We start from the raw sequence: 59276 nt of genomic DNA, 5'->3' as shown, positions 1-59276 counted from the left end.
ATATTTTCTCTCTGTCTTTTGATAATGTAGCAATAATATAAAATGTAAGATCAACCTAGCATGACCTCTTTTATGAAGTCATGCTTACTCCTTGTGATCCCTGCTTCATTTTCTAAATGTCTAGAGTATCTCTAATTAAAATCACGCAGAATCAAAGTCAAGATCAGGAGTCAGTGGTCTATAGTTTGAAGAATCCACTCATTTCTCTCTGTTGAAAACTGGGACACCAGCTGCCCTTCTCCAGGCCTATGGCACCTTTCCCACTCTCCAAGATTTTTCCAAGATAAATGACCTCAGCAATCACACCTGCCAGCTTTTTCAGAACTCTGGGATGCATTTTATCCAGACCTGGTGACCTGAATTCATTGAGGTCAATGAGGTACTCTCTTACCATCTCCTCTTTTATCTTGGGTTTCAACTTCCTGTTAATCACTTTGTTCTATCTTTCCCAACCCAAAGATCCTTCTCCTTGGAAGAGAAAACCTACAGGAGTAGGGCTACAAATATTTAGTGAATGAAATGTATGAGCTCATCTTGATCCAAGCACTCTGGTACAAATTGGGAGGCACAGTGAAGCTCAGACTTCTCCAGCTGATATTAAGGGGGAAATGTCTATCTGCAGCCTCTAACCCCTACCCTGATTATCACCATTACCATTATCATTATGCCCAGTTATCCCCATTGTCATCTTCATTAGCCCTTCCTCACCCACAGTTATATACTGCCCTTGAGTGATTTACTTCCTGTTTAGGGGACCAGGTTTGGCTTTGGAGGGAAGGTGGTATTTGAGCTGAGCCATGAGGACTGATTGTAAGGCCAAAAGGCAAAAATGGTGAATGGGTTTCCCCTTCATCATCTTCTGTCGCCTGAATAAACTTCTTGATTTGGAAAAGAGGGAGAGAGAATAAATTATACCAAAGGTTCCTTTCCACTTTAATTATTTTTTTCCCCTTGAGATTAGAGGGAGGAAGAGAAGAAGCCACAGTATTGTTTATCCCTCTGAACTGCCTAGAGATGGCCTAGATGGAATAGTGAGGAGTTGAGGTTGGCTCCTAGGTTGTGAGTCTGGGGTATGGGATAATGGTAGTACTGCCCTATGCAGTGTCGACACACTTAGAGAAGGAAAATGTGCCTCAAGTTATATCAAAGATTTGATTCTATTTTCTTTCTTTCTCTTTCTTTTTCTCCTTCTTTCCTTTTTTTAACCATTACCTTCTGTCTTAGAGTCAATACTAAATATTGATTCTAAGGCAGAAGAGTGGTAAGGGCTAGGCAATGAGAGTTAAGTGACTTTCCCAGGGTCACACAGCTGGGAGTGTCTGAGGCCAGATTTGAAACCAGGACCTCCCATTTCTAGGCCTGGTTCTCAATCCACTGAGCCACACAGCTGCCCCCTTGACTCCATTTTTAACAAATCCTAGTTGCACAAAGACCATCATGAATATTGATTGCAGACACTTTTATCCAAGCCAATAGCAAATGGAAATCAGAGAGGTCATGCAAATTAGAATATACCAGAGAAGTAAATGAGCTCTTCCACTAGTAGCAAGATAGCTCTACCAAGAAAATGTGTTCCTAATGGGGAAAAAGACTTGTACAAGAATATTCATAGCTGCGCTCTTTGTGGTGGCCAAAAATTGGAAAACAAGGGGATGCCCTTCAATTGGGGAATGGCTGAACAAATTATGGTATATGTTGGTGATGGAATACTATTGTGCTCAAAGGAATAATAAACTGGAGGAATTCCATGGAGACTGGAACGACCTCCAGGAAGTGATGCAGAGCAAAAGGAGCAGAACCAGGAAAACATTGTACACAGAGACTGATACATTGTGGTACAATCAAACGTAATGGACTTCTCCATTAGTGTCAATGCAATGTCCCTGAACAATCTGCAGGGATCTAGGAGAAAAACACTATCCATAAGCAGAGGACAAACTGTGGGAGTAGAAACACCGAGGAAAAATAACTGCCTGACTACAGATGTTGAGGGGACATGTCAGAGGAGAGACTCTAAACGAACACTCTAATGCAAATACTAACAACATGGCAATGGGTTCGAATCAAGAACACATGTGATGCCCAGTGGAATCACGCGTCGGCTATGGGGGGTGGGGGGAGGAGGAAAAGAAAATGATCTTTGTCTCTAATGAATAATGCTTGGAAATGATCAAATAAAATATTATTTAAAAAAAGAAAAAAAAGAAAATGTGTTCCTGATCTTGCCTAAGAGGAAGATCCCTAAAGTCTCCGGTAAAGTTAGGTGTCTTCTCTTGGCTTCTCAGTCTTTCTCTTCCGCCCAGGGGACTCTTCCTAAAAAGAACCAGGAACCACATGTGTCCTCTCTCAAAGCTAGAAGCAAGTTTTTCCTTTTCCAAGCCTCAAGCCAACTCTGCATCTCATGCAAGAACACAGATTTAAGTAATCATTCTTTCCTCCAATGAAGGGAGTCTTGTACAAATGTGCCAGATTTGAACCCTGCGATACAACTCTTTACCCTTTCACCTTCTCTATCTTATAGACAGAGCAGAGAATCTCCAGAAAGGTCTATGTGGCAGAGTTCATAATTAAATTTTGTCATTAACATTCCGGAAAAAAAAATCCAAAGGAAACTCAAAAGCAGAGGATGTTTAGATTAGCACACAGATATAATTTACATATGTTTGAATGAATTGTAAACAATGTGGAGTTTGTGGTTTTGCACATAACTTTTATGTATTTGTGTAGTGATATTTTTTGGTAATGGTGGTAGTTAATAATTTTTTTATTTTAAAAACATCCTTTTTTTAAAATTTACCTTCTGTCTTAATATCACTTCTCTCTTTAAAAAAAAAATCTTACCTTCTGCCTTGCAATGGATACTATTTATTGGTTCCAAGGCAGAAGGGTTCAGGCTAGGCAATGGGGGTTAAGTGATTTGCCCAGCTCACCCCTGCTAGGAAATGTCTGAGTTCAGATTTGAACCCAGGACCTCCTGTCTCTAGGCCTGACTCTCAATTCACTGAGCCATCCAGCTGCTCCCTGTTTATATTCTAGGTTCATATTATATCCAGGAGAACATAAACCCTTAAAGGATAAGGATTTTTTTTTTGGTCTTTGTATCCCCAGCACTTAGCATGGTGGCTGGCACATAGTCTACATCTTCTCCTGGCTTCTCAGCCTTTCTTTCCAACCCTCCCCACCCAGGGAACTCTTCCTAAAAAGAACCAGGAACCACATTTGTTCTTATAAAAGCTGGTTGTACTTTTAAATGATTAGAAACCTTTGAGGTAGGTACTACAGGTGTGTGTCATTGCCATTTTACAATGACAAAACTGGCACAGAAGGTAAGTAATTTGCCCAGCTAGTAAGAATCAGGGCCAAGATTCAAACAAACTCAGGACTTCTCTGATTCCAAAATGTTTCGTAGACTCCAGTTCCAAGATCTTCCTCCTCTGCCACATTGGCCAAAGGATTTATAGAATTTGAAGAACAACCAGACTGTCTCCATGAAGGAGCAGTTTTGACAATTAGACTCAGTATGACAAACATATGCTTATGAAATCACAAGGACATTTCTGAGGCCTACTGCTTTAGAATGAAAATGTAGATGTAATAGTTAAAGTATCCACGCTGGAACCCTGGAGTGTAGCATCCTTGATGTTTTTGCCACTGTTGCTTAATCCATCCCTCCTTTAAACCTATAAAGCTGGGACAGTTGGAGTAGAAACAGTGCTTGGAATACTCTGACTCAACAGTTAGACTTGTTCCAAGGTACAATCTCTTTTGTTGTAAGTGACTATTGTGAAGAGTGAATCAAACAATCAGCAACTTTTAAGTTAATCAATCAAAAACTCAAGTACCCCTACTTAGTCCCTTACCAGTCACTAAGTATGAGACTTCTCAAGTCACTTGCTAGAGTGGGTGACAACTCCAGAGGCCACTGACCTGCCCCTGGGCAGTGCTAGCAAATTGAAAGACTGTGATTGGTTCCCATAAAGTGGGAGAGTGGCAAGAAGTGACATTGAGAAGTGGGGGAGTGACAGGAAGAGACTTCGAGAAAACTGTTTTAGAAGGCCAGCTCAAGGATTCAGTGGGACACTGTATTGGTGAGTCAGACTGGAGGAGGAGGCTCTTTCCTTGGATACTGCATCAGGGGATGAGTGAAGTGATTCCTTCCTTGGTTCTCTAGTGAGGAAACCCTCTCATTGCTCATTGGTGCTTCAGAGGAATACTCAGTTCAGAGTAAGTTCTGGGGAGATTCTTGATGGTCTTAGCCTTGGGTGCACTGAAGGTCCTCAGCAGATTCTTCAGTGTCTCCTGGTTCTTTGAATTTTGGCTTCCTAATTAGGACTTTGGATTCTGGTGAGACTTACTTTCACATTCACATTTGCAGTTTGGAGACATTAGGATTAAACTCAGGGTATTTGTAGCTAGGCAGTACTTTCTGTTTCTTTATCTAGATTTTTCCACTTTCACTCTTTCCACCTCTTTGTAAATAAAGTGCTATAAGTCATTTTGACTTAAGCTGTAATATTTTTAAATTGGCAACTACAATATTACTTTAGAATTCTCATATTTAACATAAAACCTAATTTTAAATTCTTACACTATTTTTCTTGGTCTATTTTTTTAATAAATGTAAGGCATAAAATCATAGCATCATAGACCTACCATTGAAAAGAACCTTGGAGACTTCAAGTCGAAGTTTTTCATTTGAGAGGTGAAGAAACTAAAACAAAAAGAGACTAAGTGATTTTCCCAAGGTCATATAACTAGGAAGTACAAGAGGTAGGTAGGTGGTGCAGTGGATAGAAGACTCATCTTCCTGAATTCAAATCCATCCTTCGACACTTACTAGCTGTGTGATCCTGGGCAAATCACTTGCCCGTTTGCCTATTTCCTAATCTGTAAAAATTAGTTAGAGAAGGAAACCAAGAAAACCTTTGCCAAGAAAACCCCAAATGGGAACATGAAGAAAAAGACAGGACTAAAAAACACAACAATCAGAGGTAGAATTGGAATTCAGCTCTTCCAAATTTAAATTGCAGTATCTTATCTAATAAATAGAGACTCTCTTGAAGGAGAGTCTTAGAGTTCCTTTAGATTAATCCCACTACTTTGTAGATAAAGAAAATAAGGTCCAGAAAAAGGGAAATGACATACCAGTGAACAATTAGAAACATTTATTAAGTACCTACTGTATGCTAGGCATGATGGGATGCAAAAAAAAAGGGGGGGGGGAATATGGCCCCAATCCTGAAGGAGCTTACATTCTAATAAGGGAAACAACATGCAATTATGAATGTACAACATATAGCCAGTGTATGGTAGATTATCTCAGAGGAAAAAGTACTCACAGTGGGCATGGAGGAATGGGAGTAAATTGGGAAAGTCCTCCTTCAAGAGGTGGGATTTGAACTGAATCTTGGAAAAGGCCAAGTGTTGGAGGCAATGAGATAGCATCCCAGTGATGGGGAACATCTAGGGGAAAGCCATGGTTGGAAAATGGCATATTACATTCAAGGAATAATAGAAAGGAAGGTATTCCTCTTGTAAAACTTCTAAAATAATGGGAGTGAAGAGAACTATATCTGTAGGTAACTGTTCTATACAAAAATATATGAGAAGTACACTCTAAAGGTACAAAGGGCTCTTTAAATCCTGAGGGAAGAAGCTAATCCTGAGGGAAGGAGATGAAAGATGGCTTCCTAGAGGAGGTGGCAAGTGAATTAGGTTTTAATGGTTAGATAGAAATTCCAAGGTGAAGGGCAAGAGAGAAGAAAAGCTGATTCTTCTGTAACACTTCAAGTTTTTATAAAAAGTACTTCCCTCATGGTACTATTTGGGCAGCTAGATGGCCCAGTGGATGAAGTACCAAGCCTGAATTCAGGAAGACTCATCTTTCTGAGGTCAAATACAGCCCTAAATACTTACTAGCTATGTGATCTTGGGCAACTCACTTAACTCAGTTCCTCATCTGTAAAATGAATTGGAAATGACAAATCCTTACATTTTCCCATTTTTAGAATGATATCACCAATATCTTTGCCAATGTAATGATGGGGAGTAGGACAAAAGAACCATTGGGGGAAATTGGAATGTGGAGAGCTCTACAGTGCATGAGACAGAAACAGCAGTTGGAGACTGAACAAGTACTTCTGGGAAATTCTCCTGAGGAGGGGCTCTTGAGTGCAGAGACACAGAAGGGAGTGGAAGGAGGAGCTATTTCTCAGGGCCATTCAAAACACCTTTGGGGATTTCTGACACTGACAGAAATCTTAACATCTTGGGTTCCTGTTTAAAACATTGCCGGTTCCTGTCAAGAAACCTAATTTCTTCAAAGACTTTCATTCCATGAACTATTGAGATACTGGACTTAAATCAGTGAGCAGTGCTCTCCCCTTTTCTACCTCTCCCCTGCCTACAAGAAAACCTTTTACTTCAATAATGAGATTATTTAGAAAAAGATTTAGGGCAACCCACAACCCCTCTAATCTCTATCCCTTTACCCCAATCAACAATTAAATCAAATAAGCAATCAGATAGTGAATTCAATCTCCTTTATTTACATCTAGAGAGTAAGCCCATTGGCAGATTCCATCTTGTTGCCAGTTTTCAAGAAGACAGGAGGGGAAGGCTTGTGGGCACCCCAAAGCAGCACATATCTGGATTGAGGTCCCTCATACCTCTCCTTATAGAGAAGACTTCCCCACCACCCTTGAGGGCCTGCACAGCCACCAAGGGGCAAGTCTTCATCGAGGAGAGATCTCCATTTTGTGTCTCCTCTCAAGTAATCTGAGGACTCCGGGAGGGGGTAGTGAGGAGAGCCATTTTATCAACCCTTTCCTCACTGCCTTCAACCCTTATTTCTCCATCTAAGGAGTGTGAGTCCTCCAAAATTACACCAAGAAAACTCAAATGGGATCATGGAGAGTTGGATACAACTGAAATCACTCAACAGCAACATGGCACCATGGAAGAGAGAGTTCCTATAACTATTATATTGACCATTTTGCAGAAAGGAGAACTGAGACTTGATGAGGTGAAGCCAATCCATCAGCAAGCTTTACTAAGTAACAACTCTGTGCCAGTCACTGGGGATACAAAGACAAAAGTGAAAACAATCCCTAAGCCCCTCTATGGAAAAGTTAATGGTCTAATCAAAGAAGAAAATATGCATATAGATAAGCACACACAAGAGTTGTACACACTCTAAAAGGTGTCCAATCAGGTGTCTGTTGCGAACTGTAACAGTTAAATTAGTTTCTCTACTAAAAGTATTATATTTTTAGAGGTTTATTAAGATTATTAGAAATCAAAGAAATAAGAAAATACAAAATAAGAAAGCATGTGTCTAGAGTACTAGCCCATTCACAATTCACTTACTACATCTTGCCTGCCAGGTAAAGAGCCACATGTGCTTAGAAGCAGCAGAAGAGACTCTTGGGAGGCAGAGAGCCCTTTAAATAAAAATTCTGTTCTCACACTCAGGTGAGGACTCAGGTGAGATTATAGGGAATTCTGGGAAGTACCAAGGACTTCGGGGGATTGAAGTCTGGGGTACAAATCTCCATTTTTACAAATCTGGGCAATGGGCGTTCTCCATCCATTTGAGTGGCTGACCAGGCTAAATATCTTTGGATGATTATAGTCTCCCTTCCAGAAGACTTAGCAAAATCTTGGGCTGTGATTATCTCAACAAAATGTTAACTGCAGATAAGAGCGTGTGGAGGACCTCACCACACACACAGAATCCCCCCCTCACCCTGAATTCTACTTCTCCATCATGGTGGCAAATAAATGTTCCTTTATTGTACATTTTGCTTGATATTTAGTATCTGAAGCCTATTTAACATGAGTAATTCTATTATTATGTAAGCTTAATAAGATCTTACATTTTCTCCATCTTCCCACCTGTTTTAGGATGGTAAAGATATAGTCTGTGGGGGCAGCCAAGTGACTCAGCAGATAAAGCATCAGGCCTAGAGTTGAGAGGACTAGGGTTAAAATCTGGCATTAAGCCCTGGGAATATGAATTGCTCTGGATATGTATATTCTCATTAATTTCCATTCTCTTGCCATGTAAGATTAGTTCCCAAGTATTTTCCCACTTGAATGTGAAATCTATGGAAAGGAACATCCCTGTTGGGAAGGGGAGGATTTTCTTTGCTTTATATATATATATGGAGAGAGAGAGAGAGAGAGAGAGAGAGAGAGAGAGAGAGAGAGAGAGAGAGAGAGAGAGAGAGAGAGAGAGAAAGTATATTAATTAATATTACTGTCTGAAGATCATTGACTCATCAGAGATAAGAATTTATAATAAATAAGAAAAATAACCATGAGAAAAGTATATTAAGAATGATCCCTGAATTATTTAAACAAGTTATTTAAAATGAAAAATATTGATTGATTGAGTGATTGATTGATATACTGATATGCAAGTTTCTTTTTTTATTTGAACCAATGTACTCTCTGTTTGGTCTGGTAAAAGAAAAATGGATGGCAGCTCCTAAATTCTGGTTTGGGGTTGTATGTTATTGTTGAATCTTTTTTAGCCATGTCCAATTCTTGATGACCTCATTCAGGATTTTTTTTTTTGACACAGTACTGGAGTGGTTGGCCATTTCCTTCCCCAGTTCATTTTACAGATGAAGAAACTGAGGCAAATAGGGTTAAGTGACTTGCCCAGAGTCACACAGTAAGTGGTTGAGGCCATATTTGAACTCAGTCTTCCTAATTCTATTGCACTACTTAGCTGCCCATCTTTTTTTTTTATTAAATTTTTATTTATTTATTTATTTTTAATTTTATTAGTCAATTTATAACATTATTTGTTGGTTACAAGAATCATATTCTTTACCTCTCTCCCCTTCCCCCACCCCTTCCCATAGCCTACGCATAATTCCAGTGGGTTTTACCTGTGTCCTTGATCAGAACCTATTTCCATATTATTGTTGTTTGCACTGGGATGATCATTTAGAGTCTACATCCCCAATCATATCCCCATCGACCCATGTAATCAAGCAGTAGTTTTTCTTTGATGTTTCTACTCCCACAGTTTTTCCTCTGTGGATAGTGTTCTTTCTCCTAGATCCCTGAAGATTGTTCAGGATCATTGCATTGCCACTAGTGGAGAAGTCCATTACATTCGATTGTGCCACAATGTGTCAGTCTCTGTTTACAATGTTCTCCTGGTTCTGCTCCTCTCACTCTGCATCACTTCCTGGAGGTCTTTCCAGTTCCCGTGAAATTCCTCCAGTTCATTATTCTTTTGCTTAGCCGCCCATCTTGAGAGGTAGATTACCCCCCAAAATACCTTGAACCTTGAGGAGCCTTCAGAGGTCCATGGCTGAGGGGTCCTAAGCAACATTTAGTTAGGGCTATATGAACATGGGCTCAAAATAATTCTCAAATTAGATTGGTCAGCATGAAAGAGGAAAAGATAACTCTTGTAAATTTCCAGGTTGTATTGTACCATCCTTGTAATTGTTTCATAAAGAATTTGCCACATAAATGTGTTGAAGATTGATTAAAAATACCTTTTGTGCAACTGACTTTCAGCATTGTTCCTACAAATTTGAATATAAGGCTTTTACAATATTTTTAGACGTGTGATTTTCAGGAAAGAGTTTCATTAAAAGAGGCCCTTGAAATTACCCAAATGGGGGTCTAGCCCTGCCAATCAATACTCCTTGATGCCAGTTAAAGCAGGCTCCTTCTTCCATTAAATGATCCTAGTCACCATCGATCTCTGTCCCTTAATGAATTTGTCAACATTCATTGCTCTTCCCTGTCACGATTTCTTTCCCCTCAGCCAAGCAAGACCTGCTGTCTTAACCTTCCCCAATAGTCCTACTTCATTATTATGCATTGAGAGGCTAGACTCATTATCTGAAGACCCTTTCTGTCTGGAAAAGGCAGGAAGCAGGCTGAGAGGTGAGACAGTCTTTGGAAAGATGAGATGGCAAATCTATCCCTGAGAGGCTTTTGGTAAACAAAGTTGGCAGCTTAAAGGAGGCAATTAATGAGTCCACAATTCATATTGGCACAGAGTTTTTAGGATCAGTCAACAGATATATAGATAAATAAGGAATAGATAGATAGATAGATAGATAGATAGATAGATAGATAGATAGATAGATAGATAGATAGATAGATGGATGGATGGATGGATGGATAGATAGATAATCTACTGTATGCAGGGAGGAAGGCCTCAAATGAGGAAAGAGTAGGAGATAGGGAAATTACAGAAAGAAAAATGGTACCAGAACATAGAACTATCAAATATCAGAACTAAGGGAGATCTTAAAATACAAACTGTCAGAGCTAGAAGGATCCTTACAATGTAGAATATTAGAAGAGGGAGAGGCTTTAGAACGTAGAATGTCAGCCTAGGAAGAAACTTAGAACAGAAGGTCACTCCTGGGAAAGACTTCAGAACATAGATTTTAAAATTGGGAAGGATGCTAGAAATAGTTTAGTCCAACCTCCTCATTTTACAGGTTGCAGAAATGAGACCCAGAATAGTGGAGTTTTTCTGAGGTCCATCTTTGGACTGTAGCACACATGAAAGGAAATTCTGGAAGATATGGATGAAAAAGTAGGTTAGATACAGGTCACTGGGTCCAGAACATTAAATGCCATGCCAAAGTACTTAGACTTTATTAAGTAGGCAAATGGGAACCACTGAAGATTTATGAGCAGAAGGCTGACATAATCTGACCTAGGAAGATTAGGAAGACTAATTTTGTAATTTACACAGAATAGATAAGAGGGAGGAGAGACTAAAAACAAAGGATTGATTACATGGAGAGGACAGATTTGATGTTATGAAGTTAGAACACTTTGTGACTGATTGGAAAAGGAGTCAATAATAACTGAAAATTGTAGCAAGGATGACTAGGAGGAAGGCAATATCATAAGAGAAATTTGCATTTCACTAACATTTGTTAATCAAGTTCTGTACTAGGAGGCAGCTGGGTGGCTCAGTGGATGGAGAGCCGGGCCTAGAGACGGGAGTTCCTAGGTTCAAATCTGGCCTCAGACACTTCCCAGCTGTGTGACCCTGGGCAAGTCACTTGACCCCCATTGCCGAGCTCTTACCACTCTTCTGCCTTGGACCCAATACATAGTATTGATTCTAAGGTGGAAGGTGAGGGTTTTAAAAAATTAATAAAGCACTGTACTATATTCTGGGGGAAACAGAGAGCTGGGGAAATACAAAAAGGGGGGGATGAAGAGGAAGGACAAGTTGAGGAAGATGATAAAGCTCAGTTTTAGAAATGTTGAGTTTGAATTATCTATATAACAGATCGAGTAGAAAGTGAGGGCCAGTGATACAGACCTAGTAGTCTTCTGCCTAGACACCCATGGAATTAAATTAATTAAACCCACAGAAAATAGAAGAGATTCTCCAAATGAAAACAAAAGAAGCTAAAAGAAGTGACAGAGCCAGAAATATTAACTAGGTCTCCTAACTCCTAGTTGAGGGGTGTATGTGTATGTGTGTAAATGGGATAAATGTTGAGTATACATATGTGTACACACATATAGACACACAAAATGTAGCCTACCAGCTCCCTCACAGATGTTTCCCCCAAAGTTACACCAGGTTCAAGGCATTCCTTGAATTAACATTCAATACAAACTGCAACTTAGGAGTCTCCATGAATATTCCTTAACCAGCCAACCTGAGAACACACTAGTTCAAAATTACATGTATTCAGATATATAGATATATAAGGACAAAGAATAGCCCCACTGATGTGGGGACATACTTTCCCAAAGGTCACCACACCAATAGTAAGAAAGGAAACAAATGCTGAGAAAACATACATGGCCAGGATTCCCTAGTGTTCAATCAGGAGTTTGCAACTTTATCTTCCCCTAAGGCACTGTCTGAGTAGGGTGGAGTAATTTTAAAAGTTCTCAATACATTCCTGAACAAGTACATCCATTGTTAAAAATGGGGAATAGCTTAATCAAATCTTCTGAAGTAGAGTCTGAGTAGTTTTAAGATTCATAATACATAGAGTTGTTACATATATGTCCAGAGTAACATGGATGGAAGGCACATAGCCAAGGCAACAACTACTCCTAGGCTGGCATCCCAACCTACTTGCCCCCAATGAGCAGCCCTGCAGATGTTATTCCACTGGTGCCCAAGTCAACTGAGCAGCAGGAGGCTACTGGGCTGCTGGCCTTCTGGGATGTTAGGTTGCCACACCTGGCTATTCTCTCCACCACTCAGCTATTGCTGGTCCTCCATCACTTGGCTACTCTCTGCTGCCATCCTCTGGTCCTCAGCTGGGCTGTTCTCTTGCCACTCTACTGCTGACTCCTGCTAGTTTGACCTCCATTAGTAATGAATTTTCAGTTCTGTAAGCATATAGTCTTCCTTAACCCCACAGCCAGTCTACAACTGTCCTCAGGCTTCTTATTCATTTGGATTGTTTTCGTCTACTGCAATTCTATCCAGTGGGATGCTGTAAGTTCAGTTCTTGTTTAACTCAGAAGAAGAGCATTCTTTCCAATATTGTTCCAGAGGGACTTTCATTCAGAAAGACTGAAGAGGTAGAGCCCAGTGTCCTGCGCTTGCCCTGCATTACTGCCAGCAACAAACTGCTGCTTTGCCTGCCAAGATATTCCTAAACCTTGAGTCTTACCTCAAACACTCTCTAGCTATGTGATCGTAGGCAAGTCCCTCAATCCATAGAAGCCTCTGTTTCCCAATCGGTAAACTGGAGACAATAAGACATAAAATACTTCACAGTGTGGGTGAGAAAATGCTTTAAGCAAATCTCACAGAACTATGATCCATTATTGTTGTTGTTGTTGTCTTACCTGTAATTAGGTTAAACACTTTCTAGGTTAGCTATGTGACATGTAGCCTATGACCAGGCACACACTAGAATCACAATCCTCTTTAATTCATTTGTCAATAAACCTATTCTGCCTGATGCCCCTGTATTTCCTGGACATCTTTCCCCTTCCCTGAAATGATCTGAGAAAAAGCAGAGACTGAAGAGTTAAGAATATTTAGAGGGTTTTGAAAATAATCTCCATCTGATACTAACAACTGACTCGATTGATAGCAGAGTCTAAGAAACCTTCGCATTAAAAGGGATGTTGGCGGTCATCTGGTCTAAATTCTCATGTTCCCAAGACCTTTCTCTTTGACAATGTTATTTAACAAAATGCAGACTTTGTAGTTGGATGGGGAAAACAATGAGATTTGGACTCAGAGAACTTGGAATCTGTTGCTTCCCACCTGTATGACTCTGAGCAAGTCCCTTCCCCCTTTGGGTTTCCTCAGCCAAAGGATAATTCCCCTTATCTAGAAAATGCAAGGATTGAACTAGATTACCTCTAAAGACACAAGTAGCTCTAAAGTTCATGAAATTAGGAGACACCTCCCTCTAGGGCTCTGGCTTTAGCTCTTTGGATCACTGATTTAGAAACTTTGGGGATCCAACCCACTCATTCTCTAAGGTCTAGAAAGGCTGCATGTCTTGTCCAAGGTCCCAAACATGACTAGAGTGGCATGTTGAGCCCAAGATGTGAACCTAGAGCATCTGACTCCAAATCTAGTGTCCTTTCTGCTATATCTCATTGCCGTGTGGCATAGAAGGCAAAGGGCTGGAAGCAGCGACTGGAAGACTTGAAACCATATCTTCTCTTTGCCACTTACTAGCTTTGTGACTAGGAGCAAGTCACTGGACCTCTCTTTACCTTAAAGTTCCATCCTTCTACAGTCCACCATCTATAAAGTGGAGATGATAATGTCTCTAATCTAAGAGTTGTGCATCCTTTTTTGTTTTGTGGACCCCTTTACAAGACTGCTGAAGCACCTAAACTCTTTTTCAGAATGTGTGTTTTTTTAAACCCTCACCTTCTGTCTTAGAAATAAACCTGCCTTCTCCAAAAAAATGTAGCAACAACAAAACCCAACCAAATCAGTGCTGGATCCTTGCTGAATATCCTTTCCATACTCTGGCTAAATAGGTTGACTTCTTCTTGTTAATTGTTAGATGGTCTCCAAGCATCTTATTTCATTCTAATCATGAACCTGGCCCAGAGAAAGTAATCAAAAATGTATAAAATGCTTTGCAGGCACCATCTCCAAAACCTTCCCCTCACATAGATACTTGAACAAGGATTCTTAATCTAGGGGCTACAAAAACTTGATTTTTAAAAGAAAATATTGTGGTCGCTCTATGTTAATATAATTAGTTTCATTTGTAATCCTATACTTTTTAAAAATGCATTTAAAAACATTATTCTGGGGGGCAGCTAGGTGGCTCAGTGGATTGAGAGCCAGGCACAAAGACAGAAAATCCTGGATTCAAATTTGATCTCAGATACTTCCTAGCCATGTGACCCTAGACAAGTCACTTCACCCCCATTGCTTAGCCCTTACCACTCTTCTGCCTTGGAACCAATACCCAGTGTTAATTCTAAGATGGAAGGTAAGGGCTTAAAAAAAAAAGAATAATGTCAGATTCTTGTAGAGCACTTTAAAATTTGGATCCATGATCTCATTTGAGCCTCCCATCAAAAGGCATTGCTATCCTCATTTTACAGAGAAGTAGAATGAGGCTCAATGAGTGTGACAGGGTCAAGTGACCTTGTCTGGGTTGATTGAAACAACTAGTCAATGACAATGGCAGGATTTGAATCCACATCTTGGTTCTAGGAGCCAAGTCCTGTGCTTTTCCCACTCTACCACATGGAATCGTCTGGATTTTATCCTTTATTCTGTCAGTCCTAGGCTTCCCAGCCAATATGAATCTTGGAGATCCTCACGTCACCATGATTCAGATTAGATTTATTTTTATTTAACTTCCCTCCTGCTGGAAAACAGGCTTCTCTGTAGTCCCCGTGGTGTGCTAAGCATCTCATCTCTCCGAACCCTGACTCTTACAGCAGCCACCAAAGTGGGACTCCCTGGCCAGTTGACAACATATCGGCTAATTCAAATTCAGGACCTGCCAGCTCCCACTGAGCTCCCCTTAACTCCCAGACCATTGCCAACCCTGCTGTGTCACTCATCCGAAGCCTTGGCAAGGCTGGCATAATGGCCAGAGCTCGAGAGTCAGCCTCTGAGACCCAGGATGGAATCTCAGCTCTCCAGCCCACCCCACCGGTGTGAGCTTGGGCAAGTTTCTTCACGTATAAAAGGGAGTTGTTGGATGAAAGGAACTCTACGGATGCTTCCACTTCAAAACATTATGCTGCTAATAACTCCCATTTACACAGAGCTTACAGTTTGCAAAGCACTCTATATTGATCATCTCATTTGATCCCCCAAATAACCCAGAGACGTTGGTGCTATGATTATCCCCTTTTTTCAGATGAGGAAACTGAGGCTTGGAGAGGGTAAATGACTCAGAGTAATAGAACTAGTAAGTGTTTGAGTCAGAATTGAAACCAAAGTCTTTGTAAATCCAAACCCAGCAGTCTATGAACTATCTATCCCCCATCTGTCCGGCATAACTAAAGGCATGCAGAAAGAGACAGAGGCTATGGGGTTAAGCTAAAGGAGTACCTTGAGTTATGATCCTTGTAATGCTCATTTTGCCCCTGAGCAACAGAGATACAGAGAGGGGAAGTGGATTGCCCAATGTCACACAGCTAGCTCACAGCAACGAAAAAACTAGAACCCTGGTTCTAGAACCAGCCTCTCTCCCCTTTGCATTCACATACCCAGACGAATAGATTTTTCCCATTATCCTTTTTCCATTGTGATTGCTCCTGATCTCTCCCAGGACAGGGACAGGCTTGGCTGCTCCGCCTGTGTTGCCCCCAGCACTTGAGCCAGAGCTATGTCCCTAGGAATCCTTTAGACAAGTGGAATCCCTGTCCTGAAGCCCATTGGGGTGTGGTTCTTTCCTTATTGAGGGAGATGAAGCCCTGCCCTGTGGGAGGGCATGTGGTGGAGCTGGTGAGAGCTCCAGCCTTCCTGGGGACTCTTTGGGACTCATGGAGTTTCAAGTGGCTTCCAGCTTTGAGAGGGAAGAGAGAAAAGGCCAACCCCCTTCAGGCTGCTGAAGGAAAAGATTCGAGGAAGACATGAGAGGAGCTGGCAGTCTCTAGCAGGTCTCTACCCTAGCCTGCTACTGTGGAGACTTCAAGGAGTTTCCCTCTTTCCCCCTCTCGCCTCCCTGCTAGCAGTGGGAGAAGTCCTTCCTTCTGTATTGTCTGCTAGATACTCTCCTTTGTATACCTGCTCTGATTTCTGTCTTGCTACAGTTTGAATAAAAGGTTTCTTTGCTACTCACTATCGTGGAAATGCTATTTGGTGGGAAGAGTCCATACTTGGGGCCTCCTTCCAGCTGAAAAATGGCAGTGATTAGAAGTTACGTTGAGCCCCATCCTATCCCCTAGACTAGCAGTATTGAAGGGAACAGATAGATGGCATTCTAGCCTGGCACCCCCTCTTTCTGTGGCTCCTTCCTGGTGAGAATTACCGTCTCCCTTGGAAAGGGGAAAAGAAGCTTCGGATATCTCTTCTGTTTCCCTCTGAGCTATACAGTGCTAGGACTCTCCAGCCATGGGGCTTCCTCTCATATGGACCTTTTATTACATAAATTTTCTAGAGAATTTGATCTAGGAGGAGACTTGGATTTCTACAAGTCATTTAACCAAATCACTCACATTTTCCTTGTCAATAAGAGAGGATGATAGGAACTCGACAGTGGTACAGTTGGGGAGATCAAGAGCTGGCTGTGTAAGGGTTAAAAAGGGTTGGACTCAGTATAAAAGAGTGTGGTCACCAGAAATTATTACTCAAGTCAGAATGACTTTAAAGCAATTTATTTATAAAATAGAAGGAAAGAGTGAAAGTAAGGAAATGAGAGAGAGCAGATATTTACTCCAGCCCAGTCAGAACCAGGCAAGGCTTCAGAGGCCCCAGAGATAAATTAAACAAGGGTTTTATCCACAAGGCCTACTCCAAGACAAGTGGCCTCTCTGTAGACTAGTACCTCCAGAAAAGCCAGGAAAGGGAGCCAGCCTTTTTCACTCACCCACGTAGCAATCCTAAAGGAAAATCAAAGATCAATCCAAGGTCTCAAGCCCGAGCTCCTCCAGGGCCAAGTTGAAGGTGAAAGAGCTGGTCACAGGAAGTTCTTGCCACTTTTAAAGACCCTTCCTTTCACCACTTCCTGTGCCTTCCTTCCAGTTTATGAAGCTATAGCTTTGCTTATGACCACGAGGGGGAGGGGGGGGGGCAGTCAGTGGATTCTGATTCATCATCCACTTCCTCACACATGGGTCACAGATCTCCCCCACTCAAGGATAAGTGCGGTGTATACACTTCTGGTGATTAAATCTAAAAATGGGCAGGGGAGAGTTAATCCCATCTTCACAGCTGGATGATCTGACTCAAGAATGATAAGTATTGGATTGCATTTACTCTCCTGTACTCATTTGTATCCCCGAGGAGAATGTAAGCTCTTTGAAGGCAAGGACCATTTTTTATTTCTGTCTTTGTATTTTATTTTTGTTCTTTGTATTACCTAGCACACAGCCTAGAACAAAGTAGGCACTCAGATATTTGTTTAACTGAATTGCATTTCAGCTAACTGAACCTTGTCATGGTCTCTAGTGGAGTGCCTCAGGGAGCTGTCCTTGATTCTGTTCTTAGCTACATTTTTGTCACTGACTTGAATTCAAAAAAGAGTTCTTAAATTGAGGTCCTTCTATTTGGGGCTTTCCCTGTCTTAATAACATTTCAATGCAACTTTTTTTGTAATTCTGTGGATTTTATTTTATTCATTTAAAAATATTATTCTAAGAAAAGGTTCATACACTTTACCAGACCACTGAAGGGATCCATCACACACACACACACACACACACACACACACATCTGGATTAAAGCATATATGAAGGGGTAGTTAGGTAGCACAATGGACAGAGCATCAGGCCTGGATTCAGGAGGACCTGGGTTCAAATTTGACCTCAGATACTTCATGGCTTTGTGAATCTGGCCAAGTCACTTAACCCCAATCGACTAGCCCTTACTGCTCTTCTGTCTTGTAATTCATACTAAGTCAGAAGGTAAGGGTTTGTCATTGTTGTTGTTTAACATACATGATAGAATCTTCAAATTTTGGAAAAGAGAATCCAAAAACATCTTGACAGGCTGGTACAGTGAGTTGAAGTTGCCAAGATAAAATTTAAGTGGGGAAAAAAAATGTAAAGTCCTTCACTGGGGTGGCTTAAGTCAACCACACAAATGTGAAGTAAGGGCAGTGGGAAAACTGAGAGCCTAAATGGTCTCTGAGTTTAAGATAAAGTGGAAAGGAGGGAAAAGGAAATAAGCATTAATGTGACTCTATTATGTACCAGGCACTGTGCTAAGTGCTTTACAAATATGTTCTCATATGACCCTCTTAAACAACTCTGTTATCATCCCTATTTTACACTTGAAGAAACTGAGGCAAACAAGGCTAGTATGTAACTGAGGCTGGATTTGAATTCAGGTCTTTCTGACTCCAGACCTACACCACCTGACTACCAAATGTGAGTCAGCTATAGGCATAGGTGTCAAATGTAGAAACCAAATGAGTTCATGAAAGCCTTGCTTTTTATTTTGTTTTGTTTTTGTCCAGACATGATTTTGTTGGTGGAAGGAGCTCTCCAGTAAGAAAACTCCCTGTGCCAATGCAGATCAAAAACTCTTTTGCAACTTCGAACCTATGAGGGGGCACTGCCAGGCTGAATCGTGTCCAGAAGAGGGTGACCAGAGGCTGAGGGCAATGAAGACTGTGCTACTGAAGAATTAGACTGAGAAACTGGAGGGCGTTCGGTGTGGAGAAGGAAAAGGTAGAAAAGGGAAAACATGAGAACCTCCCCAGGCCATCAGAGCTGTCTTTAAGTATCCAAGAGGCTATCCTGTGGAAGAGAAATTCAACTTGTTGTGTTTAGTCCGTGAGGGCAGGACCAGTCATGTCAACAAGTTGACCAGCATTCGCTAAATGCCCAGGGACCAAGGCAACTTGGGAAGAATGGAAAGGAGCAGATTTCAGCTTGATTGGGGGAAGGAGGGCGAAAGTAATCATAATAATTAGATTTGTCCAAAAGTGTATTGGTGCTGCCTGGAAAGGGAATGGTTGCCCTTCCATCCCTGGGCATTTTCAGGCAGAGCTTGAATGAACATGCTTGAGAGGGTATTTTTGGACTCGATCACCTTTTAGGTAGGCCTCTTCTACCTCTGAAAGCCTAGCAGGTCACATTCCAGAGCATCCATGATGCCAGTGGTGTGGCCAATCCAATCTATTCCCTGAGTTCTGATCGAGTGTGATGCTTTATCCTCTTGCTTTATCCTCTGAGGAAAATCTGCAAATACTATGGAGGGTCACAGAGTGGCACAGTGAATTATAGCACACTAGAGTCTTTGGGGGAGTGGGAGAGTGAAGAACGAGTTCAAATCATGCCTCAAACACTTTGTAAAGCTTCCTCAGGGGAGAGAGAAGCTTTAAGGTAGGAAGATAAAGGATAGAAGTTTTAGATACCACGAAGGGGATGACGGAGTCGAATTAGAGATATGAGGTGGCAGGAATGAGTCTTTATTAACTACCAATGAGCCACAGCCAAGCTCTGATCAAAGGACCATTCTGAAGGCTTTTACCAGTCCAGAGATCCCATTTAATACTACACAGGTCGGAGAGATGATAGAGAAAGATTAGATTAGATTAGCAAGGACAGGCATCAATGCGAGCTGGAAGGGAGGAAGAGTAGAAGAGAGAGAGGCGGAGCTGGCTGAGGCACATTTAATCTCTTTGATATGCAAATATACACAGTACATAGGGTTGATCATCATTGGTTAATGACAAGGTATAGGTGTGGTTTCTCTTAACCAGATGAGCACAAAGAAACCTGTGTTCCCGCTTAACCTGGGGGAAGCTGGGGTCAAGGGTCAGAGGCTTTCCCAGCCATGTGCAATACTGAGCATGCTCAAGACTGAGCATTCTCTCTTCTAAGACAATCTGTACATACCAACTATTTCCCTTGCCCATAGCTAGGGGTGGACTGCTACACTTTGGCTAAGACCTTTCACCTCTCTCAGCCTCAGTTTCTTCATTGGTAAAATAGAGGTAATTATAATAGCATCTACCAGAACTGTTGTTGGAATTCAGTGAGATAACATGGACAACGCTTGGCCAACCTCAAAAGCTCTGTATCATGTCAGCAAACCATGGACCATGAGCCAGATCCAGCTTAGCTCCCGTTTTCATATGGTCCAAGGGCTAAGGATTGCTCTCTGTATTAATACACCCCACACACATTCACATATGTGTATATATGCATACCCACACACATACATACATGTATACATACATATAGGTGTGTGTGCCCATATAAACTTTAATAAATACAAACTTTGACTGTTGATGTCATCTTAGTGCCATTACTGCCAGGTTACAGAAGGAAAAGAAATCCCCCTCCTTCACCCCAACTAGGAACTTCAAGGCAGAGCTGTTGGGGTCCTGAGTCACACATCCAAAAGACAGAAATACAAAAGGAAGAACAGAAGTTGTCTCTCCCTTTAAAGTTTCCTGAGTGGGCAGCAATTCCTGACTCATTAGTCAATTCTCCTTAAGGCAGCTCCCTTCTCCTGCTGCTGTCACAGAGACCAAAGGAATTGCTGTGTCATCCCAAATTCCTTCAGTGCTGAGCCCCTTTGTCCCCAGAAGTAGCCAAAGTAAACTTAATTTAGTTCCACTCACTCGTGCTCCATAGGACATGCTTGACCCCCTATTATACAAGTATCATCAATCCCATTTTACAAAGAAAGGTGCCAAGGTTCAAAGAAATCAAATGACTTGCCCAGGGTCATACAACTCAGTGAGATCATAAATCAGAACTAGATTATTTGATTCCAAGCCTGCTGCCCTTTCTACTGTTCCAGGAGGATGAATGGGAAAAAATTACTCTCCTAAGTGATGCTGGGAAGGAATGTGCGGCTATGTGGATGAATACGGTCATTACACTAAGAAGCCTTGGATTTCTAGCTAGCTAGGTGCCAAAGTGGGTGAGAGCACTGGACTTGGGAGTCAAGAAAACTCAAATCCTGCCTCACTGTGATCCTAGCAATGTGTTCAGCCTCAACCTCAGTTGCCTCATCTATAAAGTGTAGACAAGGAGGCAGCTGGGTGGCTCAGTGGATGGAGAGCCAGGCATAGAGATGGGAGGTCCTAGGTTCAAATCTGGCCTCAGATACTTCCCAGCTATGTGACCCTGGGCAAGTCACTTGACCCCCATTGCCTAGCCTTTACCTCTCTTCTGCCTTAGTACCAATACACAGTATTGATCCTAAAACTGAAGGTCAGGGTTTAAAAATAAATAATAAACAAACAAATAAATGCATAAATAAATAAATAAATAAAATGGAGACAATGATAGCACTCACAAATTAGAGATTGTTGTGGGGACTGAATGAGATAACACACACACACACACATATATATATATATATTGTTCAGTTTGTGGTTGTGCTGAATATTTAATTGGTGGTCGCCAGGGATTTAATTTCTAAATCCCAAAATGAATTACTCAAGTAAATGGAATTATGGTAGTTTATTTTTACAATAGAGGGAAGATTTAAGAAAGAGAGAAATGGGGAGAGAGAAAAAGAGAAAGTTCTGGCTTCCTCTGAACCAGTTAGAAATTCTAAGCACCAGCCAGGGGAAAGGAGTCTCAAGATGATGGGCCTTTCTCGGAGTTTCACACCTCCAGAAAGGGCAAGGAACTAAGTCAGCCTTTTACACTCACCACGGTGACTGGCTAAGAAGAAAGCAGTCTGAGGTCTCCTACACAAGCTCCTCCAGGGGTCCAGTTCCACAGCCAAGTGTCTTCATTCCAAGTCCAAGTGTCTGGCTTTCAGTCTCTCCTCAAGTGTCTATCTTCCCTCCAACTTTGAGTGACTGTCTTCACTCCAAGACTGAGTGAGTCTCTTCCAGTCCATCTCTGAGTGACTGAATCCATCTCTGTGTGTCTCTGTTTCCACTATTTAAAGACCTTTTTCTCTTGTGTCACCTCCCCTAAATTTCACGTCTACCAATCACAGCCGACGCTCCACACCAGGACTGCCCACTCTTCCACACCTGGGTCACAGACCTCCCGCTCAATGTATGAAATGGGTGTTCATACCTTTTATGGTTAGTTCACACCTTTTTGTAGTAAGTTCATACCTTTTTGTGGTTAAAATAGGTGGATCTACTTTAAGTACTGGGTTTACACTTTGGGGATTAGAATATAAAAATAGACAGGGGATTACAATTTAATCTTCACAATAAAGGAAGAGCTAAGTACCTTCATTGTTACAATCAGAGGAGAGCTAAATCCAATATTCACAATATATAGATACACATATGTGTGTTGTGTTTAAATATATTTTTCATATATCTATAAACATGTATCATATTTTGCAATGAGTGCTGGCTATTATTATTAGCTGTGAAGAATGCAGCCTGAAGGTAGGAAAGATAGAACCACAATAGATGTTCAAAGATCTGAGTTCAAGTCTTGGCTTGGACACTTATTAGCTCTGTGTCTTTGGGCAAGTAATTTTACTTATCTGAACCTCAGTTTTCTCTTCTGTAAAATGAAGATAATCCTTGCCCACCCTCCCTGATGGTATTGTTGTAAGGAAAGTGCTTTAGAGATAATAAAGTAGCATATAAATGTGAGTTGTGGAAGCTGCCCCAGGGAGAGAGGCCACAAGGGAAGCCTTACTGTGTAAGCAAGGACCTAAGAGCCAGCTGGCAGAGCACCCAAGGAGCCAGCTGGGGAGAGCCCAGACACAGTCTGTTCCAGATGAGCTGCCAACTGGTGATCCCCACTTAACAGATGGGGCGGCAGACCAGGAAAAAAAGAAGCAACCTGAGCAGAGTCTCAGCTCAGCCCCTGAGAAACTCAGGCCCCAAATTCATCCACCAAAGTGATGGTCTCCTCCCTTGAGGAAGAAAGCACAGTGTCTTCAATCTGTACATAGTAAACATTTGGGGTCTTCCTTGGGGGGTGGAATCAGGATGCTCAAATCCAGGGTCCAAAGACAACCTGGCCTCTATGGTAATGAAGTTTTCCCTGATATTCAAGGCCACCCAGCTAAGCTCCCTAACATGGGAGAGGAGAAGCCTCATAGAATCATAGATTTATATCTGAAAGGAACTTCAGAGACCATCTGATCTAACCTTCTTATTTTGCAGAAGACACTGAGACTCGGGAAGGTTTAAGTGATTGGTCCAAGATCATTAAGGTGTGGGATTTGAATCTGGCATAAGTGGGGGAGGGACCAAAATCACAGGATCCGAGATCATTAGCTAGAATGGCTTTAAAGGGAATCAAATCAACCATGTCACTCTGCAGATGAGAAAACTGAGGTCTAGGGAACATTATCTTAAGCTATAGAGATGGAAAGGACCTCTGAAGTCATCTAACCCATTTCATTTTGTAGCCGAGAAAACAGAGACCTAGAAAAGTATTCTAGGATCACAAAAGTAGGATAGAGGGAACTCAGAGGCACCAAGGGCAACTCCCTCAGTTTCCAGATCAAGAAATTGAAACCCAAGAGTCTCCTCTGCTTTTAATGAAGTGTTTGCTGATGGTCAAGGCCACCTGGACTGGCTTTTTGGCATGAGTGAAGAGAGAGGCCCCTGTGGGGTCCTAGATTGAGACCTGATGGAGACCTCAGAGGTAGTCCAGTTCAACCCCATTGTTTTATAGAGGAATAAACTGGGGGCCTTCAGTGACTGACCATGGTCACACAAGTAGTAAATGGCAGGAGCAGAATTTGAACCCAAGACAACTGACTTCAGAATCAGTGTTCTTCCAGCACTAGGAGCCGAGCCATTGGTCAAATGTTTCATTGGACCTGTCCAATATCAGTTGGGCCAAAGTGAATGAAGGGTTAGGGCCCAAAGAAGTGCCCCCTTTGAAGAAGAAAGCAGGAACTGGTTGGGAAGAATGACTAAACGAGGAAGGAAGAGGCAGTTGGGTTAAGCATGAATTAGCAATTGCCAACTAGATAGAACTGAGCACCTGAGAAAGCTGGGCCAGATATTGATGGTCACATCAGTGAGGTTTTAGGATGATTCTGGTGTTTCACAACAGAATAATTCTGTGCTCTGAACAGTGATGGTATCTTGGGAAGAGCATTGCTTTTGGAATCAGAACTAATCCTTACAGATGGTTCAGTGGTTCCCATTTTTACTTGACTGTGACACCACTGGTCTAGATGACTTCTAAGGCCCCTTTTAGCTGTAAAATCTATGACTTCTACATAAATTCCCATTTGGGGGAGAAGGATCAGTAGAAATCTATAGAATAATCAATCAATAAACATTTATTAGGCACCAACACTGTGCTAATGGCTGGGAAAACATAAAGAGGCAATAGACAATCCCTGCTTTCAGGGAACTCACAATCTAATTAAGAAGGTAGGTCTGAGACTTCAAGATGTAATCTTTCTTTGGAGTAAAGAGACTTAGCTGTTAAGCCTGGAAGTCAAGGGTCCAAAATCTCTCTACCCCAAAGATAAATTAAAAAGAGCTAGTCCTCTTCTTGCTTATGTTGTGAATGAATGAGTGAATGGAGGAATGGAAAAGCATTTATTAAGCATCCACTGGCAGCTAGGTGGCACCAGTGCCAGGCCTAGAGTCAGAAAGACTCATCTTCCTGAGCTTAAATCCAACATCAGATACTTACTAGTTGTGTGACCTCAGGCAAGCCACTTAATCCTATTTACCTCCATTTCCTCCTCTATAAAATGAACTGGAGAAATGGATAATCACTCCAGTATCTTTGTCAAGAAAACCCCAAAAAGGATCATGAAAAGTCGGACAGGACTAAAAAACAACCAAACTATGTGTCAGATGCCATACTAGGTGTTAGGGATGCAAATACAAGTGAGACTGTCCTTGATCTCAAAAAATTAAATTCTAATATAGGAAGATAATCTATATAGGGCTCTGGCAACCAAAGAAGGTGAACAGCCACAATGAATGACTGCAGTGGGAAGTGGGGTCACACAGGTCAGTTATCTGTCATGCTTTTCCAGGAGCAATGGCCAGAATGATTTATTTGCTGTTTTCAGAGCAAAAAGTCCAAAGTAAGGGGTTGGAAAAAATTGGGAGGGAGGAATGAGAAGGCAGAGAAGATGACCAACAGTGGCAGGGCAGGGAGGCCCAGGATTCCTAGAGGACAGCCTAAGACATGAAGCATGGTCTAAAGCAGGCCAAGGAGAGTCCTTTCTCTACCTAACAGGATTCAGATCATCTCCTTCCCTCTTCTCCTTAGTTAACTTGGCAAAATGATCATCAGATTCCAAATCCAGGCTCTCTTGGCCAGACCAAATGGTTTAGTGATACACCCAAGTTAACCTAAGGATAAAGTATTAGGGTTAGGATTGGACTCTAGGACCTTTGACCCCTACACCTAATTCACATCTATATCTGTGCCTAAGGAAAGTGATTTTGACGTGCGTATTGAGGAGAGATTAGAGGTGAGAAAAGAGTGGACCCAGGAAGACCTAGAAGGAAGCCACATAGGTGTTGCTGAGGAACCAAATTAGGATAGAGCAGTGGGACCAGGACAGATTCTGGAGGTTTTTATTGGTGAAATTGTCTAGAGTTGGTCCTGGCTGGAGCTATAGCAGCTTATTCTTGAGGATGGGGTGATGGTTTCCATACATGGCTAAAAGTCACAGAATCATAGATATATTGTAGGAAAGTTCCTTTCCACCCCCCACCCCCAACCACGAGCTCTGGCATTCCATATTCTAAGGTTCCTCCCTGCCCTGATATTCCCTATTATGAGGCCCTTCTTGACTGATATTCTTCATTCTAAGTCATTTCCAAGTCCTGACCTTCCCTGTTCTAAGGCCCCCTCCCAGCCCTGACATCCCCTGTTCCAAGCTCCCTCCCAGCTCTGACATTCTCTGTTCTAAGACTCTTCTTGACTGGCATTCTCTGTTCTAAGCTCCCTCCCAGCTCTAACATTCCCTGTTCTAAGCTCCCTCCCAGCCCTGACATCCCCTGTTCTAAGCTCCCTCCCAGCCCTGACATTCCCTGTTCTAAGACTCTTCTTGACTGGTATTCTCTATTCTAAGCTCCCTCCCAGCCGTGACATTCCCTTTTCTAAGCTCCCTCCCAGCCCTGACATTCCCTGTTCTAAGCTCTCTCCCAGTTCTGACATTCCCTGTTCTAAGCTCCCTCCCAGCTCTGACATTCTCTGTTCTAAGCTCCCTCCCAGCTCTGACATTCCCTGTTCTAAGCTCCCTCCCAGCTCTGACATTCTCTGTTCTAAGTTCCCTCCCAGCTCTGACACTCCCTGTTCTAAGCTCCCTCCCATCTCTGACATTCCCTGTTCTAAGCCCCCTCCCAGCTCTGACATTCCATTCTAAGGATCTTTCTAGTTCTGACATTCTAATATGTCATTCAATCACATTCTTAAAGGTTAGTTAAAAAAAAATAAAAAAGAGGATGAGCCAAAGCCTTGCACTGAGCACCTAAGAAGGTCAGTGGCCAGGAGCTACTTTCCATCTCATGAGTCCATAATAGCCCGTAATAGCCTCTGCAGTGCTGACTTTGGCCTGCTCTCCCAAACACTCCCTCCCTCCCTCCTTGATTTCAATTTCCATTCTTTCCAGCCTTGCACCAGTTGTCACACTTTCTATAACATCCAGGCCCATGAAGTCCTGAGCAATGAATCCAGGCAAATCAGTTCTGCAGAGTGGCTGAGGAGCCAGTCTTTCTTTCACAAAATGCATTCAGCAGCCAGAAGCCAGCGTGGAAACAGTCTGAACCCAAATGATTTACAAAAAGTCCGTGCTGGAGGAGGCAGAAAGATATGTGCCCTCCCAAGCTCTGGAGTCAAGAACCTTGTTTCAAACCTTGCCACTGGACAAGTCACTTGGCCTCTCCAGGACTAAATGTTCTGAATTTGAATATCAACTCTGCTTCTTACTGCCTCTATCACCGTGGATAAGCCCCTTTGCCTCAATAAGCCTCAGTTTCCCCATCCATCACCCAATCATCAATCTATCCCTAAGGATCTCTTATAATCCTATGATCATTTTTGGGTGGTGCTAATAGGGGGCCTCAATTTCCCCACCTGAAAATGAGGTGATTGGGCTGAGTCCTTGTATCCTTGCTACCAGTCACAGATTTAGAATTTCAAAGCATTTGGAGACCATCTAGTCCAATCTCCTCATTTTACATAAGAGGAAAGAAACCCAGAAAATTGGAGTGACTGGCCTTCACTCAAACAGGCAATAAGAGGCAGAATCAAGATTTAAACTTGGGACTTTTCTCTCCCAATCCAGCACAATTTCCAACTCACCTTTCTGCCTCCCTACCAGACAACTATATTTTCTGTTTGTTTGTTTGTTTGTTTGTTTGTTTGTTTGTTTTTAAACCCTCACCTTCTGTCTTGGAGTCAATACTGTGTATTGGCTCCAAGGCAAAAGAGTGGTAAGGGCTAGGCAATGGGGGTCCAGTGACTTGCCCAGAGTCACACAGCTGGGAAGTGTCTGAGACCAGATTTGAACCTAGGACCTCCCATCTCTAGGCCTGACTCTCAATCCACTGAGCTACCCAGCTGCCCCCTGTTTGTTTGTTTTTTAAACCCTCACCTTCAGTCTTGGAATCAATATTGTGATTTGGTTCCATGACAGAAGAGAGGTAAGAACTAGGCAGTGGGGGTTAAATGACTTGCCCAGGGCCACACAGCTAGGAAATGTCTAAGGTCATATTTGAACCCAGGACTTCCCGTCTCTGGGCCTGGCTCTCAATCCACTGCACCACCCAACTGCCTCCCAGACAACTATATTTTTAATGGGTGACCTGAGTGGGGAAAAGAGTTAGGTCTAAACCAAAGGGCTCTGCCCAAAGAAGGCAGGAGAACCAAAGAATGGACAAAAAGAAAAGGAGACAGGAAGGCCACCAAGCCCAATCTACCTTTGTTGAGATTGCCTGGGCACAGCTGTGGCCATCCACTATCATCTGAGCCCTTTTAGGACCCACCAAGGGGCATGGAAGGATATAGATGGTCAGAGGAATACAGACAGGCATGAGGAGGAAACATGGCCCCCGAGGTCGGTGGGGAAGCACCCAGGGGCCAGCGGAGTGGCCATTATCAAGTCCATTATCAGAATGGTTTCCTCCGGCCCACCTCCAGGAGCAGCAAGCGTTTCCAGGATCTTGCTGGGATCCTGGAAGGCAGAGCACCCTAAAAGTCAACTCTGCTGAGAAGGAGGCTCTTGGAGCTCTGCTGAAGAAATGGAGTGGGTTCTTAAAGCGGCTGGCAGATGGCTCGAGAAAGATTATTCGTTCAGCTTAAGTCATAGAAGGAAAGAAAATCAAGGAAGGTTTAGCTAGGACCATCAGGCATCGCTGGTTTGCGGGCGAAGGTTTCCTCAGCTGCGGCTGCCCTCTTGTGACCATGCCTGGAATGGCACGTTACATGAAATGCCCAAGCGAGGATTTGAGGATCAAGGAAGGGAATTGAGATCTCTGGATTCTGACCCCGCTCCCTCTTTTTGAGGAGAAGGAAACTGAGGCCGGGAGAGGGGAAGACACCTGCCCAGGTCGCCCAGAACTGGGATTGCAGCCTGCGTCTGAAATCAAACTACACTACCAAGGCAAGAGCATGGTGTGTAAAGTGTTTATTATTGGGTAGCAGGGGTAGTCTATGGGTATAGTCAATGGGGAAGTATTATTGTAGTATTAATAACAATATTATAGTATGTGTAATTATTAATAATTGGTAGGGAATATTATTCTATATCATTATTAATAGTTGGTAGAATAATACCATAATATATAATTACTAATAATTGATAGAATGATATGATAGTATATAATTATTAATAGTTGATAGAATATTATTATAGTATATATCATTTATTAATAGTTGGTAGAATAGTATAGTATGTGATTATTAATCATTGATGGAATAATATTATAGTATTTAATTATTAATAATTAACAATGGGTAGGAAATGTTATCCTATATAATTATTAATCATAGAATAATATTGTCCATATGTATAATTATTAATATTTATTAGAATGATTGCTATAGTAATAATTTGTGTGATTATTATAGTAATGATTGCTATATATAATATATAATATATTCTACAATGCTATATATTACATGAGAAATAATATATTTATTAATAATATAATAATTAAAATAGAATTTAAAATAACATATTTTATGTTTCATATTAATATTATATGATATATCACATAATGTTTATATTATATTAATATATAACAATGTATTATATACTAGTTATATATAATACATTGTTATATATTAATAAAATAAACACTAATACAAGTTGGGATTTATTTCTCTCTTTGCAAAGCACTTTACAACTAGCATCTCATTTGATCCTTACCTCATTTGACCCTAGGAGGTAGGTGTTATTATTATCCCCATTTTATAGATGAGGAAAAGGAGACTGAAGGAAGATGTCTGGCTCAGGATCACACAGCTGGTAAGTGTCTGAGTCAGGAAGACCCAGGTTCAAATACAACTATAGATGCTTACTAGTTTTATGAACCTGAGTAAGTCACATAACTGCTCTGTGGAATCGTTGGTTTGGCTTTTTCATCTACAAAAGGAGGGGTTTGAGCTTGATGGCCTTCAAGGTCCATCTTGATTAAAATGTCTGATTCCATCATCCCTTCCAGCTCTTAGTTTATGATTTTACGAGAAACCGGACGACTCTGGGACTTGGGTTTCTTTATCTATGAAATGGGGATTAAGAACTAGCTGGCCCCCTTCAGCACCTTCCATCTCAAGAGTTCTGTGGATTTCATTAGGAAATAATGGCAAAAGCAGGAAAATTGGCCTCAGACTCAGGAAAATCCATCCAAATCTGACTTCTGACATACTTGGTGTGATTCCCCTGGGTCAATCAGCTGACTCCTCAATGATTCAGGAAGCTCTGGTGAAAGGAATTTTCTCTTCTTACACAACTGAAACAGCAGAAGGATGGTAAGGGGCAGGCAATGGGGGTTAAGTGACTTGCCCAGGGCCACACAGCTAGGAAGTATCTGAGATCAAATTTGAATCCAGGATTTTCTGTCTCTTGGCCTGGCTATCAATCCACTGACCCACCGGGCCACCCCATTAAAAATAATTTAAATAATGACATCTTTCACTTTTTAAAGAATAATCAGTCATCTATTTCAATGAATAAAATTTGGATAAAATACATTAGGAATGAATAGCTTCTGGAGTGACATTCCTGAGGGTCTCACGCCTGGGAGCTATTCTCTTGAGAATTCCCTTACCTAAGACTCCAGCAAAAGCCCAAAAGAAGGAATTGCCTTGACAGGCAGAATGGTGAAGTAGAAAGAAACTTAATTTGGACTCGGGAGACCTGAATTCAAATCTTCCCACTCAGTGTGACCCACCAGACAACTCATAGAATCTTACACTAAAATCCAAAAGGACCCTTCATCATCAGTCGAATGTTTTTCCCATCCTTCATAGCCCCCTGAAATCTGTACATGGGCAATGGAGCCCACATTAAGAACTCCTGCCTTATAGCAAATAATTCCCTGCTCTAAGTTCTCTCCCAGTTCTTACATGCCTTATTCTGAGTCCCCTCCCGTCTCGGATACCGTCTGTTCTCAGGCCATGAGATAAGGGCCCATATTTATTCCCAAGGGTCAGCTTTGGCCACATTCACAGAGACGCTTTAGAACTTGTTTTTAGCTTTGACAACGCGCTACCATCTGTCTCGACTCTGTGTGATGCAAAATGCTTCCTGGAGAGACTAAACTCCAGAGAACGTGTAAGTTTTCCAGGCAGAATGAAAAATGGACCTCAGCTGGGCATGATTAAGATGAGCCCTGCATGTGAAATATTGCTGCTGTCACTAGGAAAGAGCCGCAGTGAATATGTAGGCCGTTTGTCGCTGGTGAGAAGTGATTCCACCCTCTCAAGGGCTCAACACTCAATGAAAACAACAGTTAGCAACCATTTCTCTACCTCCACCTGCCACTGGCTAGCTGGGTGACCTTGGCTGAAGCTATCTCTGGACCTCGGTTTCTTCTCCTGTAAAAAAGAGGGGCTTGGATTCAATTCTTTCTAAGAGCCTTCTCTACATGACATTTTGTCCTTGTGTCTTCCTGTGGCCTCTCCCAGCTCTGCCATGCCCTCTTCTAAAGTCCCTTCCAGCTCTGACATTCTGGGCTTTATGGTCTTTTCTATCTGTTGTTGTTTAGTTGTGTCCAGCTCCCCACATTGGGGGGGTTTTCTTGGCAAAGATACTGGATTCTTTCTCCAGGTCATCTTACATCTAGCACATAGTTCTGTTGTTTTTCAGTCCTATTCAACTCATTGGGACCCTCTTTGAGGTTTCCTTGGCTGGTTTGCCATTTCCTTCTCCAGCTCTTTTTACAGATGAGGAAACTGAGGCAAATAGGGTTAAGTGACTTGCCCAGGGTCACACAGCTAATAAATATCTGAAGCTGGGTTTGAACTCAGGTCTTCCTGACTCTAGGCCTGCATTCTATTCCCTGTGCTACCTAGCTGCCTTTCTATCTGTAACCATTTACCTATCTGACAGACTAAGTCCTAGGTCTCCTCTCTTCTACCACTTTCCTCACCCACTTCCCCAGCCATCATTGATTCTTTATTCTCTCTGCTTACACAAATATGCTTAGTTTTGGCCTACCTCCCTGATTTTTCCAGTGCCTACCAAATTGGAACAGATTTCCTATGCAATATCACTGCAATTCATTCAATGATTTCCCAGGGCTTTTCCCATTTAATCTAAAGCAGTGACTTTTAATTTTTTATGTCATAGATCCTTTGGGTAGGCAGCCTGGTAAAGCATGGATCCCTTCTTTTAAATGCATAGCATAAAGGAAAGAAAGAACCCTCCTAGAAGCATCAAGATCTTTGGACTACCGAATGGTCAACCAACTAAGTGACACCAAGAAGCATTAAACCTATTAACCAATATTTCTTGTTCACCAAGAACGAAGCTTCTGACCTAAGCCTCTATCTGACCTAAAGGTCAGAAAGTTCTTATTAGCTCCCTATTTTAACATCCAACTGCTTATCTCTATTCATTGCCATAACATTTTAGAGGATGCCCTTCCATCGCATCAATCCACTATGGTTTTCATTGATATAGAGCAATTTTTACAAGAGGCAGGAGCTTTGGAACCAGAAAGAACTGGGTTCAACTATTCCCTCAAATAAATACCCACTACCCAATCTGTAAGACCAAAGGAAAATTGCTTAGCCTTTCAGTGACCACCCACCCTCCTTCCTCACTCTGTGCAGAAGAGAAGTCAATAACTAGGTGAAGAGTTCACTCCATAGAATTCCATACACTGGTGAAACTTTAAGTATTGACTCCCCCGCAAAAAAGGAATGATTTATAAAAATGTCATCACCTTCCTTCTTTCTGCCATCAGTCAGTAATTATCAAAGCTCTATTTTTTGCTCAGCAATGCATTAAACCTTCTGAGGGAAACAGAGGGAAAAGGAGATAGAATTGAATTAAGTGAGATGCAGAAAGCAATGGGTTTCCATTCAAAGGCCCTTCATTTTGAGTCCTAGCACTGTGAAACCAAGGTGCTTCCAGCTTTAAATCCTCTAAGAGGGCTTTCACATTTACAAATTACTTACCCTGGATTATTTCAGTAGGCTTGGGCCGTACCAGGACTATCACCCCCATTTTCATAGATGAGGAAACTAAAGCTGAAGCAGAGAAATGGTTTGTCCAAAGACCCAGGGCTGGGGAGGGTCCCCTGAAACTCGGATGTGCTGACTCCATTTAAATCCAATGCTTGTTCCTTTATAACAGAGACTCAACTCTTGTGTAGTGTGGGGAATCCTGTAGATAGAGCCTTTTCTATGAATCATCTTTTTAAATCTATAAAATAAAATAAAAAGAGCCAACACTTTATCTTGACCTTTAAGGTTTGCAGAGTTTATACATATGTTAATTCATTCTGATCCCCACCACACACCTTTAAGTTAAGGGCTATCATCAGCCCCATTTTCCAGATGAGTCAGAGAGAAGTAAGTGACTAGTGTTTTGGGCAGACTTCAGAGCCTTCTAGTGAAAGGGAACTAGGCCAACGAACCCTGTGTGATAACCACATTGACCCCTCCACCCTGTGTGATAACCACATTGACCCCTCCACCCTGTGTGATAACCACATTGACCCCTCCACCCTGTGTGATAACCACATTGACCCTCAGTGAGTTCCATGGTCAGCCCCAAGTTTGCCTTGGAAATTGCTTCGGGGAGGAACTCCCTTTGGGCTCCTCCCTGCGCGTGTGAAAGTGTGTTACAATAAAGTACCTCTCTGTGCTGATTGCATCGTCTGTTCTGTTCCTTTTGGACTTCCAAACGGACCCTAACACTAGCTACCCACAAAGGATTACAAAATAAGACAATTTCACTGAAAGATAGTTATTGGTAGATATAGATAATAGTTGCAATATATAGTTCTCCTTCTTTCATACACACACACACACAAATACTTAAAAGTCATGGACAGTAGGCTATAGAGCTGGAGGGAAAGGACCTGGGTTCAAACCCTATGTAGTTTAATACTTGTTTGCTGTAGGTAAATATCTGGGCCTACCTAAGCCTCAATTTCTTCATCTGTAAGATGAAAGTATGGACTTAATGACTTTCTAAGATCTAAATCTATGATCTTACAAATTATCTTTCAAAGACCTCAACATAATCCCAATTTTAACTGGTTGGGAAAGAAGGAAAGGGGAGATGATGTAAATACACTTTTGTTCTCTGTGTTTATTGGTAGGGGAAGTGACCAAAAAAGAAAAACAAAGAACTTTATGAACTCTAATTTGTGCAAAATATAAAAAATAAAACTTTATAAATTTCAATTTGTCCCACCACCACATAAAAAAAAAAGGGGTTTCCCCCATTCCTTTCTTTTCAGTGTGAGCTGGAGTTGTTGCATCGGCCTCTACAGGGTGGTCCCTTGGGGTCTAACACGCTTCGCATCACATTGGCTACTTTTTCCACATCTGTCTGAACATCTGAGGTCTCCCGCCCACTCCTTGCGCAGGCGCAAATTAGTGAGAGGTCACCTATAGGGTGAACCAATTTCCAAAGATAGGAGGGGATGACATACTATTCTCATTCTCCCCTGTTTCTCCAATTTAGTACATCCGAGATTCTGACCAATCAGAAAAGTTTTCGTCACTAATTGCTGAGTGGCGAGCCTGACGATTCTTTTCTGGGGGCTCAAAATAAGATAGGCAATGGCGGGAGAAGAGGGGAGGTTCGCTGTCCTGAAAGGGGCGGGAATGGTTGATGTAAAATATTGACCATTCATACAAGGATATATCTTGATGAGCAGCCTCGTTGTCGAATGGAATGAAGTATAAAGGTTCCCGCCTCACGTAACCTATAGGTCCCACCCCAGCACGCTTACCAGCGCACTCGCTAGCCAATAGGATACCTACACCGGAGGCGGTGGGCGGTCATGGCGTCGTTGCTAAGGAGGCGTCGTTGCTAAGGTAGCAGCAGTGAAGGAGGGGAAGCTCTGGATACGGATCCCGACTCCTCCTGGGTCTCCACTGCGATCATGGTCAAGCTGGCAGCCAAGTGCATAATGGCAGGTGAGCCTGGGACCGAGGTGGAAACTAAGGCACAGAGAGGGCCTGGATCTAAGCTGGGGCTCAGTCCTCTCCTACAGAGAGGGAAACTGAAGCACGGGGCGGTCATCGGGGGCTCCCAAGGGTCAGAGGATCAACATGTCTTGTTTTGCAGGACGATGAGGCCCTGGAAGGGCGGGGGCCACGTGTGCAGGTTCACTCAGGATGTGGGCATCCTGGAGGCAATGTCACAAGCCCCCCACCCCACTTTAGGGGTTCAAATCCAAGCTATGCTAGTTCTTTGTTTTGTGACCCTGGGCAAGTCACTCCCCTTCCCCCCGCCCCGTCTGTGCCTTAGTTTCCCCACCTGTAAAGTGAGGCTAGGCCGGCCCATTTGGGGTCCCAGGGTCACATTTCACTTCTCTCAGCAAGATGAGGTAAACCCCCACTGTCAACCCCCAGGACCTGAGCCTCAGTTTCCTCACTCTGATTTAAAAAGCCAAAAAGAGGGGGTTGGACTGGATAGCCTGGGAAGACCCCTCCAGTTCTAGAGCTGTGATTCCAAGTGGCAGGGTCAGGATTTGAACCCCCAGTCTCTGACTTCAGGGTTGATACTTTCTCTACTACACCACAGCTGCCCCTCCCATCTGACAGGCTCCAAAACTCCACAGCTGGCTAGTACCTCAGAAACCTCCTGACTAGTGCAGTTTGCTGCAATTCAGTCCAAGCATTTATTAAGCACCTACTGTATACTACCCTCTCTGCCTGCATTCCATTTATTTATTTGTTTGCCTATTTACTTAACACTTTGTTTACCTATTTATTTGGGGGGCTTTGCTTTCCTTAGGAGAGAGTACTTCTTGGGCCCAGTTCCCTTTCCCACCAGCACCTTCCTTGTAATTTATCATGTCAGAGCTGGGAATTACAGCCCAGGATGACAATGGTAAGAATGGATCAGCCTGGAGCTGGGTGGCACAGTGCTAGTGCCTAGAGACAGGAGGTCCTGGGTTCAAATTTGGCCTCAGACACTAGCTAGGTGACCTTGGCCAGGTCATTTACCCTCCATTGTCTGGCTTTTACAAAATCTTCTGTCTTAGAGTTGCTTCTAAGTCCCCTCTCCTCATTTTACAGAATAGGAAAAGGAGACCTCAAGAGGGGTACTGTGGTATAATGGAAGGAACGCTGACTTAAGTTCAAATCCCAGCTAACTTATTTACTACCTATGTTATTGTTGTTCAGGCCTTCATAAACCCATTTGGGGTTTTCTTAGCAAAGATACAGGAGTGGTTTGCTATTTCCTTCTCCAGTTCATGTTACAAATGAGGAAACTGAGGTAAACAAGATGAAGCCACTTGCCTAGCATCACCCAAACATTTGGGGCCAGATTTGAATTTAGGTTTTCCAGACTCCAGGTCTGGCACTTTACCCACTGTGCCACCCTAGCTATGTGGTCTTTGCCAAGACCCTGGTCCACTCAGAGTTTCAGTTTCCTCCTCTCTAAAATAAGAGATCTGGATCCAGCTTGTGCCAGAAGTCTGAGTCTGTAATCCCAAGACATCATGTGGGCAAGGAATGAGTGAAAACCTTCAAAACAGGGTCCTCACACTCCAAATTCTGCTCACTCATGGAGATGCAAAGGCAAAGTTTGTGCAGCATTACTCAAAAAATCACTGGAAGGGGGAGAGTGTGACCAAGGTAGTCAGGAAAAGGCCTGATGTGAGAAGCGGCCACTCAGGCCTGGATCCAAATCCCCTTCTACAACTGCATCTCCTCTCTGCTTGAAGACTTCGGTGACAGAGAACTTACTACCTACCAAGGCAGCCCAGTCTGTTTTGGAACAGCTAGGAGAATGAGGGAGTTTTTCTTATACCCCCTCCACCATTCCTTTTGCTCTTAAGAAAGATCCTGGGGGCAGCTGGGTAGCTCAGTGGATTGAGAACCAGGCCTAGAGACGGGAGTTCCTGGGTTCAAATGTGGCCTCAGACACTTCCTAGCTGTGTGACCCTGGGCAAGTCACTTGACCCCCATTGCCTAGCTCTTACCACTCTTCTGCCTTGGAGCCAATACACAGTATTGACTCCAAGATGGAAGGTAAGGGAGGGAGGGAGGGAGGGAGGGAGGGAGAGAGAGACAGAGAAAGACAGAGAGAGAGATCCCTGATTTAAGGGTAACAGACATGATTTGGACTTGGCTCCTTGGATTCAAAAGTCAGCACTTTTTCCTCCACACCAAGCTTTCTACCTGTAGAACTTTATGACAAGAAGGGGCCCTGGCATCTTTGATGAGAGCTGGAAGGCCCTTAGAGATGGAGTTCAATCACATACTTTACAGTAAGATTAGGAGACCTGCCCCACATCCCACAGAAAGGGACGGTGGTGACAACATCTGAAGCCTTGGCTGCCACATCCAAGCTGACTCCTCTCAGCCATCATTCAGCTGGCTAATATCTAATACCTGGGAGCTAATGAGAGCCGAGTCTTTAAGTTAAAGATAGTCATCCTCACCAACATGTCCCCTCCTTGCTAGGTTGGAAGCTCCTCATCTTTCTTCATTGTCCCCAGCATTCTCAACCCTTTGCCCATCTGGAAAATAAGGGGTTGGTCCCTTAATGACCTCTGAGACCTTTCCAAGAAAAGCAGGCACAGACTTTGGGTCTTCCTCAGTGTTCTGTGTTTCTCCCTGGCCAAGTGATGGGCACACAGCAGATGCTGAACTGATAAATATGCCTCCAAAGAATCAAGTACTTCCCTCCTAACAAGCAAACATTAAGTTTATCATTTAGTACAGGGGAACGGCTCATCCCCAGTTAACTGACAAATCTAAAAAACGTACAAGAACGAAGACTAGGTAAAAGGATCGTGGGCAATCTGAGGAGGGAGACATCTCTTTCATCTGCTAGAAAGCAAGGGAGGGAAAGGAATCAGAAAATGCTCACAGAGGAAGCAACCCTGGCATTGGCCTTGAAGGAAGGGACATTCTTGGGTTTGGGGCCTGGAGGCCATTTCAGATGGGAGGCACTGAGTACCGAGTTCTCCTTTTAGAAGGCTGGCAGAGGGTTAAATACTTATATTTGTAATATGGAGATGATCCTAGCGACTCCACCCCCACACCATCACCTCCCAGGGTTGTGAGGATCAAAGGAGATAATAATAATCATAAAGCGTTTAGCACAGTGCCTGGCACATAGGAGGTGCCCTGTAAATGACAATTATTATTATTATAGAGCCCTTAGCTATTTCCAAAATGTTTTCTTTGATATTCTCTGAAATAATTGCATTAATGGCTCCACTTCACAAGTGAGTTAACAGAGCCTTAAAAAGGTTCAGTGATTTCCCCAAATCACCCTGACAGGAAGTGTCAGAGCCAAGGTTTGTCATCCTTCCAGTGCTTTTATTCATTTGAATCCTGGTCTCCTCTGACTGAGTCTGGACAGGGGTGGGGAGATCAGACAAGGAAGCACAATGGGGCCATTCCATTTGAGGACAGTAGGAAGTGTTCTCCCTTTTATTGACCCAGATGGACCTGCCTGGACTTTCCGTCCTTTGATTCAAGCTCTCACATAGGACTTGGCTAGATGAGGAAGAGTGAGGAGTCTGTCCAAGATGGCATGGCAGGAAAGAGGGAGAAGGAGGAAGAAGCATTGAAGAGTAGAAGAGACACGGCATCCAAGTGGACCCAGAGCCCAGAGGATGTGGAATTTAAAGACTGCCTTTGACCAGGTCCATTAACCTTTGGGACCTTGGTTTCCTCAGCTGTAAAGTGAGAAGGTTGGACTAGAGCAGTGATGAGACCGGTTATCCAAACAGCCACCCTCACTGCATGTGAGCCCCTCTCCCTTACCCCAGACAGGGGAGGGAGGAAGTGCTCCCATTGGGCTGCTGAGAGCAGAGGGATAGGTGTAGAGAGAGGGAGGGGAGCAGCCCCCTCCAGCACTTTTGAGTTTCCATAGGGTTGCCAACACAAGGCTAGATCAGACCTTAAGACCCTTCCAGCTTGAAGTCTATTCTCCGATGAGAAGGCATAAGCCAAGAGGGATGTGCAAGGAGTGCTTTGTGCTGAATAGGCCATTGACTCTAAAGGAGGGAGCAGGAGGAGATGGAGTTGGCCACATCCTTCATAGACAGGTTGGAGAGGGTCTTAAATGGCAGACGCAGAAGTTACAGGGGCAACAGGGAACGTTTGAAGAATGTCGAGTGCCGGAATGGCTTAGGCACAGCGGCGTTTCAGGAAGATGAGTCTGGCAGGGTGGGTGGAAGGGAGGAGAGGCTGAATAAAGGGAGGACGGGAGGTTCTGGCCTGAGCCAGAGTGTTGGCGCTGCTAATAGGAAGAAAGATAGATGGGAGATCTTTGTGAAGAAAGATTTGACAAGGATTGGCGCCTAATTAGGCTTTAGGGAATGCAGGCCGAGAGAATCAAAGATGACTGAAGTTTTGGGTTTGGGGTCATTAATGGAAATGGGCAAGTCAGCAGAAAGCAGCCATTTTTCTGAAGAGAAACTGCATTTAGTCATTAGGGTTCTGATGTGTTGAAGTGCAGTGGGGAAGGCCTGACATTTAAGTGGGAATGGTCAGCAGGCTGGTGGGAATGGGGGGATTGAAGACTGGGCTAAAGGTAAAGATTGGGGAGTCAGCTAGTAAGTTAGACCTGGGGGAGGTCTGAGCTCAGAAAGGGAAGACTAGATGGTTTAGAACCAAATCTTAGTGAATCCAGGGGGCAGGATAAGAAGCCCAAAGAAACAGAATGAGCGACCTGCCACAGGGATACAGAAGGAATCTAGGCCTTGTTGATCGGAGCTTCCTCCTCAAAGACCACGTACCCCAACCCCATCCTCCTCCCTTTGTGCAGATGAGGCCTGAAGAGGTTGTTCAAGGTCACAAAGACAAAGAAGTACCAGGTGAGATTTGAACTCAAGTCTCATGACATCAAACCCAAGGGAAGAGTTTCAAGGAATGTCAGGTGAAATGAAAGGAGATCAAAGAGGATGATGATTGAGAAAAGGTATTTGGAGAGGAGGAGATCAGATCTTTGAGCATTGCCACCAGAATTGGTGACAGGGTGAGGTGGGATATCTGGTTTTCCCCTTGTCTCCAAGAATAATTTCTAAAATCTAAGAGGTCTTATACCTACTTAGCAAGAGGAATTAGTTAATATGGGAAATTAATAAGATTATAATAAGTTAGGAATTAATTAATATAGGAAGCTACCTGATAGTGATTCTTCCTCCAGTATTCAGCCCCCTGATGAGCTCTTTCCTGCTTTCTCTAGCACCTCCCTTGCCCCCATGATGGCTTCCTTCCCCAGAAGCCTGGTGTCTCTGTCTGTAACTCCCTCCCAACATGAACTGATTTATCTTGAACTTTATTTAAGGATGTGATTCATGCTTTGTCTTAACTACCAAAATTACCCATTGTGGTAGATGGTCAATCCCTCTTCCCTTTCTCTGTTAAATGATGCCTCTCTCTCTGAATCATAACAGGGCTCAAAACTCCAACTTCAGGAAGCCCAGAAGACTAGACTTTTACAGTTAGAGAGGACCACATAGATCTAAACCAACCTCTGGGGGAAATTACAAAATTTCATCTACAACATAGCTAATTAGAACTTCACCCCAAGCAATCCATTTCATTTTTTACCTGTTCTAATTGTTAGATCATTTTTCCTTTGGCTGAGCCAAAGTCAACCCCTTCCTCCTTTCTTCTGCTCTGAGTTAACTCTGCCACATGAAGAAGAATTACAGTTTTCAAATTTTTGAAGACAGAATTGTCCTTCCTCCTATCCCATAGTCTTCTCTTTTCCTGTTTCATCATGGAATCACATGGTGTTCCACCTAAAAAGAACCTAGATCATCCATTCTATCCCTCTCACTTTACTATTGAAGAAACTGAGGCCCAGAGGGGAAGTGACCTGCCCAGAGTTACATGAGGGGGAAGTGCCATAACTGGGATTTAAATTGAGACCCTTTGTCTCCTCAGCCTCACTGCCTCGATAGTTCCTTTTATTGATCATTGTTTATATTTCCTCTCTTTCCTCTTCTTTCTCCTATATATATGCTCTAGCTTGCCAATGCCCTTCTAAGACAAGGGGCCCCAGCTGGCCCCAGTACTTGAGAAGTGGTTTAACCAGTACAGAGAATAAGAGGGCAGTTGGACTTTAACCCAGTGAAAAAATTTTGGATTGATCTGTTGGATAAGAGCCCCAGGGCATTTCACCAGAGAAGGTCCCCATTCTTATACGTTCACAGAATGAAAGATGAAAGGGCATTCAGAGACCATCTCACAAATGAGGAAACTGAGGCATGGAGAAGAAAAATGATTGACTCAAGATCCCCCAGACAGAGCAGGAGTTAGAGGTGCCTCCCTAATTCTCTTGTCCAGGACCTTAGAGACAGCTCCTTTGATTCTAAACTATACAGCTCTTGATCACCAAAGGTGGTAACATCTCATCCAACCTGAACCTGAATAAGAAGCCCACATTAAAGCAGCCCCAGGCTTCTCTGCATACCTATTTCACTCCCCATTAACCCTCACTGTTAGAAGCTCTATAGTACATGTCTACTCATTGTTCTTAGTTCTGCCCCAGTAGGCAGTTAGCTAGCTCCTTGAGGAGATGAGTCCTCCTACCACCCAGCAACCCTTCCTTAAGGTGCTGGCCTGGATTATCAGATGGAAGAAACCCTAGTTCTGACCACCTGCAAACAATTCATTCTTTGCCTTGGGAAGAAACTGGAGCTGAAGAAATCATTAAATCTGCCAACAGAATTAGTAGAAGCCTCTCTGTCAGCCAGCTCCAAACCCACGCAATTCATATTAGCATCTAATCTATCTCACCCCACCCCCTCTTATAAATTGGAATATAATTAGTTTGTTAAATGACTTGCTGAAATTTAAATATATTTGCCTTGAAATCCTTGTTAAAAAAAAAAAAAGTTTAGCTGGTGTGACTTAGTGAACCCATGATGGTTCTTAGTGGTCACCCTTTCCTTTCAAAGTGCTCACCTATTGGCCCTTTCCTAACCTGGGCCTGAATTTTATGAGGAATTTGTTTGTCTTTCTGGACTGTGGTTTAAAGAATATTCATTCTTTTTTTTTTTTTTCAAAATCAGGAAGTTGACTTCTCTATTCCTATAGCACCTCTAATGTTTGCAGTAATTCCTCAAAGTTCATTATTGATTTTTTTTAACTGTTTGCAAGTTCTTTGAGTTATCCCAGGGTGCAGTTATGCCAGACCAGATGATTTGAATTCATTAAGGGGCAGCATCATACTTTCTCCCCTCCTTCTCCTTGATTTCTATTCCCCATTAATTACTTTTGTTCTCTTTCCCTCCTTAATAGAGAAACCACAGAGAAAATAGGATTTGAGGAATTAGGGGAAAGGAGAGGCCTGGTTCTTCCTTAAACTTCTTAGTCCCCAAATAGCTCTGTTTTATTGTCTTTGGCATTTATTGCATTCCCATGATCATGCTGGGTTTTAGCCTTCCTGACAGTGTTCTTACAGGAGGCCTGAGCCATTTTAAAAATATTTATCCTCGGGTGCCAGCTCTCACTTTCCTCTCTTTTATAAATCCTTTTAAAAATTCAAGCGTATTTAATGAGCTCCCTCTTTAGCTACATCATTCTCTTTGACACCTTCCCCTCCTGTTGATTGGAATAAAGATTGGCATCTATGAAAAGTGTCTGGGCAGAATTTTATTCATCCTTCTTAAACTGACTTCCCTTCACAGACTTTAAGGTAGGATCCCAGGCGCCTATTTTATCTCTGAATTTTCTTTAGTATACTCTGCTGAAGTTTAGGCTGGGGTCCCAAACCCACTATGCTCCAGCATTCATCTCCTTGTCTATCTCAGGCTCAAGATGGTGTGCTCCTGCCCCTTGAGGACCCATTATTTTTCTTTCCCTAGATCTATGGTAGTGCACCTATGGCATGTGTGCCAGAGGGGGCACTCAGAGCCCTTTCTGTGGGCACTAACACTGATGCACCTGCACAAAGTTCACAAGAGTTCATTACTAGAAAGCCAGAGGGATGTGGGCCAGGCTTCTCTCCTCCCCCTCTCCACACTTACCTGAAGATATCACCCACCCCTCTAAAAGGTTCACCATCACTACCTTAGATGGTTCTTCCTCATTGATCACTGAAGAAACCCAGAAGAGCAATGTCTCATGTCACTCTTTCCACCTTCTGAGGAAAGAAGGCATTTTTAACAAGGCCAGTCAGGAATGCCCCCATCAATGCCTCTGTGTCATCTGCCATGACTCTCAGTGCTACTTTGTGACCCTCAGGTCACCGAGAACATCATCCAGTTCCTCTAGGGCCGTGTTAAAGAACCCATGGCAGCGTGATGGAGGGGGCTGCTCCCTTCCCTCTCTCTATACCTATCCCTCTGCCCAACAGCCCAATGGGAGCACTTCCTCCCTCCCCTGTGTGGGGTAGGGCACCATTTGGGCACTCGGTCTATAAAAGGCTCACCATCACTGGTCTAAGCTATACCTACCTCTATACTCTATACCTGCCTCATTGCTGTGTTGGCTCCTGATAGGGGTTGGTTCCTTCCTTCTTTTGTCTTCCCCAGGTGCTCTGCCTGACAGCTCATTCTTTTCCTCAGCTCTGGCCAGTTATACCCACTAAGATTACGCTTGTCTTATTCCTCCATAAATGTGCTTCTCATGTCATTTTATGACCATGGGTTTGATTCCCTCCACTGGCCACAACAATGGGTTTCTGAGCACTCATACCCTCTGAGTGAACGACCAAAAGCAGGGGTCTAGGCAGAAAATCATGCGGAGAGGACACTTTTTAGGGGAACTTACAGCCATGAGTTTATATCCGAGGTCTTGTTTGGAGTGAGACAAAAATCACAGTGCCCACAGGAAGGCCCTGTGAGACCATGTACTTGACTGTTAGTGAAACAATTGGTCAGCACGTAGCCATTCCTGACTCTCGGCTTATGAAGTGTCTACATCTGCTAGGGAAGTGGCACAGAGACCACCCAGTCTCCTGGCATCCTTATTCCAGATGGAATTGCTTGATTTGTTCTACTTCAGCATATACTAAGTGAGTGTATCCAATCAGTCTGTCATAGAATCTCAAATGCTGCTTCAGGACATTCTTCATTTCCTGACAGGCCAAAAAGTGGCCACCTAGCCTCTGCTTAAACACCCCCAGTGGCAGGGCACTCACTCCCTTACTTACAAGGAAGGCATTCCATCTTCTGACAACTCTGATGGTGATATTGTAGAAGTTCTCATTTTCCTCCATAAGGCTTGGTTCTGGATTCTGAAGTTATATAATAATTCAATCCCTCTTCCCTCTTCATTTAATAGTTCTTTAAATATTTGAAGATAAGAGTCAGGTTCCCATCCCCTGCCAAGTCACCTCTTGTCCAAGCTCAATTCTCACTTATAAAATGCCAAAAGGTTTAAAAGCTACTTTCCTCAAAATGGTATCAGCCACCAAGTACAGTTATGATAATTTCCATTTCACAGAAAAGGAAATAGAGGGGGGCAGCTGGGTAGCTCAGTGGATTGAGAGCCAGGCCTAGAGATGGGAGGTCCTAGGTTCAAATCTGGCCTCAGACACTTCCCAGCTGTGTGACCCTGGGCAAGTCACTTGACCCCCATTGCCTAGCCCTTACCACTCTTCTGCCTTGGAGCCAGTACACAGTATTGACTCCAGATGGAAGGTAAGGGTTTAAAAAAAAAAAAGGAAATAGAGGCTCAGATAGGTGAGGTGATATGTAGACCTGTGTGCTCCCAGCAGGTCTACATTGGAGCCAGGACTTGAATCTGGGGCTCCTGGCTCCTCAGGACACAGCTTTTTGCATTCCAACATTTGTTATGAGCAGAGCCCTGGCAGAGGTACAAAGTTTAAGTAAGACATAATCCCTGCCTGCGTGTAACTTACAGTCTATTAGAGTAATCAAGCATAACAATGCCTACCAGATGCATTCAGGAGTTACAAAGTCAAACACTGAGGTCCAAAAGAGGAAGGCATCAGGGTAGACAGCATGGAGGGGGAACCATTTGTATTCAGCTTTTAGTGATGACTATAAACTTAGCAGACAGGGAGGGAGGGAGCACATTCCAGGGAGAGATGGTGTTGTGAACAGGGGCATCCAGAGGGGAGGGGGAGGACTTGGGAGGATCTTTTCAGAGGCTCAAAACAGCTTAGCCAAATCCTAGAGTGTGCTAAGCGAGAGTGCCTCTCAACCCAAGTTCACATGAGGGTAATTTAATGATGCTGACAGGAGCCGATGGGATGGGGAGAGTGGCGAGGAGTGCTTCTGTTCTGAGAAGTGGAGATGAAAGGAAACTTAGCCAAGGCCCAAAATGGACTGCTTAGCTCTGAAGCAGTGGGCCCAAGCTCTTTTGAGTCGTCAAGGACCTGTTTTCAAAGAGACTTTTGTCCTGGGAAGGAAGTCGGGAGTGAGCAGAGGACAGAGAATGAATGGGGGATTTCAGAATGTCCAGGTCAAAAGAACTGTGGAGGGCCCTGTGGGGAGGGAAGGCGAAGAGAGGGCCCCAAGTATGGCAAGCATAAAAGAGGAGTTTGGCGTAGCTCAAGGGGCTGAGAAAGCAGGTGGCCTTGTCAGGGAGCCAGGTGCCGCAGTGGGAATCGATGAGCAGGCTCTTACAGTAGAAAAGATATTGCAAAATGAAAGCAGCCAGGCCATCGCAGGAAAGGCCAACAATCTATGGGAAAGGTGGGGAGGGTAAAAGCAAATAAAAGTCTGGGCACAGACACCAGCCCCCTCGAGGGCTGTAGGACAAAGAGGAATTCAATTTCTCCAAGGCTCGCCTGTATAAAGTCTGCAACTCCCAGAGTGAACTCAGTGCCATAGACCTTTTCGTTTGGAGGCACCAATTTATGGTGCTATCAAGTAACAAGGAAAGCTGAGAAAATCAATCTCAGTAGGTGTAAGATGAGTTTGGCGAAACAAACTGAGCAGCTGCAAATAAAGCTCGAGAAGAAGAGTCTGTAGGGATGAAACAATAACAGTAATAAACTGGCGGGCAGACTTGGATGAGATCACTTGAAAATGGGCTTCAGGGTAGCCAGAATCCTGGTTGCCCTCTTGCTTCCCATAACCGTAGCTGATTTTTAATTTTGTCAGACCACTCATGTCTCTCCCCAGTCCAAATTAATTTATAGGATTAATTTCTATAGAATTTTTAAAGTGAAAAAATACTTTCCCTACTGGAACCCTGCAGAGTGTTATCATTTCCATGGGACAAACTGAGGCCAGAGGAGTTTGTGACTTGCTCTAGGTCATGTAGGTTATAAATGGCAGGGCTGGAATTTGAATCCGTTTTTCTGTCTGTCAATCTGGCCCTCACACTGTGGTTGAACTGGGTCATCTAGTCTTTTTTTTTTAACCCTTACCTTCCAACTTGGAATCAATACTGTGTATTGCCCAGGGTCATACAACTGGGAAGTGTCTGAGGCCAGATTTGAATCCAGGACCTTGTATCTTCAAACCTGGCTGTCTATGCACTGAGCCACCTAGCTGTCCCAGGGTCATCTAGACTTAACCCTCTTATTTTGGAGCCTGTAGAAATGAGGCCCATGGAGAGAGGTGGAGACACCCAAGTTTCCAAATGTCCAAGGGATTGAAACTCAGTCACTCAGGTGGGAATTCCATATCTGAAATGTCCCAAAGCATCACTTTGGTCCTTTGTGACTAGCGCCCAAGGATAGTGTCTTTATCATGAAATGGAAAGGAACGCACCTTCTCGTTGGCATCTGGTTACGCTTGTCATTCCTGCGCTCAGCTCATTCAGCTAGCATCGGCTAGGTGCCTACGTGAAGCCAAGGCATTGCTCTGGGAGCTTCTGGGCATGCAAAGATGAAAACAGAAGGCCTTGTCCTCAGGAGCTTCCCCTCTTCTTCCCCCTCCATCTACTGTCTAGATCTCCTATGGACATAGCTGTGTGCATGTCATTTTAGACTAGCTGGGTCCAAAGAATTGTGCAGTTTGCAGAATAGGGAGTGAAGGTAAAGAGAGGACTTCCCCACCCCCATTAGACTGGGAGCTCCTTGAGGACAAGCTCTTCTTCTGCCTCTCTTTGTATCACCAGTACTTAGCACAGTGCCTGGCACAGAGTAGGGGCTTAATAAATTCGTGTTGACTGACTTACTGTGGTTAACAAGCAAGAAGTACAACCATGTGGGCTTGGTGAGTTTCAATATCTATTCCTGTCCACACCGAATGTCTTAGTTAACCATAACCATAACCTTTTCCCCTTTAGCAGATGGACACAGATGTTTGCAGCATCTTCTCCTGGAACCATTGAGGATGTTAGTTCCCCAGCTGAAGGCAGATAGTTTATTTCAGGACAAGAAAGGTCAAAGTCTGACCAGGACTTTGAGCTTTTCTTCTGCTCCTTTGGCTTCTTAGGAGATGCCACTGTCGGGAAGAGCACCCTGGCTCAGATGTTCCGCAGTGATGGGGCTCATTTCCAGAAGAACTACACATTGGTGAGTATCCATCTGAGGGCAGCACACAGCCAGTGCCAGGCTCTCATGATTGATTGACTGCTAGATGGGATGCAAAGAGAGGAGGAAATCCTTAGAGAAACTGGCAACAATCTGCCCTGTCAGAGAAGAAGCAGCCAGCCAAATAGCCAAATGGAGATCATTTTTACCAAAGGTGTCAGATGACGTGATATTACAGTAACATGGCATCCACAAATCTGACCAGCATCTTAGTCTTAATGTTCAGCACTCCCCCATGGAAGTGGCATGAAATGAAGCCTGTGCAGCCTACATTGAGTACAGTCTCTGCCCTTGAGCTGATAATCTCTTAGTGAGATAAGAAAGAGACACAAATAACTGTATTAAAAGTTAGAAAACAAAAGACCTAGGAAGCATCTAGGTTGCTCAGCGGTTAGAGAGCCAGGCCTAGAGATGAGAGGTGCTGGATTCACATGTGACCTCAGACACTCCCCAGCTGTATGACCCTGGGCAAGTCACTTAACCCCCATTACCTAGCCTTTACCAATTTTCTGCCTTGGAACCAATACACAATATTGATTCTAAGAAGGAATGTAAGAATTTAAAAGAGAGAGAAGAAAGAGGAAGAAAGGGAAGGGAGGAAGGAAGGAAGGAAGGAAGGAAGGAAGGAAGGAAGGAAGGAAGGAAGGAAGGAAGGAAGGAAGGAAGGAAGGAAGGAAGGAAGGAAGGAAGGAAGGAAGGATCCTGTGGGGTAGGGTGGGTAACTATTAACCCCATTTTACCAATGAGGAAATGGATACCCAGAGAGGTCATTTCTCCTTGTAAGTGACAAAGACCTCCTTCTCCAGTTCTCTTACCATTACCTTCATGCTAGTAGTGAGCCTTCCAAACCCAAACGCATGGGGAGAGACATAGAAGAGGGAGTTATGTGGGTCCCTGGGGACAGACTCCCTCCACAACTAAGAAGAGGCTGAGGGCCCATGATCAGTGGGCACCTGCATTACCCCCCTCCCACCACCCACTGAAGAGGTTGCTGTCAGGCCCAGAGATCACAATGGTGCTGGTTTCCTTGGCGGTGAGAAGGTCTCTATGGCTGCTGGTTCCAAGCATGTAAACTTGGTGAAGGTCTTTCTAAATCCCTCTCTGCAGGAATACAAGAAGCTCGGAGCCTTTGAGAGGAAGAGCATCCCCATTCACTCATTTATTCATTCATTCCTAGACTTTCTCTCCCCCTTCAGAGATCAAGGCTTTAGAAGGCGCAGCTCATTCTCATCCTCCCGTCCCTGCCATGCCAACCTGGCACCATGAGCCTCTGAAGCCTTCCCCTGCTAATCTTCTTGGTTTTCATTGGCAGACCACGGGGGTGGATTTGCTGGTGAAGTCCTTGGCGGTTCCTGACACAAATGACAGTGTGGTGAGTCCTCCCTGTACCATAACCTGATGCTGCTACTGCTCAGCCCTGCTCTCATCTGGCCAGAAAGGCTTCCTCTGTGCCTGGGATGGTCCTGCTTCTCAGCCTTTGGAATCCAGATCCTGAAACTGGTTTTAGGAAATCCTGTCAAATCTTGAGGTCCATCCAGCATGCAGCCTGTCCGACCTCCAGCCACCACCTGCCTCCTGAGATTTGTATTTTCCTTTAATTTATCCAATTAGCAAACACACCCGCACTAGTGGGGCGGGAGAGTCTGGCCCTCGCCTGCCACTGTTGCGTAACTCACTGACACCAGGTGTGATGCTAGCAGGCTCGGGTTAATTAGTCATTGTAATTGTAAAAGATTCATGCAGCCTGCACACATCCAGATTTCTGATCAAGTGCCTCGATGCTGAGAGCGCTGACCGGCAGCCCGTGGTCTGTGCCTCAGCCGCCCCAGAAAGCTGACAGCCTCTTCTTCTTCAGCACTCTCAGGGGTCACACCAAATCATTCCTTTTAGAAAGAATTGGTGTTAAGCCACAGAGATTTATTTGGGAACAAGGTGCCAGATGACCTTTAAATAAGACCCTTTGTCAGGCTGGTTAATGATATGTGTGTTCATTTATATACCGGGCCTTCCTTTGATTTCCTCATCAGCTCGCCACTGTCAGCCAATAACTCTTCTCTGGGGGGCGTGCCTGGAGCATCTTTGGAAGCTGTGGTGGCCTGGCCTCTGCCTGGCCATGCAGGCCCTTAGATGAGGGAAATTAGGTCCCTTAGCCTCACCTTTTGTTCTGATTCACCAGGCTTTGTCCTTTCCCTGCATCGCCTTGCAGAGTCACTTCCCTACCAGGAGGAGGCAGCCCAGAATGTGGGGTTGAGGAGATGACTCTAGACCCCCTCTTTTACAGATGAGAAGCCTGAGGCCCAGAGAGATGATTGGGAGCCAGAAGACCTGACCTTGAATCCTGGCTCTGCGGCTTCCTGCCTATGATGTTCCCTAACTTCTCTCTGCCTCAGTTTCCTCATCTGTAAAACAAGGGGATTGGACCCAATGAGAGGTTCTTCAGCTTTTAGGTATCCTCGTCTCATCCAGCAGTGAGCCTGGTGAAGCCTAGGGATCCCTTCTCACAACCATGCTTCTAAATGCTTAAAGTCAGAGACATACAGTGACGAAGGAAACCAGTTCTACCGAATTGCAGTTATTCCAGTACTTGCCAGGTTAAGCATGGCTCTCCTGTGTCTGTGCTGGCTTTTCCCCACACTCCATGGGCTTCGTAGGCAGCTCATGTGTTATTCCCAGCTGGATGAGTGGCGGGTCAGTGGCTTTTCTGTGGCAAGAAATGAAAGAAGCCAACTATGGAGAGGCCTTCAGTAAGGGCCATTAGATGCCTAATGCAGCTGCTCAGGCAGCGCTCTAATCCTGGCTCTTACCTGGGGTCCCGGGGCTTGGTACGGTCACAGAAAGCACTGTGGAGTGGGAAGACACTTGGTACCACATGCACCAGAATCCCGAATTCTCCCCCTTTCTGCTCCTTTGTCTGGCCTCCTCCCCTTCCCCCAAACCAAGGGCAGCCTTGGCAGTGCCACTGTCCCGTCTTGGGACTGAGCTGTGACCCACCTTTGTGTCTGTTTCTAGGAACTCTTCATCTTTGATTCTGCTGGCAAGGAGCTGTTTTCAGAAATGTTGGAGAAGCTGGTAAGGAGCGGAGAGCACCATTTCCTTCCTAAGATGGTCCCTTGAACCCAGAGCCGCCCCCCCCCCCCCATCTAATACAAGGCGCAGTCTGTAGTATAGCTCTCAGTCTAGACAGTGCCCTTATGGCCCTCGTTTCTTCAGTGGAAGGCAGGGGCCTTGTTCTAGGTTACAAGCTTGGGAATGGGAAGGCCGGGATCCAGACCTAGGCCTTCCAGCTCGGGCCCTCAGAGCAGGGCTCAGTCTGCGGCGCACACACTGATGAAGCTGACAGGCTTCACTTTGCACACTGGATTCAGTTCAGTGGCCGAATGAAGAGATCCTACTGGCTGTAATTGGGGTAACCCCCTTCTGCCATGGCCACTCCCCACTCTTCCTGTGGGAGGGGCCTGCTGCTGACCCAGTGGCCTTTCTGTCTGTCTGAGGCTGAACCCCATTCGAGTGTGAGCTCCTTGAGGGCAGACACTGTTTTACTTCCCCATTGTAGCACCGCGTGGCTCATGGCAAACCCTGAAAAGGATTCTTATTCTCTGTTTCTCTTCTTCCTTCCTTCCCAGTGGGAACACCCCAATCTCTTGTGCCTTGTGTTTGACGTGACCAACGAGCAGTCTTTCAGTAACTGTGCCAAGTGGCTCGAGAGGATACGGTCCCAGCTGCAAGGCACTTGTCTTCCAGGTAGGGGCGGTGGGCCTTCTGGCTTCCCCAGCAGCAGCTCTTGGACCGCAGTCCTGAGAAGTAGAGGAACTGGGGATGACTGCAGGGAAGGGCACGGGATCTCGGGTCGGAGTCCCCGACACGGGAGCAGGCTGAGGGGCTGCAGCCTCGAGGAGACCCTATCTAGAGGGAGCGAGCATTGCTTCAGCATCCACGATGGACTGTCCTCGCTGTCCTGGAGCTCAGATTCTGCTAGGGAGGGAGCAAAGCCTGTGAGAAGTCCATGTCGAGGAAAGGCCAGCTTCCTCCTGGGTGGGGAGGATTAGGGAGGCTCCGGGCTGAGGCCCTGTTGATCTGAGCCTCTGCTCCTGAGGCTACAGACAAACACCAGCTACTGAAGAAGCAGGATGAAAGCAAAGCGTGCTTCTGGCTTCAGCCCTTCAGGACCAGAGAGGGAATCTGTTGGGTTCTGAAGTTGGGTGTTCTCTGTCGCTTGCCCAGAATTCTCACAGTAAGAACCCACATTTCTCTATTGCTTTCTTCACAATGACAAGTACAGGTATTTTGATCCCTGGTGAAAAAACAGAGGTGTAACACAGGGAAGTGACTTATTCAGGGTCACCTCGTCAGAGCCCCTGAGCGCTGGCCACCCCCGGCATGCCTTCCCCATAATATTCTCACACTAGACTTTTTCCAGCCTGGAGAAATGTGAGTGGCACTGCTCGGCTGCCAGCGCTGAACTGTTCTTGTTCCTCTGCCCCAAACAGGTGTATTAGTGGGGAATAAGACTGACCTGGCTGGCAGGCGAGTGGTGGAAGAGAGTCGAGCCCGAGAATGGGCTGGAAGCCACAGCCTGGAATATTTTGAAACTTCTGCTGTAAGTATCTTCTGAAGCTACTGACCCCGAAGCCTGATGGCAGTGGCCTTTCCCTTACCCACATGACCAATGGAATCTTAGAGCTGGGGGGAGGGGGGGCTTAGAGAACAGGAGCCACACGCAGAAATATGGGCTCTTCTCAAGGGTGCTCCTAGGCCCCTGCCCGCTGGAGCAGTGGCCCAGGACAGTGATGAGAAGAGAAGTAATAGCCACTCCCATTTTGAAGCTGTTGCCGTTATCTCGAGCTTTTTACGTGGTCTTCTTTAGCAGACAGCCCTCCAGAGCTCGCCTGAGCAGCAAGTTATCCTTGCCCCCCATACACAAAATTTTATTGCAGCTAGGAGCCTCTGTTAGGCAGGTAGGCGGCACAGGGATAGAGTGCCAGGCCTGGAGTGAGGAAGACCAGGGTTCAAATCCAGCCTCAGATACTTCCCAGCTGTATGACCCTGAATAAGTCAGTTAACCCTGTTGGCCTCAGTTTCCTCATCTCCTAGAATGAGCTGGAGAAGGAAAGGGCAAACCACTCCAGTGTCCTTGCCAAGAAAACCCCCAATGGGGTCCCAAAGACCCAGATATGACTCAACAACAACAACAAAGGAGCCCCGTTGGCCACTTCTCACTGCCGCACGGACATCATGGCACGGCGTTCCCTGGGGCCTGTACTGGCCTGGCACCTTTTATAAATTTCATCAAAATCTGACTCATCTAATCCAACAACTTCACTTTACAGATAAGGAAACAGGTTCAGACAGTTAAAATATGTCAAGCAATTGGGGTGGGGGAGCCGGTCAGAATGCAGAGAAAGGATGAATGGTGCTTTAAAAAGAAGAAAGACGCAATTGCTGCATTTTCAAGAGCATGCAGTAATTCTCCACTGCAGAAGTGTTGTCGGCTAGTTCCTGAAGGGACTTCCTGTAATGAGCCAATCAGAATCGTTGAGCCAGTGCAGGTCCCAGGGATTAGCCGAGGCACACCAGGCCGACCAGGCTTGCATCAGAAGACCCTCAGACCCTGAAGTGAGAAACCCTGAAAATCCCGACTCTCAACCAGGGCTCCATGCCTAGTCCCTCTCTGGATCCCTGAGCAGGTCATGGGTTGGAGGCAGGGTACATGGAAAGGGGGTGCTGTTTCCTTAGGAAATCCTTTCCCCCAAGGCTAGCCCAGTGGCCATCCCATGACTCATTCTTATCACACATTGCACATTCCTAGAGTCAGAGGGAAAAGTCATTAGGCCCAGTAGTCAGAGCACTGGAATTTGAGTACACAAGTACTGGGTTCAGATTTAGCCTAAGACTTCCTCCCTATGTAACCCAGGGTCTCAGTTTCCTCATCTGTAAAATGACAGGGTTGGACTCGGTGGCTTCTCAGGCCCCGGCCTTTAGTGACTGCAGGTCTCTAGACTCTTGCACAAACCATGAGTGCCTTCTTTGTGGGATCCCACATGCCCCGAAGCTCCGGACTGAACTCGAGATAAAATCAGCTCCTCACAGTCATTTTGGGGACAGGCCCTGGACCAGGCATCTCCACAGTTTCCTGGTGTTGCCCCTCTTATCAAAATTGGTGTCCCTGAAGGATAGTTGGAGAGAGATGGGGAAGCTCTTTGCCTTAAGTGCACGTGCTAACTAGCCCTGCCTGCATGGGTGAGGTTGGAAGAAGCCCTTAAAGGTGGTCAAGAAAGCCTTAATTCACAAGGAGACACCCAGGGCAGACGTTAGTGAATCTGGAAGCAAACCAGAGCCTGTCATCTCACTAAGTGAAATACTACCCAAAGACGACCTAGGCTTGGCCCCAGAGGAGAGCTAGCACCGGAGAGTGGCACGTAAGCAGAGCCCAGTTTCCAGCTGATTGAGGAAGAATGCCCTAAGGTTAAAAATGCCCAGTAGGGGAATGGGTAGGAGGCGCCCAGACCTAGAGGAGCGGAGCTTGGGAAAGCTTCCCATTCCCTTTACAGATAGGGAAATGGAGGCCTAGATAGTATGTAATAGCACCAGGATTTGAACTGAGCTCCTCAAACTTCAAATCCAAGGCTATTTCCTTTATGCCCTAGGGATTCCTATAGACCCTGGCTGGACGTTGAGGGGCTTCTGGGAAGGACCCTTTCAGCTCTGGGCTTCCTTGATCCTCAAGGGCATGTACTTCCAGTCTTAGTAGAAGGAGACTTGCAGGTTTTAGGCTAATTCAAAGGAACCATTTATTTGCAGGAAGAGCAATAAATCAAGGGACTTCATCACCCAAAAAGCTTCTAACCTACAAAATACAATAGGTTCAAGAAAGAATTTGATAAGTTTATGGACAAAAATCTCAAACCCTTCTTGTTAAAGTTGGGAGTCTTTTAAGGGGAATAATTCACCTCAAAGAGAGGCCTTTTGGAGGTCTCTGTTATAGTTCTACAGAGCACACTGTCTGGCTCCCCTGCCTGGGGACTGTCGTAGGCTTATCCCAGCAGCCACTGCATCTCATCTGGCCCTCTGGCAAGCACATGTTGGCAGAAACCATGCTTCAGGGTCTCCAGTGATGGAGGTGATGCTTCCCACTAATGAAACTGCCATCAAAACATAATCATTCACCTTCCAGAGGATTCTTTGCTTTCACAGAGAATTCGCTTTAGAAATCCTCTTTCTGCTCCATCCGCTGTGGGGCATCCAGGCTTATTGCTCCTGGGCACATACATTCACACAGTGGCTTCTGCCACAGAGCCTGAGGATGGTCTGAGGTGGAAAGTGCTTCCCTCCTGAGGCTTATTAGAGTTCAAGTTCTTGTAGAAAAAAGGAAGGGAAGGGAAGGGAAGGGAAGAGAAAGGAAGAAGGAGAAGGGAGGATCCATTAGGCACCTACTATATGCCAGACAGGATGCTAAGGGCTGAGAATAGAAATAGAAGAGTCAGCATCTGCCCTCAGGAGCTTACACTCTTAAGAAGCAGAAACCCCCTGTGTGCCTGAGGGATTGGGGAAGGGAGTTTTTGGCTGATGAATTGATTTCTGGGGCTGCCAAGTGAACTCCCCTGCCCAGAAGCACTGGTACGGTTGCCTGGGTTGCTGTGCCCTGATCGGGAGATGGGGAGGGGGTCCAAGGCAGATGACAGGATCTTGTGATCACTTGCCCATCAAGATGGCACAGCACTAGTGGGGGGGTTACACAGCCCAGCTAAGGAGAAGCAGGACAGAGCACCCCACATCTAGCAGAGTGGGATGAGATGATAGGCATCTGGGGTCACACCACCTCCTAGCCAGTACACTGATTTGCTGAGTAATCATTTGTGTCTCTCCATCATAACTTGTCATTTCCCATCTGTCCAGGGGCCGAGGAGCCTCTGTGAATTCAGCAATAATGCAAGTGGGTAGAGAAACTATGCAGAGCTCTCCATTCTCCATGGGTTCCTTAAAACCCTGCATTAGCACAACTGTAACATCTACTAGGCTAGTGGGGAATTGATTACCTTTGTGTTACAAGTTCCCCTGCTGACAATCCCCTGCTAGTCCTGAAAGGCTCATCTGCCTTGTTCCTCTCTTCCTGAATGGATTAGTAGTAAGACTACCGGACATGGAGGCAAGACATCTGGGTTCTAAATCAGAGTGGAGGCTCTGCCACTTTTTAGCTGTGTGACCTTGGACAGGTCACTCGACTTGAATTTACATATTTATTAAGCTCTCTGGGCTCAGTTTTCCCATTTCTAAAATGGAAGGGTTTCTGCACACAGTGACTTCTGAGACCCCATCCAGGGCAGAGACACCTAGGCATATCTACACAGACCTCACTGAACCTGGAGTGAGGGAGTCTTATGTTCAAATCCAGGCTCACACAACTGTTTGCTAGTTGTGTGACCCTGTACAAGTGTTTTAACCTCTTTGCCTCAGTTTCCTTCTTTGTAAAATGGGGATAATAAGAGTACCTACCCTCCAAGATTTTTGTGAAGATTTAATGGCATATTTGTAAAAGCACTCAGCAGAGTGCCTGGCACATAGTAGGTGCTATAGAAATGTTCTTCCTCTTCCTGTCCCTTCCAGCTCTAAGCACCCTAATTCTAAATTTCTTGTTCATTTGGGGGATAATCTCCAAGGACAGAACACTGAAGTAGGAGTCATTGCTTCAGAGGACTTAGAGCTGGAACAGACTCGGGCTCATCGGACCAACCCTGCCATCCTAGAGAAGGATTTTTGGACTCCACCCCCAGGGCCTCTCCTTGGACTAGCCTTCTGACTGAACCTCTCATTTGTAGTTGTCTGTTCCATTGGAAACATCTCATCCCTTCCACAAAGGCCCTCCTCTTTCTGCCTGCTTGGAGGGCGGCCCCTTAGGTTCTCCCATGGTTGTAGGTTCTGGGTCCTTTTTCCTCCTCTGACTGAACTCTGACGTCTTCTTTCTGCAGAAGGAGATGGAGAACTTTGAAGCCCCTTTCCGCTGTTTGGCCAAATTGTTCTACCAGCTATACCGGGAGAGAGTGGAGCTCTTTCAGTCACTGGTGTGAGCACCTCTGCAGGCCTCCGTCCTCAGCCAGCAAGAGAAGTAGGCCTGTGCAGTCAGGAGACTGATCCACCTGTGTATAGAGAACTTTCGAAAATAAATTTCCAACCAGGACTTTTTTTGCAATCAAGGCTCATAGGACCTAGGCTTTTTCCTCACAGCGACTCTGTAAAGTAGATCATTCAAGGGTTAGCCCCATTTTACAGATGATCCTCAGTTGTTCCTCCTTGCCTATGCTGTGCCCCTCTCTGCCTGAGCCCACACATGCTCTCCATTTATCTGTTCCCTGGCAGAGAATCACACAGAATGAAAGAGCTAGAAGGGGCCTAATGCCAAGCTTGCCCCCATTTTCCTCTGAAGAACTCAGTGCTTAGAAAGTGGATGACCTACCCAAGGTCACCCAGTCAGGACTTGGACTATGGTTGCTTGATATGAGGACTCTTTTCCCAAAGCCTCACCATTTAGGCATCAGTCTCTGAAAGCCATATGTAGGCTCATCTGGGCACCCCCATGCATTTCACCCAGAGTCCTTGCTGCCTAAGGATCAGGGATGCCACAGGCTGGCTGTAGAAGTCTGGTCCTTTGCCTCTAAGGACACTAATCCGATAGATGATAGGCATAGACAGTAATAGGACCAATATACCATGGTAGGTGCCTAATTGAGATCTGAATAAGAGCCCTTAAATGAGAAAGGTGGGTAGAAAAGCCAAGAAGGCTTCCCAGAGGAAATGGCATTAGCTAGGGGCCTAGCAGAGAGCCTTTCGATTGCTCAGTGACCTTGGGCCTGGTTTTCATCAGAGGCCCCCCCCAGGCCTGGTGGCACCAAGAAGCCATCGTCCCCCTTCTCACTCAGGCTGGCTTGGCAGGGAAGAGGCTCTGAAGGGCCAGAGCTGGCAAGAGCCTCCACTGAGAAAGCAGATGTGTGAAGGGGAGGCTGGCACCCAGCTCCCCTCCAGCCTGGTACAGCAGGAATGTTCTGCACCTGCCCAGGCATGGTGCCCGCAGCCCCCTTTCCCTTCACCCATTCAGTTGTCAGGCTGCTATCCCTGGCACCAGAGCACCCTCTGTCAGCCTGGCTCCATGTAGTCTTTTTTTTTTTTAAACCCTGACCTTCCGTCTTGGAATTAATACTCTATATTGGTCCCAAGGCAGAAGAGCAGTAAGGGCTAGGCCATGGGGGGTCAAATGACTTGCCCAGGGCCACACAGCTAGGCAGTGTCTGAGGCCAGATTTGAACCCAGGACCTCTCATCTCTAGGCCTGGCTCTCCATCCACTGAGCTACCCAGCTGCCCCCCTCCATGTATTCTTAATGAAAGTCCCAACTAATTCTAGCTGCCCAGAGCCTGGGCTGTGCATTGTGTGCACGGGTGCCAAGAACCATATTTCCCTTCATGTATTTCTCCTCCCAAGTGGACCAACGCTAGTCATAACTCTTTGCTTTATGTGGATTCTCTTCTATCCCACACGCTATTGCCAAATTAATCTTCCTAAAACTCCACTGTAATCATGCCCCTCCTCCACTGCCTGGCTCCTGTACTCATCAGATCAAGTCAGTGTGACTGGATTAATTGGGGGGATTTGAAGTCAGAGGGCCTGGGTTGGGCTCCCAGCCCACTCCCTCCCTGTGTGGCCGTGGGAAAGCTGCTGCTTCTCTAGAAAACAAGAGGGTTGGGCTATGTGGTCTCTGGGGTCTCCTCCAGCTCTACATCGAGTACCCAGTGGAAAGTAGCCTGGCATAAAGTTCCTTGACTTTTGCATCAGAAGGGCTGGGTTTGAATCCTGCCTCTCTGTTCAGTGTGACCTTGGACAAATCCTCCTCCATAAAAGACAAGAGTTGGACTAGGCAGCCTATGGTGCCCTCTCAGGTCAGTATCCATGGTTCATCTTCCTTGACTATCTCTTCTAAGAACTTTCTCTTTTCTGGCCATTAATCACAGAATACCAGATCCAGGGCTGGAAGGGACCCAGGAGGGCACCCAGTCCCACTCCATTCATTTTTCAGGAGAGTTGATGGTGATTTCCCCAAAGTAGTAACCATCAGAGGTGAGATTCAAACCCAGGTCCTTGGAGTCTCCTTCACCACACTGCCTCCTGTGATTCTCCATTTCTTCTAGGCTATGTGCTTCCTTTTCCCCACCTTGCCATTCTCATCCTTCTAATTAGATTTGATGACAGCTACCCTGTTTTCCATGTCTTTTGCCCCTGTCCTGTTCTTGGTACTCCAAGGAATATAAGAAATGTATAATCCTACTTGCTGACACTCTTTCTGGTTTAGTGAATAGTTTGGGGTTGGGTGCCAGAAGACTCAAGTTCTAATCTAGGCTCTGCCTCTATCTCAGCATTTGTACTTTGTGACTTTGTACAAGTCACTTAATTTCCCAGGACTTTACTTTCCTCATCTCTTGTTACCCTGCCTGCCTCCGACGTCTCTTCAAGTCCTTGGATTCCAAAACTTCAGCTCCCTGGCCTCAGTTTCCCTCTATGTGACATGAGGGCCCCAGATGAGATAATGACTGAGAGCCCTTTCCCCTAGACCAGCATCCCACAGAAAGAGGCAACATGGTGGAGTGTGCCAAATGCTAAAGATATCGTCAGACCCAGGTTGGAGAATCAGCTCAGATCCTAGCCGTGGGAACTGGGGGGGGGGGGGGGGGGGGATGGGCTTAACCTCAGTCTCTCCATTTTCTCATCTGTAAAATAGGAACATTTGCACTTGGATGATTCATAGGGTTGTCATAAAAGAAATCTCACCCCCAGGCAAGCATTAAGCTTTCATTCAACTGGAGATAGAACTCGTGTCTGCCTGAGTGACCCTGGACCCTCAGACAACAGCAGACCCCAAGACACAGAGCTAGAATGGACTCTGAACCTATCCAACCCTTTCATTTGGTTCCAAGATTCCAGCCCAGATTTTGTGACGCCAAATCTAGAGCCTTTTCTACTCTCCCACAGACTTCACTGCTCTGCACCTCCACTTCCTCATCTATAAAATGGTCCAGGCCAGAGATGGCAAACCTTTTAGAGACCGAGTGCCCAAGCTGCACCCGCACGCTGCATGTGAGCCCCTGCCTTACCCCAGACAGGAGGGAGGATGTGGGTGATGAGAGGAATGTCCTCAG

At 44.7% G+C, this 59276-nt stretch overlaps 1 protein-coding gene and 1 long non-coding RNA gene across 2 annotated transcripts; one reads left to right on the top strand and one right to left on the bottom strand.

The window, feature by feature from the left end:
- Nucleotides 1-34260: 34260 nt before the first annotated feature.
- Nucleotides 34261-56282, top strand: IFT27 (intraflagellar transport 27). Its single transcript, XM_007503427.3, has 7 exons — nucleotides 34261-34632; nucleotides 47001-47080; nucleotides 48411-48470; nucleotides 50108-50167; nucleotides 50722-50839; nucleotides 51586-51695; nucleotides 56062-56282. The coding sequence occupies exons 1-7, from the start codon at nucleotides 34599-34601 to the stop codon at nucleotides 56158-56160; spliced, it is 561 nt and encodes a 186-aa protein (XP_007503489.1). The 5' UTR covers nucleotides 34261-34598; the 3' UTR covers nucleotides 56161-56282.
- On the bottom strand, nucleotides 46780-48974 carry LOC103104729 (uncharacterized). The gene is made up of 2 exons (XR_001624810.2): nucleotides 47920-48974; nucleotides 46780-47140 (listed from the first exon to the last, which is right to left on the bottom strand). It is a non-coding gene; the product is annotated as an uncharacterized LOC103104729 (long non-coding RNA).
- Nucleotides 56283-59276: the final 2994 nt, after the last annotated feature.

The sequence above is a fragment of the Monodelphis domestica genome, chromosome 5 (genome assembly GCF_027887165.1).
Source record: "Monodelphis domestica isolate mMonDom1 chromosome 5, mMonDom1.pri, whole genome shotgun sequence".
In the NCBI taxonomy this organism is placed as follows: Eukaryota; Metazoa; Chordata; class Mammalia; order Didelphimorphia; family Didelphidae; genus Monodelphis; species Monodelphis domestica.
Note: the sequence above shows the minus strand (reverse complement) of the source record. Positions and strands in the feature narration are given on the sequence as shown.

What these genes read in the sequence shown, in the direction of transcription:
- IFT27 (XM_007503427.3), top strand. Translation starts at nt 34,599, where the DNA reads ATGGTCAAGCTGGCAGCCAAGTGCATAATGGCAG. An exon ending in CAGAAATGTTGGAGAAGCTG is followed by an intron (nt 50,168 to 50,721) that starts GTAAGGAGCGGA and finishes CTTCCTTCCCAG; the next exon opens with TGGGAACACCCCAATCTCTT. An exon ending in GCAAGGCACTTGTCTTCCAG is followed by an intron (nt 50,840 to 51,585) that starts GTAGGGGCGGTG and finishes TGCCCCAAACAG; the next exon opens with GTGTATTAGTGGGGAATAAG.